General features: G+C 39.1%; 2 protein-coding genes and 1 pseudogene across 3 annotated transcripts; 1 reads left to right on the top strand and 2 right to left on the bottom strand.

Annotated features, from left to right (window-relative positions):
- Nucleotides 1–617: 617 nt before the first annotated feature.
- On the top strand, nt 618–3,192 carry LOC149834572 (beta-glucosidase 44-like). Its single transcript, XM_090009396.1, has 5 exons — nt 618–635; nt 1,554–1,847; nt 1,929–2,044; nt 2,156–2,340; nt 2,912–3,192. The coding sequence occupies exons 1-5, from the start codon at nt 618–620 to the stop codon at nt 3,190–3,192; spliced, it is 894 nt and encodes a 297-aa protein (XP_089865522.1).
- A 1,617-nt stretch (nt 3,193–4,809) lies between these two features.
- LOC149834571 (UDP-glycosyltransferase 88B1 pseudogene) lies at nt 4,810–6,543 on the bottom strand (annotated as a pseudogene). Its single transcript, XR_016432783.1, has one exon. The product of XR_016432783.1 is annotated as a UDP-glycosyltransferase 88B1 pseudogene (transcript).
- Nucleotides 6,544–20,694: 14,151 nt separating this feature from the next.
- On the bottom strand, nt 20,695–25,045 carry LOC149834570 (malvidin galactosylase UGT88C3-like). Its single transcript, XM_090009395.1, has 2 exons — nt 24,211–25,045; nt 20,695–21,050 (listed from the first exon to the last, which is right to left on the bottom strand). Exons 1-2 carry the CDS (start codon nt 25,043–25,045, stop codon nt 20,695–20,697), a joined length of 1,191 nt encoding a protein of 396 aa, XP_089865521.1.
- Nucleotides 25,046–60,948: the final 35,903 nt, after the last annotated feature.

Genomic DNA, 60,948 nt, shown 5'->3' with positions numbered 1-60,948 from the left:
TCCCAAATTTCTCAAGATAATAACATTCAATAGCCACCAATTCAGGATTTTTACTCTAGATTCATATATATGATAATTGTTTACATAAAAAAAAACTCAGACATAAACTCATTTTGGATCAAGGAATAAAATTTTTAGGAACACCCATTATCCATCTTAAATCTTGTAAGTCAGCATTTCAATGATTGTGTTTGATGTTATTGAGTTATATTTCAATTCTGGGCTTTTGTATAATGAGTTTAAGGAATTTCCCAACTCCCTAAATGCACTTTTCTTTTGGATATGTTTGGATGATGCACAAAACCTGGCTCAAAACCAAAACTATGTTTTGGGTGTAAATTGGGTTTTGCTCCTAAAATCCAGTTCTGGGCATATTTGGATGCCACAATACTGGGTTGAAAACCCAAATTTTTGGGTTGGGGGCGCATTTTTCCAACCCAGTTTATTGGGGTGGTCTCCCACACCCTCTCCATGGTCCTCTTTATTTCCAGCAAGAAGGAAACTCTATCTTTGTCAGATAACTTTTATAACAAGGGGTGAAGAGGTGGGTGGAACAAAACACATGGTCTATAAATATTTCCTTGGGAGGGCTCGAACTTTCGTGTCAAAGTGCGAAGATGTTATGCGAGATCCAGGTATATATAATGGATTAAGAAGAATCTGCAAAACAAAAGGCAGAGTCAGACAAATTTTATTTAACAATTGATGATCAAGGAAATGAGCACAAAAGTTTGATTTTTTTGCTGTAAATGAGATACATCAGGGAAAAGAAAAACCATGAACTCCGTAATTTTTCGAACAACATAGCCGGAAAAAAATCAGATAAGAGAATAATTAAAGAATAAAAGACAAAGGAAAACCACCAGGAAGATACTCCTGCCTTTACCCTCAACTAACTAACCCGAGTTAAATACTTTAAATACACAAAATACCCTTATATTTTATCTTTAACTAGTTAATTTGAATTAAATATTTATAAATACTTTAGTTAAGTATATTTAATCTAAATCTGACCCCAAATACTGATCTATGTTATCTAAAACCAAAAGTGAGTAAAATCTATTTCAGAACTCTAATATGTTCCAGAAATCCAAGTTAGTGTGGACACACACACACACAATATATATATATATATATATATATATATATATATATATATATATATATATATATATATAGAGAGAGAGAGAGAGAGAGAGAGAGAGAGAGAGAGAGAGAGAGAGAGAGAAGGCTCACCGCTCAAGATGGACACTACTCAGACTGACACAAACCCCCTTCTTGAGGATTTAAAGGTCAGGGCCAGCATGTAGCTCCGCCACTGCCTAGAGATAGTATGGTGGGCTTTACATTTGCTTTATATCATGAACATGTGAATTAAAATGGCTCAATGGGAATGATATTTATGGCAGTCACTCAGCCAACTTGAAATCCAATCCATCTACTCTGATATTAGATGAAGGCTAGGCCCTTCTTTTCCCTCTTTTTTTTTATTATTTTCTGGAGCAAGTCATCAATGTAAGAGTCTATTCTAGTGGTCCTATATTGTTTTCGAGTGTGTTGTGCTTACACATTCCTGGTTTATTCTTCACTTCAGGAAGGACTTTGCAGATTATGCAGATTTTTGCTTCAAGACATTTGGAGACAGAGTGAAGAACTGGATGACTTTCAATGAGCCCAGGGTTGTGGCTGCTCTTGGTTATGATAATGGCTTTTTGGTACCAGGAAGGTGTTCCAAGCCTTTTGGCAATTGCACAGCTGGAAACCCGGCAACTGAGCCTTACATTGTCGCTCATAATTTGATCCTCTCTCATGTTGCTGCAGTTGAAAGATATCGGACTAAATATCAGGTTTGCATCTTTTCAAGCAGACATTGTGAAACAAATGCTTTTATGCATCTTCAATCTAATGTAGTATAATTGTGTTTCCAGCCAACTCAAAAAGGCAGGATTGGTATTCTTCTGGATTTTGTTTGGTATGAACCTCTCACAAGATCAAAGGCTGACATGCTAGCAGCCCAACGAGCAAGGGATTTTCATGTTGGTTGGTGAGCACCATTACTAAATTAAGCTTGGAAACTCAGAGTTAGGGCCGGAGTTTGTGATTTGTGACTTTCATTATATCGTTGGTTAACCAGATGGTTCTAATCCTTGCATAGGTTTCTTCATCCCATTGTATACGGTGAATATCCAAAGACGATGCAAAACATCGTCCGAAATAGGCTGCCAAAGTTCAGCAGTGAGGAAGTTAAGATGGTGAAAGGGTCCATTGATTTCCTTGGTGTTAACCAGTATACTGCTTACTACTTGTTTGATCAGCATGTTAGCAACCAGAATGCGACTGGTTATCAGAATGATTGGCATGACGGATTCGCATGAGTGTTTGTTTTACAAAATCTCCTTCAGTAAACATTTTCATGTACTAATGATTATTGACATGATGAAATTACATGTAGATGCTCGTCACGGGGTGCCGATAGGGTCAAGGGTAAGTTATCAATTCTGCAATATGCATTAGCAGTAGATAGCAGTGTGAGTTTTCAAAGATCAACTATGTCTAACTGGATCAATACTGGATGGCAGGCAAACTCATACTGGCTGTACATTTTGTACCATGGGGTATCAACAAGGCTGTTACATACATTAAAGAACGCTACGGAAATCCAACCATGATCCTTTCTGAAAATAGTGGGCAACTACTTTAGTTTACTGTTATTATCACTAAGGAATATGATTATATCATATGTAGATATTTCATCACCGGTTCTTTCTTCTTTTTGGTTGATATCAGATTTAATGAACCACCAAATTAATGATCCACCAAATATTCTAGCTGTAAACAACTTGATAGTTATCTATTCTTTCTTCTTTTTGGTTATAATTTGTTGATGGTTAAAGAAAAAATTGTTGTGCAGGAATGGATGCCCCTGGGAATGTTACACTTCCTGCTGGGTTACATGACACCACAAGAATAAATTTTTACAGGAGCTACCTTACTGAGTTGAAGAAAGCAATTGACAATGGAGCTAGTGTGGTTGGCTACTTTGCATGGTCTCTGGTTGACAATTTTGAATGGAGATTGGGCTACACCGCAAGGTTTGGCATTGTCTATGTGGATTATTCAAAGCTCAAGAGGTACCCAAAAATGTCGGCATACTGGTTCCGGGAATTGTTTCGTCGCGATCGGAAGAACTAAATGATTGGCATGATTGGAAGAACTGAGAAATTATGTTCCCAAGTAGTAGTAGCAATAGTAGTACTAGTACCAGTAATATAGTGTGCTGGTATGGTTGTGGCTGGACTGCAATGCCAGCAATCTTCTGTTCCTTCCTTTTCTTTATCCCTTAAGCTAAAGAAACAAAGTTTATGAAATCACGTCTTTTCATTAGGTTTGCTAAGATCTCCACGATATTTGTGCCTTACATATTGTGCCTGACTATCTAGTAATTTCACTTGGGGCCCGTTTGTGTGCCTGTTTTGTTTATGGAGAGGAAAGAGGAAGGGATGTGCTTTCTACCGTGTGCCTATGCACCCCATAAAATCCTTTTCTGTGCTACTCATTTCGATTCAAAATTGGATATATAAATTCAGGTCATGAATATGTAGATCCAGTGACCTAATTGCAACTAGGGCTGGAAACGGATCAGATATAATCCAATACTCCAACATGCTAATGTCAGGTTCAGACCTTGAAATAAGATCTAAATATGCATTAAGATCATATTCAGTTTTGGCAAGTATGTCAGGGGATGGAAAAAGCCATAACATCAAAGAAGAAAAACCCACAAAACTCATTTTTGATAGAGGTAAAATCCCACGACACCATACAACACCAAAACACAGAAAAATCAAAGATGAAACAAAGTAAAAATCTAACAAGCCACCTCTTCAATCACCCAAAAAAAACCACAGAACAAGGGAACGATGAGGAGAAAAGAATGGTATGAGAGAGCGCTTCACACTCATTTACAGAGAGAGAGAGTAACCTGAATAAGAATTACACGATGCCCTGCTCTGGTAGGGCTTTTCTTCGCTTCTGCTCAGCAGCAAACGAAAGATGGACAAAAATGGGAAGGAAAGGAGGCAAAATGTTGCCTCAATATGCAGAAGCCTTTTGTGTGAATTCATTTTCCGATGGGAGTCGTTGGGAAACGAGTCCGTGCAAAATATCTTTTTCATAGTTTGTGTTATTGCAAAAAAATTGCACGCCTTTTTATGATTTTGCACCGAAAACAGGTGTTTTTTGTGAGATAAAAACAGGCCCTTAAGGGGGCGTTTGCATGCTGCAGAAACCTGCAGCGCGGAAACCCATTCCCCACTGCGGCACTGCAGACAACGGCTTCCTTTTTCCCGTGGAAACGGTGCCCTGTTTTCAATGCATTTCCACATGCCCACTGCGGCAACGCAGACAAGAGTTTCCCTTTTCCCGTGGAAACGGTGCCCTGTTTTTAATGCATTTTCACAGGCCCCACTGCGGCAATGCAGAAAAGGGCTTCCCTTTAACAGTGGAAACTGGAAAGGGTACCCTGTTTTCAACTCTTACATAGTTATATTGAACTCTGTCATACCATTTCCTACATCTTCTATTTAACAAAGTAACCTTACCTCCACCACAAACCACATCTCAAAACTACCGTGGGGTCGCATGCGTGGCCAGCAGGGTAGTTATGAGGGTGCTGAGATGAAGGCACCAGATCAAACCCTTCTGGTGGCTTTTAAAGGTGGGCCACGTAAGGCAGGGTGGTCGTGGGGCTGGGTTTCTTCTCATAAAAAAAGGCACTCAAATGCTAGGAATAGTGAATACATAAGAAAATTTTATGAAAGTGAGAAATAAATACCCACACCAAGCTAAGAAGAAAACCTCAAGGGTGTGTTTGTCATGCGCAACAAACTATATCGGGGAACAACGCGGTCCTTGGGGCGGGTTTGTCCGGTGTTTGAGTAATATCTGTTTTTTGGGATGCAAGAGTCGGACCTCCCAAAGCCTGACGAAAGTGTCGAACGTCCTCTTTGGGACACTATGTTCATCCTTCAATTTTTTTTTTCTTTTGATGACGAAGGAAAACCCTCAACCGAGAACCGGATCACTTAATGGTCCATCTTTCAATTAACAAGGCCAGATTTGTATGCGAGGAACCACCCCCTTCTTCCATTGCCTTCCTTGCCAGCTCTTTCATTTCCTTCATCTTCTCCCTCACCTTCTTGCCTTCCTCACCTTCCATCAAACTCCTCACTGCCCTCTCCAACTCCTCGCCTTTCACTAGTGCCTCACTGCCCTGACCCTCCCTTTTCAAACCCAAACCGAGTCCCAAATCATTCACCAGCTCGATAGCGTTCATCGCCTGCTCCGCGTACAGAGGCCAAGAGATCATGGGCACGCCGAACCACACGCTCTCGAGAGTCGAGTTCCACCCGCAATGCGACACGAACCCACCGACCGCCGGGTGCGACAGGATTGCGATCTGTGGAGCCCAACTCGGCCAAACCAACCCGCGGTCTCTGGTCCGGTCCAAGAACCCGGCCGGCAACACCTGGTCCAGGTCCGCATCTCTCGGCTTGGAGAACCCTGGAGCCCCGGTCTCCCGGACCCGGACCGACCACAAGAACCGGTGACCGCTCCGCTCGAGCCCGCACGCAATCTCCCGGATCTGTTCCGTGGAGAACGCGCCCATGCTGCCGAAGCACATGAAGACCACGGACGAATCGGGCTGTCGGTCGAGCCACTTGACGCACTCGTGGCTGGATGATTCGGGTCCGGATCCGAGACCGAGCAAGGGTCCGACGGGGTAGACGGGCGGGGTGCGGAGACCGGGCAGGCAGAGCCCGTCGGTCAAGGCCTTCATGGGTCGTGGCTGCAACTCGTGGAAGGTGTTGACCAGCACTCCGTCTAGTCGAGAGTAGAACCCAGCGGCGCTCACGAACCATTGATAGATCGGCTCCTTCTTCTCTTTGACCGCAACCGGTACAGCAGAAGCCGGAAACGGATCCCGACCCGGAATCTCGATCTCCTCATCCCTTAGGTCCTTAAAATCCGACTGGTACTTCTGGTCGAGCGTCGGCAAGTGGAGGAGGAAGGCGAGCATGGCCGCGCCGGAGGTGTAGAGGACGTAGGTAGGGATGCCGAGATCGACGGAGACGCCGATGACGGAGACGCAGAACATGTCGACGACAAAGGCGGCGATGGTGATGGTGGTGGTGGTGGTTGACAGAGAGGCGAGGGTCTCTGAAAGAAGGGGCTTGTGTGCTTCTATGAAGCGGAGGTTCTGTATGAGGCCCTCGCCTTCCGGGGCGTCGAGTTGGGGGAGGTCGATGAAGTCGATTGCGAGGCCGGAGGCGGTGACGGCCTCGACGTGAGAGGAGGTGGCGGAGGAGGATAGAGCCGAGGTGAAGGGAGGGTGGATGAGGAGGATCGTGACGGAGAGGTTGGGGGTGTGGTGGAGGATCCTCTTGGCGAGTTCGACCATGGCGACGAGGTGGCCCGCTCCGGGCATCGGGAACATAACCACCTTCCTTGCCTTCATCTCTCTCTCTGGTTGATGGTACTATTCGAGAGCTACAAAGGAAAGGACTCTCCTTTTATGGTTGAGTTGGGCCCCACAGTCAAGGGGGGTCAACCTCATCTTCATCTTTCGGTGAAATTTGACCCCTGCTTAAATTTGTATCAACTTTTTTATAGTTCACTTTGTCTGGTTGATTGTTCTCTTTAAATTTTTGCTTTTGTATTTATACTTTTATAGTTCCTTTACTTTTGTAAAGGAACTAGGGGATTCGAATCCAAGACCAATACGGTCTGAACACATGGTTCAAAAAACTGAATTCATACTTTATTCTTTTAAAAGTTGTCTTTTTAACGTATAATTTTTTCGTGTTTTTACGCATTTCTCTCGATCTTTTCACCAATAGTTTGAAACAAACGGACTTTTAATCATTTAGATTTTTAAAGTTTTTATTTTTATTTTAAAAGAGTGTGTTTTAACAGGACTTTTGCTTGTAGAGTGACAAGTTAGGCCCGAGGAAATGGTATCTGGGTTTGATGTTATGGCTCATGTACCATTTCGGTTGCGGAAATAACGTGTTTGTGGAAATACGATTCTAGGAAGAAATGCCAAACGTATGGTATGGTTGAGCTTCAACAGAGCTTGGCCACCAAACGCTTTTCCTTGCAAGGGAAGAAACGTGTGTCCCAAAGTCTTTTGTATCCAAAGTTGGCTTCTATTGTAATGTCATGGGTGACGTAGTCACTCCCCTGCTTTTTCAAAAGAATCGTTATTACGTTTGTCTTATTGAGGTTCACGTGAGCTATGGGCTTTCTCAATAAAATCACACACCTGTCCGCCGCCCTGTTAGTTAAGTTTTTTTTATTCGGTTTTAAAGAAAATATATGAATTGACAGCTTACCAGCTCAGCCTTTGATGCCGTTGACTGCTACCGCCTCTGGGAAGCGGTAGCTGCCAAATCACTGAAATGTCACTTTCCATCCCAGCTGCTAGTACCAAGTGGGCTCTATTTGTCTTGAACAGTTAGTGTTGGGACTGTTCAAAACCCAATGGTACCGTTTTTTAACTGGTGGGGGTCTGCCTAACTCAGCTTGCCTTTTAAATAAAAAAAGAACGCTTGGTAATAACATAAATGCCACAATGATGCTTTAAGCCGTACTGCTGAAGCCGTTTTTCACTTGTAAAACATATATATACCGATAGTAGAAACTTAATGCTGATATTGTCTGTTTCATCTCGCTTAAAGTACCTTTGTCTAGGAACAAGGGGAGGGTGTTGCGTTTACTAGAGTGCGTGTTTGGAGTCCGAATTAGAAGCATGTGGGGGCTCATATTCTCGGGGGTCGGCATCACTTAGCATCATAGTCAAGTGCGATCGCAAAGACTTAAGTTTTTTTTTGTCATTCTCGCCATGAAACAATGATTCAAAAAAAGGACAAAAATACCCTTCATCCAAAAAAGAGAAAACAACGATTCGAGAAAAGAACAAAAATGTCTTTCATCCAGAAAGTCGAGGATGATATTAACTCTTCAAAGTCCAAACGTTTTGTTTTCACCCTAAGCAGTAAACTTTTGCATCATCTACTATAACATGAGCTCCCTTTGACGATGCACTTTTTATCGTCGTCTGCTGTCGTCAAAGCAGTCTTTGCTATTGTCTCGAGTCCAGGTTCCCGCCTTGGTTTTTAGCTTGTGTTACAACACATTGCCGCCTTTTCGTTCCTGCCTTGTGTTAAAAAATATTCTCGGGTTCGTTTCTACCTCATGGAGATAACTATAAATCGATCGACTGGTTCGATCATTGGTGGGTGTCATAGGGGCATTTGTCAGCCATCTCTTTTTACAGTCTTCTCTTCTTTTTTGTTAGGCAGTATGGAAAAAAGCAATGACACAAAAATATTTCAACATGTGTCATTAAGGCGTCGTGAGTATCTTTCCATGTCATCAAGCTATTGTTGAAGAACGTATGTCATCGTGAGTGCCATTAAGGCGTTGTTTTGTTATTGCAGGTGGTTCTTGTCTTTTTGATGACTTAAAAATTAAAGATATTTGTAAGACACTGGGACCTGTTGATAAGTATGCTTGTGTATAGATGCGAGGAAGATCCTCTACCCCATCCGGTATCGTCCATTTACTCAGTATATGCAATGTATCACAAATCGCAGTTATAGTAACATACTACGATTTATGAGATATTATTTTGTTTGTTAAATCGATTTGTAAGATATTATGCTGAATTTATGTAACGATTTGTAATATATTTTGTGATATGTATAGCGATTTATAAGATATTATGTGTTTTATAGTGTCGATTTGTAAACCATTATGCTGAATTGCCGTATCAATTTATAATATATTATGTGATATGTATATCGATTTGTAAGATATTATGTGTTTTTTAATATCGATTTGTAAGATATTTGTAGAAAGAATTTTAAAATACGTGCATGCAAAAATACATTGTTGCGCGCTTGCGGTGGCAATTTTTGTATTCAAATTGTTGCTCATTTAGCGATTTCTATTAAAATCGCTTCACAGTGTCGTAGATATAATTAAATCGATGTCACGTGAATCACTATCATCAACACATATATACGATAAATTGTTTCTTTTATTGTCATGGTAAATAACAACTTGATGCATAATATAAGCAAATAATAAATCGTTGTTGCTTTTATACTGTGATTCATTCAATCGTTTCTTTGACTTGCTTAACTTTATCGGTATCCGTTGTTATATGCAACTTGAATAAATTGTAGTAAACGTATGCGCTGACTAACACAAATTGCTATCTTGCTTATGACAGTTGTGAGCTTATCATCTGGTTGCAGTAAAGATAATCTATCTCAATCATTGAAAAGTTATGGAGAAGTGGACATCTATACTAATGACGCACCTAAAGAATTGAACATGTGCACTAATGATGCACATGATAAGAAGGGTGCAGGCATTGGATTCACTCTTGACTTGAATGTTCCAGCAGAAGAAATGCAATTCAATAATGAGGTAGACGATCATGACAGTACACTTGATAAATGTGCATGCACTGGGAATGTACGTGATAGTACACTAGACTCTGTTCTCGTAGAATGAATATCGTTTAATAATGAGGAAGTTGCATATAAATTTTACAATGATTATGCCTTAAAACTTGGCTTCAGTGTTAGAAGGTATTCTTGGTCAAAAAATGCACAGGGTGTCGTGGTGAGAAAGATATATGTTTGTTTTAAGGAAGGTTGTAAGAAGTCAAGTGAAAATCCAACAAGGAGCAAGCCAGATTCAAGATGTGGATGTTCAGCGAGAATGGTGTTAAGAAGACTTTCGAATGAGAAATATGTAGTTCGTACTTTAATCAGTGATCATAACCATGATTTAGCAACTTCATTTATGACTCCTATATTAAGGTTACATCGTAAAGTAACTGAAGTGCATGCTGCAATTGCTGAAATAGCTGATAGCGCAGGCATTGCACCAAGGAAGATATATAATTTATGCACGCGCATAGATGGTGGTCGCGAGAATGTGCCATTCACACCTATGGATCTACAAAATCACTTGAGAAGAAAGAGAACAGATAACATGAAGAAATATGCTCTTTGGTTTATTACTTACAGAAGAAATCAAGCATTGACCCTGGTTTCTTTAGTGCAATGCAACTGGATGAAGATAGATATGTTGTGAATATGTTTTGGGTAGATTCAAAGTCAAGAGTAGATTATGAATGCTTCAATGATGTGTTTGTTTTTTATACGACAATGAAGATTAATACTGAACAATAGTCATTTACGCAGTTTGTCGGAGTAAACCATCACTCACAGAGTTGTATATTAGGCGACACTTTTTTGTATGACCAGACCAAGGAAAGTTTTGAGTGGTTGTTTAGAGTATTTACACAGGTAATGAATGAGAAACAACCTAAAGTTGTACTTACAGATGGTGATCACGCAATTGTCACTGCAGTGTCTCATGTATGACCAGATGCACATCATCACCTATGTTTGTGGCATATCTTTCAAAATGTAGTAAAGAACATAGAACACATTTAATCAGAAGACATGGTTTGACAAAAAGTTTACAAGGTATGTACTTGAGAGCGTAGACGAGGTCACCTTTATGTCTGATTGTGAGAAAATGATTCAGATGTACCACCATGAAGACTGTGTATGGTTACAAAATTTATATGCAGAAAAAGAGAAGTGGGCATTGACATATGAAAGACTACTTTTGTGCAGGTATGATAAACACACAAAGAGCTGAATCTATGCATGTCACACTGAAGAAAACCATGTATTTATGTTTAACAATGTTTCGCTTCATGAAACAATATGAATTATTTATAGACGGTCTTAGACAGAATGAGCTTGAACAAGATGTGAAATGCTTCAATACACGCCTTGTAACTTTGGGCATGAAAATATTGATGCGACTTGCAGATCTGTATACACTAACTGTATTTGAATGGATTAAGAAGGAGGTTATACAGGTCATGAATTGCAACATAGAATGATGCATGCAAACCGGGAATATGCATAAATACCATATTATATGGGAGGGCAAAGAGCATCCGAAAAGACAAAAAACACATGTTATATACAATATTGACAACAGAACAGTTGAATCTACATGCAAAATGTATGAATTCAAAGGTATTTTATGTCATCATGCATTAAAGACACTTAATCAAGAGAAGATACAAGAAATACCTGAGTCATATTTAATGCAAAGATGGATGAGACAAGCAAAAATTGAACCGCTGAATACATATAATGTCAGTCAATTTGGTGTTAATGAGAAGTGCCACATAACCTTCGGTTAGCAACAACTATGTAGGTCACTTATGCATGTTGCAGATTTGGCATCGAAAAGTGAAGAAGCCTATGTATGCACGATAAAAGTGTCAAGAAAGTTACTTGAAAACATGTAATTAATTCACCACCAGTCCATTGCAGCATATAAAGACTAGTCCAAGAAAATGAGAGTGAACAACGGAGGTGAAAATCATGTTTCCCTTGACACTCATGAGAAGTTGCACCGAAGCGTAAACATCATCTTCAACAAGTTAAGAGTCAACATTATAGATTATGATAAAAAAATTCACCTAGCGAAGGGTATTAAAAGAAAACCTGTCTCTAATCGCAGTCGTCAGAGGACAAAGGGTGCACTAGAATTGGTTGACAAAAAAAGGTCTAAGAAACAACCAACCTCTAAGCAAAAGCAACCAAGCCCTTCGCATGGACAAGTATGTAATACATTATATTGCTTCTTATATAAATTGTATTACATGCATCTTATCAATATCTAACTTGTGTAATTTTCAACATGCAACAATACCCTACAGACATGCACTACAACATTGGATCATTTAATCCTCCCGACCAGTTTTTTCGAAATGATAACTTTAGTTTTACAAGTCTTTTGGTATGTAATCAATGTTGGGAGGACGTTTGCATTTATTGTGAAACTAAATATAGTGTTTTATATTATTCTGTTTTATGACAGACTCATTTCAATATCAATTCAAAAGTGAGCTATGGAACACATGAATCGCGTGTGAATTCTGTTTAATAATGTATCTTTCACATGTATAAATCATTGTAATATGTATCCTTCACATGTATAAATCGTTGTCTCATCTAGCCTACAAAGCTACCGTAGGTAAATCGCCGTTGTTCAGTGCTTATACTATTAGTGAAAATCGTTGTCTCATCTAGCCTTAACATATACAAATCATTATACATATATTGTAGTTGAATTGTTGCGCAAAAAGTTGTTCTATAAATAAACTGCTTAATTTTTACAACATTAGTAAATCGCCTGTATAGTGATTTATTTGGTATATAAATCATTATACCATGTAGTGTCCTATCACGATCTACACAATGACGTCTATGTCGGCCATAACTGGATGAAAATCATAATGTGCATGAGTACAAATCGTGATAGAAGCGCACAGACAAATCGTTATCTAATCTAGCCTTCAAATATATTTACGATAGCACATAACACATATCATTACTGTCCTAGGGGTAAAATGGTAATTTTCCTAATAAAAATGGGTAAAGTGGTAATGTTTTGAAACTGACTCGGGGTTTGACTCCTACACTGACCTAACAGGATTGGCACTGCATGAGGAGGGTTGTTTGAGAATGGATGAGAAAAATTTTGGGTGTTTACAGGTACGAGGTTCCACCATTCCTAGCGCCTTTACCAGAGGTAATCGAACCAAGGATCAAACTTATGCCTTTTACTTTGCCTAAATATTGTTTAAGAATTTATTCTAAGTCTAAAATGCTTAAAGAATCATGCTTGTGCAATGCAAATGCAGAAATGTATGCTTTTGAGAAGAATGATTTAGAAATTTTTGGGATTTTCCAAGTGATTTTGAAATAAATTTGACAATCTAGTGAAGAAATGATTCAAAGGCTTGAAATTGATTTGAAAAAGTTAGATTTTGAATCTAACTTAGAATTTGAAATGGATCTGAAAGGAGAGACTTGAAATTCCAAATCTTAGAATAATCAGAGTTTGGAAAATGGATTTTGAATTTGAATGGATTGGTTTTGAAAAAGGAATTCTTAATTTTAGAACCTGAAACAGGAATTGAATTTGGATTTAGATTTAAGAAATATATTTGAAAAATAGTTTTGGAAATAGGAATTGGAAATGAAACTGGATTTGAAATTTTGAATCCTAGATAGAATTGGATCCAAAGTCTGCAACTAAGTCACGATTTGTAGTTTACTAAGTCTAAACATTGTGTCGATTTGTTTATTATTTTGTTTTTTGCCTTTTATAAATTAGTCAATGTGTAAATCACGATAAGACATATCATTCAAATAGACAAAGCTCTTAAAAGCAAATCACGATAAACATCATGTTACTTAGATTTGTGGTTAACCGATAAACATTGTGTCGATTTGTTTTTTCTTTCTACTTTTCGCCTTTTATCAGTCAATGTAAATCACGATAAGATAAATCGTTGTACATATACTATATCTAAATCGTTATACCAGATATTGTCCCAAAGCGATTTACACAATGATGCCTGTATCTTTGAAGTTAACTCGATTTGTTCTTTACTAAGCCTAAACATCGTGTCAATTTGTTTAGTTTTCTTTTCTGCCATTTATGAATCAGTCATTTTATAAATCACGATGGAACATATCGTTCGCTTAGACAAAGCTCGTAAAGGCAAATCGCAATAGGATATTCAAACGAATTTGGTTTGATTATTTGATGGGTTTTAGTGGGATGACTGTACAAATCGTGATAGAACACCTTTTTAAAAAACAAATCACGATCGCTTATAGAATTGGTTGAAAGGTAATTAGAATCAAGCAAATCGCGATAGTACATAGTCTGTATACATACAATTTGTTTCAGCCTTTTATCAATGTTTGTATAAATCGCGATATGAAGACAACTCGTAAAAGTAATTCATAATTTATGCAGTACACAACGCTAAACGCTTCTTCAATTTTTTTTATGAAGGTCGAACATTACAAAGATTTGTTCAGTGACACTTGTGTGTTACACTCATTAAAAAAAGAATTATACATTTATAGAATGTTACTTTAAAAAAAAGAATTATAGAATTACAACAAATAATTATAGAATTATAACAAATAAATATCAGGATAAAAAATCATTTAATGTTTATTCAGTGGCACTTGACGAGTCAGATGGACTATGACATACAAATCGTCTCTTTCTTTTTCTTGGTGGACTCTCTTTCCTTAGTGGCCTCTTGGTTCCCTCGATCTTATTAAAAACACTGGTCATCATCTCTACCAGTGTATTATATTGTCTCCCCAAATTTCTCACCTGCTTCCGTAATTCTCTTTCTCCAATATCTCCAACCTTGTGGCGGAAACTATCTTCTTTTTTGTGAGTTGTGTTCGCTCCTCATCGTGTACTACAACAAAGAGAATCATTGTTGTAGTCAGAGGGACACAATGAACGTGTTTTCTATGCTGAGAGACGACATGATGGGAGACAGGAGGGACACATGGGTTTCCAACATTTTCACGTTGCTTATTCCCAATCTCCAGATTTCGATGCATGGGTTTTCAATATTTTTTGAAATAGTTGGGGTCATATTGTCGTTCTTTATAATCATACGTTATGGCACAAATACCTCATTTGTTTCAGCTATCCAATTGTTCCCTGAAACATTTATGCTAATTCACGTTCCTGGCCTCACCACTTTTCATTTTCCTTCTCACTTTCACAGGTTGCTTTTGGGGTAGACTGTCTCAAGCTAGCTTGTAGGAGAACTCGACTACCATGCTGCAACTCGACTTCATAATTGCTAAACAGCTAAATATCGCAGCCTGATAGTCTCACAGCCTCAGCAACAACATCTTGGTCCTCGTCCTTCCCATTTCCATACGGTCTCCACACAACCTGTATATTAAAGATTATGGTTTAGGTATAGACATAATTATTCATGCTAATGAATGCTAAATATTAAAATGATTTATAATAACAAGTGCTAAATATATTACAACGACTGTTACTAATGAGAGCTTTGTATTAAAATGATTTACACTAATGAATGCTACACATTACAATAATTTATAATAATGAATGTTAAATGTTAAAACGCTTTATACTAACGAAGAAAAAATCCTGCAACGATCATTACTTAAGAAAGCTAACGATTACAACGATTTACGATAATGATTTGTACTAAAGAATACAAAATCCTGCAATGATCATTACTTAAGAGTGCTAACGATTACAATGATTTACACTAATGAAAGTTAAATGCTAAAGTGATAACGATTTGTACTAAGGAATACAAAATCCTGCAATGATGATTACTTAAGAATGTTAAAACATTAGAATGATTTGTACTAAAGAATACAAAATTCTGCAACAATCATTACTTAAGAATGCTAATGATTACAACGATTTACACTAATGAAAGTTAAATGCTAAAGCAATAACGATTTGTACTAAGGAATGCAAAATCTTGCAATGATCATTACTTAAGAATATTAAACATTAGAGCGATTCTAATGAAGACAAAATCCTGTAGCGATGATTACTTAAGAATGCTAAACATTTCAACAATTTATACTAATGAATGATAAATGCTGAAATGATTGTAAACAATTTTAAACCATTTACCTCATTTAATTGCAGACCATCTAAAATAAACTTAGCATTATCTTGCTTTACATTTATTCTAGACCACCAGCCGATCTTTGGAAAACTATAAATCGCAGGGCTACACTAAGGACGCAAGGCGACAATATGCTCCTACAACCAGGCCTACAAAATCAATATATTAGTAAGACTATAACCTTCAACGATCTTAGTTTACAACTATAAAATATGTAATAAGCAATTATCTGGACAAATGGTCAAAACTCTGCGACGATTTTTGTACCATTACTCGCACGATAAAGTTGACTGTATAAGTTTGTGAGCATAGCAGCACCCCATGCATAGTTGTCGACTTCATCTAAGTCTTCCAAAAATTGCAGCCATAGGTAGCTCATCCTCGAACCAGATAAATCAAAAAATAAAGTAAGACCAAAAAAATAAAGACGAAAGCCGCACAACTCTTGGTCAGCTCTTTCAGATGCATATGTAGCGAACCAGCATTTCCATTTATTATGAAAAGAATAAACTTTCATCGATGTGGATTTGCTTCCACCAGAAATACATTGCCTCCAGTCCTCCATCGACATTCCTAGAAGGGACTTGCACTTGTCCCTTGCGGTATAGTTTGAATCTCGTAATAGGATAGCACTTCCATGGCACTTAAGGCCCGCAATCTGCACATCTTCTATGGTCATGGTGATCTCAAAAGAATCAAACTAGAATGTGTTTGTCTTATTATTTCACTTATTTACCAGATGGGTTATGGTGTTCCAGCACGTTTTAAAAGAATGCTGGTCCAGAAGGCCGTGGAAGTGCATATTTCATAATCTATCCTTCTGATATTCACTCAGCTGTCCATACCACGACAGAACTACATGCCACTGACACCGCCCTCTGAGCTTTTCACATGGTGCTCTACTTCTCTTGTAACCTCCCTCTAACACAAAATAACATATTATTCGTATCAAATAAAAACTAATCCCATTTGTACTTCTACACATCGCTGTACACAACAATCGCTATAAATAATAATTGTTGCATACTAGTTATACATAGTAATCGTTATCACAGTAATCACTATACATAATCATACCTATAACAGTAAATCATTCACAATAATCACTATGCATAGTAATCGCTATCACAATAACCACTATACATAGTAATCACTGTCACATTAATCACTATACATGATAATAACTATCATAGTAAATCATGACAGACATAATCGATTTACGTACCTTGGTCACACTTTTCTCCTCTTCATCCCCTCCCTCCATCCTCTGCCTTTCTTCTTCCTTCCTTCACTCCGTCGGCTCTCTCCTCTGCTTTTCAATTTCTTCCTTCCTTTCCATTTCCTTCTCTTCCTCCTGCTTTTCCTTTTCCTTTCCTTCTCTTCCTCCTCCTGCTTTTCCTTTTCCTTTCCTTCTCTTCCTCTTCCTACTTTTTCCTTTCCCTTTGTTTCTCTTTCTCCTCTTGCTTCCTTTCTCTTTCCTTATATTCCTCGTCCTCCTTCTCCTTCCTTTGCCTTTCCTTCTCTTCCTTGTCCTCTTTCTCCTTCCTTTCCCTTTCCTTCCTTTCCTTGTCCTTCTTCTCCTTCCTTCGCCTTTCCTTTTCTTCCTCATCCTGATGCTTTTTTCTTTGCCTTTCCTCTTTTATCTTTATCATTTTCCTTTCCTTCTCTTCCTCCTTCTCCTCCTTCTTCAATTACCTTTCCTTCTTTCCTCCTCCTCCTTATTCTTTCTTTGCCTTTCCCTCTTCTGCTTCTCCTCCTTCATTTGCCTTTGCTTTTCATTCTCCTCCTCCTTCTTCCTTTGCCTTTCCCTCTCCTTCTTCTTTCTTTGCCTTTGCTTTTCATTCTCCTCCTCCTTCTTCCTTTGCCTTTCCCTCTCCTCCTCCTTCTTCCTTTGCCTTTCCCTCTCCTTCTCCTCCTTCTTCATTTGCCTTTTCTTTCTTTGCTTTTCATTCTCCTTCTCCTTCTTCCTTTGCTTTTCCTTCTCTTCGGCATCCTTCTTCTTCTTCATCTTTAGTTCTTTCCCATGCTTTCTTTGCTCTTCAGCCTCAATATCTGATCGATAATACTCCCCATAATATAATTCCAATGCTTTGTCAATTTCTTTATCATTCTCAATCTTCATTATATTTTGGTACCTTTCATAACGCTCATATAGATGGGACTGACGAATCATTTCAGTAATAGTCATAAAATCAAACGGTGAGGGAGTTCTTGTCTGACGAGCTTTAGACATTGCTAACCTGCATAACACATAAATTTAACCACAACATTATATGTTATAACTGCCCCTCCCCCCCCCCCCCAAGTATATAATATTACAAATTATCATATTCGTTAAACAATCACCAACATTACAAATTATCACAATATTTGGCTTCATAAGTAAGCATCGTTGTAAGATTTAACAAGCTTAAGTACAAATCGAGGTAGCTTCATAAATACACATCGCTACTGCTTTAAATGTATAAATCATTGCTGCTTCAAACTTACAAATCGTTGTTAAAATTGCATCCTTTATAAGTACATATCGTTGTAACGTTTGAGCTTCATACGTAAACATTGTTGTACGATTTATCAAACTTAAGTACATATCATGGTAATTTCATTAAATCGTTACTGCTTCAAACATATAAATTGTTGTTGCTTCATAAGAACATTCATGCTAACTATTTTTCGATGCCAGAAGGTGGATAGGTACAAATCGATTTATTTCAGCAGGTGTTATTTAACATGAATAGTACAACCAGTTGTAAGATTTAACATTCAGATTTACAAATCGATTTGTTTACATAACAAAATGTTACTCAAAACTCACCAAAATGATACGAGTTTTGATCCGATAGTGAAGAAGAAACAGCCAGAAGGTAGACGTAGCCGATGGTGACAACAATGCTGCCACTGCGTAGACCACGACAAAGAATGCTATGATGGCAGCAGACGACGGCAAATGGTGATTTAGTGGCAGTAGACGACGATAAAGGTTGCTCTGGCCATAGAAGATGATGACAAAGGGTGATCCAGCGACAACAGACGATGGCAAAAGGTGCTTCGGTGGAAGCAGATGATGGCAAATGAGGGTCTGGTGGTAGCAGACGATGACAAAGGGTGCATCGTCAAAGGAAGCTCATGTTACAGTAGATGATGCAAAAATTTACTGCTTAGGGCGAAAACAAAACGTTTGAACTTTGAAGAGTTAACATCATCCTCGACTTTCTTGATAGAGGACATTTTTTTCCTTTTCTTGAACCGTCATTTTGCTTTTCTAGATAGAGGGCATTTTTGTCCTTTTTTCAAACCGTTGTTTCATGACGAGAATGGCGTGAAAGGGTAGTTAAGTCTTTGCAATCACACCAGACTTTGATGCTAAGTGATGCAGATACACACAAGGATACGAGCCCCACGTGCTTATATACGTGGCACTCATTCGGACCCCCGAACACACACTGTAGCAAACAATGTGTCTTGGGGGGGGGGACATATAACCTGCTTCGAGGAATAAGTAGTTTTGCTATTATTGAATCATAAAATTTTTCTGCCACTTCACAATCAAGAACACCCAATTGTTCAAAGCAGCCTTATAAGAATGAATATGCATGCAATTACTATGGTTCTCATGCTCTTGATAACAACCACTTTATCAACATTCTTGCTCAATTTTTATGGATCTCTAGCTCTTGATAACAAAACCCACATCGGTGATTGTTAATGTTTGGCTCAACATTATACTCTTTTTAGTTAAGGTCATTGTAATCTTTTCTTTGACTAGTTTTTGAGAAATTTATTTTAAAAGAAAAAACTTAGTTAATGAAAAATGTTTAGTCTTACATTGAACATTTTTTAGAAACACAAATTCAAAACATGTATAATGTATTTAGAAGGTGAAGGAGTTTGTCAATTAAACTTTAAACTTTGGATTTTGAAATTGGATTTGGTTTTAGCTTTAGACTTAGATTTGAATTGGCTTTGACTTAGATTTGGATTTGACTTTGAACTTAGACTTGAATTTAGATTCAAATTCAGTTGGCTTGATTTAGTTTGGTCTAATCTCGATTTTGGTTTTAGTTTGACTTTGATGATTCTTTTTACCACTTATTGTGGACAATATTGTACTTCATAAAATTTTCATAAACAAACATTTATTTTTTAAAACTTTTTGATGGCTGATTATGATAGTCAAAGGTCATTCATGAACTTATTAAAAAGTGACACACCTTAATGGCTAGCCTCAACATGTCGATGGACATTGGGATGTTAGTGGGCACATATAACCTATTTTGGATGACTGTTTAAGCCTTAATAGTGCACATTTGAACTTTAATGAACCTTTATGGAATCATACAAACGGTCAAACGGTCTTTTAGACCTTTTTGATGAAATCTATATAAACCCCAGCTGTCAGGTATCTGCTAGTTTCTTCGTCCTGTCGTGTTCTGTCCTCTCTCTCTCTCTCTCACACACACACACTTACTTTATATAAAAACTAGTATGGGTAATTGTGTCATGGTGACTAGTGTCAACAGTGATTACTTTTGCAGACAAGGTGCGGGCCTGGTTGTATTTCAAAAGCAATGTCTTCAACCCTTCTGCACCTAAGTTCAACCCCAATGGAGCATTGTCTGTTTTAAGAAAGTGCCATTATTGTATGCCTCTAAGTTTCGGTCCAACCAATTAATGCAAAGAAGTTTCAAATTTTCAACAACTGTATGCTCCCAAACAAAGTCTTTTGAGACAACAAGTTTAGTGAGAATGACATTCACTACTTTTATTAAAAGATCTGAAACTCCCAGTAATGCCATCACTCCAATCTGGATCATGTTTCTCAGCAACTTTGTGAACACCACAAATGGGACAAGAAAAATGAGAGAAAAAGAAAAACAAACAATTAACTCAGAAAAAAAAAAGAAAAAAGGAAAAGGACCGGAGAGTATATTGCTTAGCAAAACACTTAGCTCTTAGTGAACCATTGGTCCACCAGCAATGCCAAATTAGCATGTTAAGATCCACCTTCCTTAACAACTTTCCTTGCCAGCTCCTTCATTGTCTTCCGCTTCTCCCTCAACCTCTTCCCTTCCTCACCTTCCATTAAATTCCTGATGGCTTTCACTAGCTCTTCCGCATTCACCAACTCGTGATCCTCGTCCTCTTCCCTTCTTCACACGCAAGCTCGACCCCAACTCCTTCGATAGAACGAATGCATTCTGTCGCTGCTCTGCGTAGAGCTGCCAACCTATGGTGGGAACCCCAAACCACATGCTCTCGAGGGCCGAGCTCCACCGCAATGCGACACAAACCCGCAGACCGCCCGGTGCGAGAGAATAGCCATCTGAGGGGCCCATGTTGTCCAGACCAAACCCATGTCTTTTGTCTGGTCCACGAACCCATCCGGCAGCACTTCTTCCGGATCCACTTTGCTTGGTTTCCACCGGACCTTGACCAACCACAAGAACCTATACTGCCCCAGCTCGAGACTATGAGCGATCTCTCGTGTCTGCTCGACCGAAAACACTGAGAAGGTGGTGTGTGTTATCTCCGGAAGATGCACTGAATGCCATAATGCGTGTTCGGGGGTCCGAATGAGCACCATGTATGTAAGCACATGGGGCTCCTATTTCCGTGTGTGTCGGCATCACATAGCATCGGAGTCCGGTGCGGTTGCAAAGACTTAAGTACCCTTTCTTACTATTCTTGCCATGAAACGACGGTTCAAGAAAATGACAAAAATGTCCTTCATTCAAAAAAAGGAAAACAACGGTTCAAAAAAAGGACAAAAATGTCATCCATCCAGAAAGTCGAGGATGATGTTGACTCTTCAAAGTCTAAACAACAAAATGAACCTGAAGCGCTCTCTTTCTTTTCTATTTGAACTTTTCGTCATCATCTTTTTCTTCTTCTTCCTTCTCCATGAAACATTGTAAAACTCTCTCTCTCTCTCGTTTTAGAGAAAAAAATAAGGGAGGCAAAGAGCTGGCGATCCGATGGTGATCGTCATCCTCTTTCTGCTAGCAGTAACCGGAATGCTGCCCTAGTCCAACGGGCAACCGACTGCGGCGCCCCCTCCTATGCCTTCAAGGGACACTTATAACAAAATCTTCCTCCAGTACACCTACAACAAAGTCTTTCAAAGTACAACCAGTCTACCCCCTACGTCGACAATACTTCCGATCAGAGCTATGCCTTCCAAGCCACCTTAACGTTGCTCAACACGGGCGTCGAGAATGGCATGTTCCTCTCCGGCTTCCCCATCACGAACCTCAAGACTGCCATCGGGATGGCTGACAACTACAATCTGATCACGACGAAGATCGTGCTCAAGGGGGCAGTGTTCGGCATTGCGATTTACGAAAATCATGTAGCGCAAAAAAAATGGCAAATCGCAAAATTGAGTAGCGATTTATAAAAATCGCATAGCGAAAAAAAAATAAAAATAAATGACAAATCGCTATGCGATTTATGAAAATCGCTATATCGAGTAGCGATTTACGAAAATTGTGTAGCAAAAAAAATGGCAAATCGCTAAATCGAGTAGCGATATACAAAAATCATGTAGAAAACAAAAATAAAAAATCGCTAAATCGAGTAGCGATTTACAAAAACCATGTAGCAAGAAAAAAAAAACAGAAAATCGCGGGAAAGGGTGTTACAAAAACCTTGAGCAAAAAACAACCGAAGGAAACATATGAGCGTCACGATCAAATAAAACACTTTATTGATCTTTTTCAACAGTTACAAGAAGGAAAGAAAAGAAAGAATTTATACAAGGCCCAAAAAAATCTGGGGGCGCTGCCCCCCAAAAATCCCTCGCCAGGCACTACAAGAAAATCGTGGATTAGTGACGGCTTATATCCATCGTTAATTTGTCGCTAAGCCGTCGCTAAACTGTTTAGCGACGGATTAGCGATGGATAGAGGCTATCACGAATTTTTGCTCGCTAATTAGCAGAAAAATTTATCTGTCATTAATTCCGTCGCTAATTTGCGACAGATTAGCGACAGACATTATCCGTCGCTAAATTTAAAAAAATAAAATAAAAAAAAATGATCCCTGTCGGGCGGTATTCTGGCAGCAATAAGCCAGACTTATAACGCACCCGACAGGCATTGCACAGAATGATCGCTCTGCCTCATCACCGGACTTGTATCATCCTCCGTGAACCGGTGCTCTCCGGCATCGCCGTCCTCCGTGATCCGATGTCGTCGTCCTCCGTGAACCGGCGTCGCCGTCCTCCGTGAACCGATGCTCTTTGGCGCCGTCCTTTATGAACCGACGCCGTCATCTTTCGTGAACCAGCGTCGCCGTCATCTTCCGTGAACCAGCGTCGCCGTCCTCCGTGAACTGACGTCGTCGTCCTCCGTGAACTGACATCGTCGTCCTCCGTGAACCGGCGCCAACGTCCTCCAGCGATCGCCGACCGTCCTCCGGCGTCACCGTCCTCCGTGAACCGGTGCTCTCCGGCGTCGCCGTCTTCCATGAACCGGCACCGTCATCTTCCGTGAACCGGCGTCGCCGTCATCCTCCGTGAACCAGCGTCGCCGTCCTTCGTGAACCGGCGTCGTCGTCCTCCGTGAACCGGCGCCGACGTCCTCCAGCGATCGCCGACCATCCTCCGGCGTCGCCGTCCTCCACTCTCCAACGCGCTCTCCGACGTCGCCGTCCTCTGAAGAAGTCGGTTTAAATCAAGCGCGATCGATTTAAATTTTAAACGGGGAGAGAGGGAAAATTTCGCGCTCGGTTTAAATCGAAAATTAGTGAGGGATTTAGCGAGGGAATTTTTCTATCGCTAATCCGTCGCTAATTAGCGACAGAAAAATTCTCTCGCTAAATCCCTCACTAAAATGTTTTTCTTGTATTGAGAATTAGCGACGAAACAATTGTTGTCGTTAATCCGTCGCTAATTAGCGACGGATTAGCTAGAGAAAACTTTCATCGCTAATCCGTTGCTACTTAGCGACAGATTCATAAAGAAAGTTTTCTCTAGCTAATCCGTCGCTAATTTGCGACGGAAAAAATCCGTCGCAAATTTCTGTCGCTAATTAACATTTTTCTTGTAGTGAGGGGTGCCCCCCTTGGACCGCCCGCTCGCTGACCGGTCAACAAAACCTGCACTGGGGGGAGCCCCGAGACCCCCTCCTGTAGGGGCAAAAACTCTGAATCAGGCTCTACAACTCATCAAGTTGAACCATGCTACAGTCAGTGCACAAGTCAGTTGGTGCTTGATGAAGCAGTGTAGGATCGTCTGCTGGATGTGCACAGAAGCAAAAATAGAAGGGAGAGAGAGAGTGTTGATATTCATTGCCTTTTTCAAGGGGAATTCCTTTCTCGGATAATCCTGCAGTGCAGGGACTGAGTCTTAAATAACCATCTTTGGGGTACTTAAGTCTTTGCAACTGCTCCTTTTCTAGAATCATCGTTTTTATGGCACCCATGGAGGAAAGGGTACTTAAGTCTTTGCAACCGCATCAGACTCCGACGCTAATTGATGCTGACAAACATGGGGATACGAGCGACACGTGCTTACATACGTGATGCTCATTGGGACCCCCGACTATGAGATATAGCTAACGACCGTCTTGGGGGGGGGGGCATATAACCTGCTTCGGGAAACGCTCCCATGTTGCCGAAGCATAGGTAGATGACCGACGATTCGGGCTGTGCATCGAGCCACTTGATGCAGAGGTGGCCAGCGATATCTGACTGCTTGTCAAGCCCGATCAAGGGTCCGATAAGGTACACCAGCGGGCTTGGTTGACCTGGCAGGTATAGACCCTGGGTCAAGGCTTCCAAGGCTCTGGGCTCCAAGTCATCAAAAGTGTTGACCAGGATACCCTTGGCCTTGGGATACTGGCGAGAGCTGTTATGGAACCAAGTGTAGGTTGGTCGTTTCTTGTCCTGAAGGGGAGTGGTCAGGTCCAGTGGTGGCACCACGTTAGACATGTCTGACACCTCAATTCTTTCCTTGTACTCCCTGAACTCCTCCTCATATTTGTGGTCCAAGGTGTTGAGGTACATCAACATGCCCAACTCGGCAGCACTGTTGGAGAAGTAGACATAAGCCGGGACGCCCAGCTCGTTGCCGACGTCTATCATATTGGTCCAGAACATGTCGACGACCAAGGCAGAGACAACTGTGGAGGAGGAGATGGAGTCTAGCGCGTTGGCAACAACGAGATTGTGTCTGTCTACAAAGCTGGTGATTAGTTCTTCGAGCTTCAATGGCATCGGGCTGTTCGGTGCATCAACGTAAGGAATCTCAACGAAATTGAGGCCCGGTGCAGCAGTGCGATCAACGGCGGGAATGCCATCAGAGGGAGAGAAGGGTGAGCAGGTTAAGAGAATGGTGATGGATAGTTGATGGTTAAGCTGTTGTAACCTCTTGGAGAGATCGATCATGCCGGCCAAATTGCTTAATCCAGGTGAAGGAAGCATCACTATGGTTGCCTCTATTTTTTTAACTTTTGTTTTTTTACACGTCTAAGGTTGAAACTGTGGAGGGGAAGATGATGAGAAGGTGGTGTATGTTCTCCCCCGATGATTCACTGAATCCCACGTCTGTGTTCGGGGGTCTGAATAAGCACCATGTATACAAGCACATGGGGCTCGTATTCCCGTGTATGTTGACATCACTTAGCATTGGAGTCTGGTGTGGTTGCAAAGACTTAAGTATCCTTTCTTGCTATTCTTTTCATAAAGCGATGGTTTGAGAAAATGATAAAAATGCCCTTCATTCAAAAAAGAAAAAACAAACAGTTCAAAAAATGGACAAACATGTCCTCCATCCAGAAAGTCGAGGATGATGTTGACTCTTTAAAGTCTACACAACGAAACGAACCTTAATCGTTTCGCCGATGGTGATTCGGCGAAACGATGGTGAGCCAGCGATCCGATCGTCATCCGATGAAACAAACCTGACCCATCAAAAATGTCCGTTTAAACTTTTCATCGTCATCTTCTTCTTCTTTCTTCTCCGTAAAACACTGTAAAACCTTCTCTCTCTCTAGAGAAGAAATCAAGGGAGGCAAAGAGTTCTCCCTGAAGAAGGCCATGAACATCAACCCTCTCACTCTCTCTCCCTTCTCTCTCTACTTCTGTGCACATCCAACAGACGATCCTACATTGCTCCATCAAACACCAACTAACCTGCACACTGACTGTAGCATCGTTCAACTTGATGAGTTGTGGAGCCTGATTCATAGTTTTTGCCCTTACAGGAGGGGGTTTGGGGGCTTCTCCCAGCGTGGGTAACATCATTCAACTTGATGAGTTGTGGAGCCTGATTTAGTGTTTTTGCCCTTATAGGAGGGGGGTCCGGGGGCTCCCCCTCGGCGCGGATCCCGCTGCACGGTCAGCGGGCGAGGGTCCAGGGAGGGCCACCCCTGGCGGGGGGCTCGGGGGGCAGCGCCCTCCAGACCAAATTTTTTTGGGGCCTTTCATCAGCAATTTGTAGTATTATCGAGCTTTCCTACAATGATTTGTAGTATTTTCGGGTCTCCAATGAGCCCCACAACGATTTATAGTGTTATCCGGCTTTTCAACAACGATTTGTAGTGTCTTCCGCAAATCACTATAGCAATTTATAGTGTTTTTGGGTCTCCAATGAGCTCCGCAACGATTTATAGTGTTGTTGGATCTCATTATAGCGATTTGTAGTGTCTTCCGCAAATCACTATAGCGATTTGTAGTGTTATTCAGTAAGCAAATCGCTGTAAATCGCTACCCGAATTAGGACCAACTTGTCAGGGCCATATATCCCTAACCGGAGATCATATTTCAAATCCGTAAAAAGTGGTGTCTTCGTTATTGAGTCTAGTTTATTCCTGTAAGTTTTCAGCGATTTCTATTGTCATTTAATTTCCCATTTTAACTAAAAACCAGACCCCTATTATTCTATGTTATTTAAGTTGCACAACACCATTCTCGCTTGACATCCACATCTTGATTCTAGCATGCTCCTTATTGGATTTTCCATTGATTTCTTCCAACCTTGCTTGGAACAAACATATGTCTTTCTCACCACGACACCCTGTGCATTTTTTGACCACGATACCCGGGACCCGGGACCCGTGCCGGGGGGGAGCCCCCGGACCCCCCTCCTGTAAGGGCAAAAACTCTAAATCAGGCTCCACAACGAATCAAGTTGAACGATGCTACCTACGTTGGGAGGAGCACCCAAACCCCCCTCTTGTAAGGGCAAAAACTCTGAATCAGGCTCCACAATGAATCAAGTTGAACGATGCTATCCACGCTGGGAGGAGCCCCCAAACCCTCCTCCTCCTATAAGGGCAAAAACTCTAAATCAAGCTCCACAACTCATCAAGTTGAATAATGCTACCCACGCTGGGAGGAGCTCTCAGACCCCTCTTCTGTAAGGGTAAAAACTCTGAATCAGACTCTACAACTCTTCAAGTTGAATGATGCTACCCACGCTGGGAGGAACCCCCAAACCCCTCTCCTGTAAGGGTAAAAACTCTGAATCAGGATCTATAACTCATTTAGTTGAATGATGCCTCCCACGCTGGGAGGAGCCCCCAAACTCTCTTCCTGTAAGGGTAAAAACTCTGAATCAGGCTACACAACAGTCAATGTGCAGGTCAGTCGGTGCTTGATGGAGCAATGTAAGATCTTCTTCTGAATGTGCAGAGAAGCAGAAAGAGAAGGGAGAGAGAGTGTGAGAGGGTTGATGTTCATGGCCTCCTCCATGAGAGATTTCTTTCTCGGATAATCCTGCAGTGCAGAGACTGAGTCTTAAATAATCATCTTCGGGGCACTTAAGTCTTTACAACCACTCATTTTCTAGAATTGTCATTTTTTTTGGCACCAATGGAGGAGAGGGTACTAAGTCTTTGCAATCACATCAAACTCCAACGCTAATTAATGCTGACAAACATGGGGATACGAGACGCACATGCTTACATACGTGGTGTTCTTTGGGACCCCCCGAACATGAGATGTAGCTAACTGCCCTCATGGGGGGGGCTGCTTCGGAAGATGATTGCTAACCTTTATATAAAAGGTTGCACCTAATTACGTTGATAGTTCATGTCATGGAAGAAGAAGAATTCAGTTCATGTCATAATTGTCGGCATGGTTGGCCGGGCCACCTAATTAATCACTCAACAATTAAAAATCGTTTGGTTTCCAACTTGTGACTTGGCCGCTCGAAAACCTGTTATTTTTTTATTACACTTTAAACTTAAAATTGTTTGTAAAATAAAAACGCATCTAATTAGTGAAAGAGAAGCAAGCAATGTACCTAGTCCCTTAAAAAAGAATATGGTAATGTACTTAAACAATTAGGTTAAATACAATCTAATACCATATAAGCAGACAAGAATTCTTACAAACCAGAACCTCTCTCTCTTTCTCATCATGTCCTGTTGTAAATACAAACCTACCCCTCTCTCTCCCTTTCTCATCATGTCCTGTTGTAAATACAAACCTACCCCTCTCTCTCATCATGTCCTGTAGTAAATACAAACCTAACCTACTTCCGGAGATTGGTACCACCGGTAAGTTTGATTTGCTAGACCACTCATGACTCTAAATTAAATTTGATTTGGAACCAAATGAATGGGAACGCTAATCATAAGATGCCCCTTATGATTCTAATTCTCAGTAAATGAGAAAATGACTCATTTGCATTTGCAAATTAGAGTTGGTTTCTCACCACTCATTCCTGTTGTTTGGTTAATGACGAGGGGAGAAAGACAGAGAATTAGATTGGCTATTAAAGGGGTCTATTAAGGATAATTGGCTGATCATTAATGATGAGGGGTGAGAGAGAAAATTAGATTGGCTATTAAGAGGGACCATTAAGGACGATTGGCTGATTATTAATGGGGTGGGGGGGGGGGAGAATTAATTGGGGATCGTTAATGATGAAGCGATAGAAATGTAATAACAAAATCTATTAAATTATTATTTTATGGTATATTAAAAGTTCGATGTTCTTTATAATTTATTCATAAAAAATAATAATAAATTATAAATTTCAGAAATAAAACAAAGATGCATAACATTGAAAATATTTCATGTATATCCGACTTTTAATAAAGTAAGTTTAAGTTAATAAATTCAATAATGTGAATTTAAAATTATTTACAATTTTGTTGTTTAATAAAATTAAAGGATTCAATAAACGCAAGTTAGATAAGAATTTTATTGATTCATATTTTCTAGGAGAAATTTATTTGTATGTTTTAAAGTTTAATTGAATATAGTTATTCACATGTAGTTATGATTTGTTGATTAATGGCAATTTATGATTTTATTAATTAATCAGGATTTTGCGAGGAGTTTGCAAAATATAGGTTTGTCAAAATTGTGGTGTTACCAAAATATGGTGTTGCCGTGGTAGGCGGAGTTGCCAAAAGCATCCTCTTGTGAATGATGTTAAGATGTAGTCTTGGAGTTGTCAATTCTATCCTCAATGCAGTGCATTAGGAACACCTTTGCTCCCAACAACTGACTGTGTCAAGGAAACCACAACACATTGCTCCCAAACAATAAGGGTTGTTGGGGAAACGGCAATGCACTTCCAATTGATCAAGTCTCCCAAACAGAGCCTTAAAAAACTCGAACCTTGCTTTTGATGGAGTGAAATTAGGGATGTCAATGGTATGGATTTGGACAGATATTCGAGTGACCTGAATCTGTTTAGTTGGAAAATATGCATCCCAATATTTATTCAGGTCTTATTCGGTATAGTATGATAAAGTTCATTCAGATTCAGAGTTGGATTGAGATTTATCAACCGATTTGATTGGAGTTTTATGAGATGAAAAAGTATATATTTAAAAAAAAGTATGGTGGCCCATTGGTAAGCATACCAACAGAGTATTTTTTTCGACAGAGAAAGATGGGGTTTGGCAGACCCCTACCAGTTATACAAGTGTACCATTGGGATTCGAACTTGCAACGTCCCAACACAAGGTGACGTGCACTAACTGCTCTGCTGCCAGACAAGTGGAGCCCCTGATGGTAAGGGTGTCAATGGGTCAGGTTTGGTGGAACCAGACATGGACCCAATTTTTGGGTATGGCATAAGGTTCAAACCCGACTCTAATCGGGTCATCTATAAGAAAAACCATACCCACTCCCGATAAGAACTACATGAACCAGACTCGGACCATACCCGTTAAAACCATATTTTTTTTATCATTTTTACATTGAAAAATTCCTGGTCTTACTAGGGTCCGGTCTGGTATAAAATTTCACAAACTATACCCGCGTCCATGTATTAATTGGACCTTTGGGTTCGGACATGGGTCTTAATCGGGTCTTATTATTTATCACCATACCCGAATCTTATAGGGTTTGGTTCGGGTAGGGTATGGGTAAACCCGACCCGCTGACACCCCTACCTGATGGTGCTAGGGGAGAATATTTCCATATGAAGGGAGGGTTGCATCAAGGATGCCCCCTCTCTCAATATTATTGGTGACTGCCTCAATGCGGTATTCCGGAAGGCTTTAGCGTGCAACTTCTTAGATGACATGTATTATCAGATCCAAATCCAGCCATATGTCCATATCCAAATCATTGGATGTAAGCCTAATGTTAAGCTGGATGTCCACCTTATTCACGATAAGCCAAATGCTGTCGATAAGATCAACAGCAACTTACCTAAGCTAGATGACCACATGTGGCGTTATGATCCTGTTCCTAAATAGCTATGCAAAGATCAAAAGATAACCGTTGGCAACATCGAAAGGGAGAAAGATTCTCCATGAAATAAAGAAACGACACAATGTTTCCTATCCAAATGTAATCTCCAAGAGAGACACATAAAGTGTATTGGCATTGGCCAAAGTAAGTCCATTTAGCGAGGGTAGTCTTTTGCTCGCTGAATGTCGCTGCGTTTAAAAACACATGATGAGCTATCTGCCATTGGCAAGCATGTTGATGACGACTTTCATTATTTTCATGATGAAACCTCTTGTTCCTACATATAAGAAACTTGTCTCTCCTTTTCAAGCCCATGAGACTTTTAGAACCCTCCAATTACCTGAACATGAGAATCCACATGTCCAAAATATGGCTTTTATAAGCCAACGCTAGAAGCAAAATTTTAACAATAAAAGAGGTGGTTACCATAACTAAAACCAAAATAGGTTCTCATTTAGAGGGCGTGGTTTCTTTCAAATGGGAAACCAGTCCTCATGTCAGATGAAACATGGAGATCTGCTTTAAACGAATTAAAATCGTCAGGGAAAAACATAGAGATCTGCTTTTACCAAACTGATTTTCCCTGATGATTGTGAGCCGAGTGGATTGACATCGGCATTTGGGACATCCAAACATGGAGTTGGTTGATTCTAAAAAATAAAAATATGATTTCATTTTCTAGTAGCAAGAATAAAGAACTTTATGATAGTTGCCTTATGGCCAAGTTCAGTCGTCTATGAATCTTCATGTAATGAACTATTTGATAAAGTCTATTGCAATATTTGGGGGCCTGCTGTTAAGTCCTTATACCAAGGCCTTAAATACTATGCTGTTATGATTGATGATTATATATTCTCGATATGTTTGGATATACCCATTTGCTTACATATGATTTTTTGCACGATTTTATGAGTTCTACAAAGTGGTCTCAAATAGATTTAAAAGCACCATCAAGATTCTTCAATCCGATAGTGGAGGAAAATTCATGAGTTGGAAAAATATTTAAAGAACTATGGCATTCATCATAACATTTTGTGTTCTCATACAGACCCGAACAAAACATACGGGTGGAAAGAAAGCATCACAACATAGTTGAGCTCGAACTTGCCATGATTTTTCAAGCCAACCTACCAACAAAATATTGGGTAGAAGCTTTTCTTGCCATTGTTTCGCTCCTTAATAGGCTGCCCACTATAGTTTTAAAAATGGTGTCCCCCTATGAGAAGCTCTTTCATAAAAAAAATTGGCTTACGGTTATCTTCATATATTTGGAACTTGATGTTTTTCTCATTTGAGAGATTATGCCAAGAACAAACTCTCTCCTAGATCGTTACCATGCATTTTCTTGAGATATAGAGATCAATACAAGGGGGTACCATTGTTTGCATCCGACTGTGTTTATATCAGCTGACATGCCATTTTTTGTGAAAATTGTTTTCCTTTGAAGGCCAGGTGCGGTGACACTCCTATTGCTGCTCCCTCTCGGTGGTTTCAAGATGATGTTCCCCCAAAAAATCATCTGCCACAAGAAACGTCTTCTCATAGGCCAACCATTGATTATCAGGATCTCACCGATCATGATATTCTTGCAGAGTCGTTTTCCACTATCACGAGACAACATAATGACAAAATCGGCAATGTGACAACCAATGCCAATGCATCCGTGGATCCAGACCAGGTCCACAATCCGCTGCAGACAGATTCCACTTCCACCCAGGGCAGTCTAGTGCCTACTACCATTCATGGCCTAGTTGATTCTGCCAACAAAACTCACAACATGCCAAAGTTAATAATGTTAAGCCTGTCCCTGAGCCTAAGAGCATTAAAGATGTCTTACTTCACCCTGGTTGGTTAAGGCCATGAAAGAAAAATGATTGCCCTGTCACAAATGCAGACATGGGAGCTTGTGCCTCAATAACCTAATATGAACATTGTAGGATGAAAATGAGTTTTTAAAACCAAATTAAAGTCTGACAGAACCTTAGACAGGCTTAAGGTATTGGCCGAAATTGATTTCATTGAAACTTCCCCCCCCCCCCCCCCCCGTCATAAAGCCCACAACCATCTGTATCATTTTATCGATCACCCTTACTTTCAAATGGTTCATGCGGCAACTCGATATTAAAAATGCCTTTCTCCATGAAATCCTTAGATAAACCCGTTTACATGGACCAAACAAACCCGATCATGTTTGTAAGCTCAAACATGCCCTATATGGCCTGCGATAACTTTCTAGAACATGGTTTGATCGATTCAGTACCTTTTTCACTTGTCATGAGTTTTTACTGCAGTGTAGCTGATTCCTCCCTCTTCGTTTGTCGGAATAGGCATGATTGCATCATTTTTTGGGCATTCAAGTCCAAGAATTTGATGGCACCAAACCAGATATGCTTTTGATATTATGAAAAAAGCCGAGATGAAATACTACCATAGGCGCTAATGGACCGTCCCCACCAACTCACAGACTCTCTACCTTTTAAAGATGTTCAATATTATCAGAGTCTCACATTCACTCGGCCAGATTTATCATAAGTCAATTTCATCTGTCAGTATATGCATGATCGTATAATTTTTCATTTTCAGCTTGTCAAGCGAATACCACGTTATATTAAAAGAACTCTTAACCATAGCATTTAGCTCCTTGCTCACAATCTCTATGCATTCTCTAATATTGATTGCGTTTGATGTCCCATCTCCACCTCCGGCTATTGCATTTATCTTGGTGGCAACTATGTCTCTTGGAGTACTAAGAAACAACCTACTGCTTCTTGGCCTCTCTGCTACCATTGAAATCACATGGTTTACTTTTCATACTTCGTGATCTTGGTGTGTTCATTTCTCAGGCTCCGACCATCTTTTGCGATAATCTCTTTGCGCTGCACATGACTATCAACCCAGTGTTCCACAATCTGCCCATAACACGTCATAATTGACTACCAATTTGTTTAGAAAAAGGTGGCTCAACGTCAATTGGTCACTACATTCATGCCTTCCAATCTCCAGGTTGCTGACATTTTTACTAAGTTGTTAACAAAACCAACTTGCCATTCTTTTCTGCCCAAACTCGGTTTATGGACTTCTCCATTGCCCAGTTTGAGGGGAACATTATTAGATCCAGATCCAGTGACATCCAAATCTAACAGCATGTCCATATCCAGCTCAATGGATCTCATTCACGGTGGGCCTCGATCGAAGCTGGATGGCCACCTCATTCACGACAAGCATAATGCTATCGATAAGATTAACAACTTAATTAAGCTGGATGGCCACATGAGGTGTTATGATCATGTTCCTCAACAACTACGCAAGGATCAAAAGATATTCGTTGGCAACATCCAAGGGGAGAAAGATTCTCCACCAAATAAGAATGTTTCCTATCCAAATGTAATCTCCAAGAGAGACACATAAATTATAATGGCCTTGGCTTGAGTTATTTATTATTTTTTAATAATACAATTTTTTTACAAATTAACTATTACATAGTAACTTGGATAACTATTACTATTTTTCTAATTAGTCTCATGAGAACTTACTACTTGTTAATTATTACTATTTACCTAATTAATTGCATTAATTAAGAATTGGGTTTTTGTGTTGTAACATGACAAATAAAGGAAAATAAATGGGTTTGAACCGGGTCAGGCCGGACCCGGCCATAGGCTTCTCTTCAAACACGAGCCAGTTAATAACTGGGCCAAAACCTGACCCGTTAGTAAATGAATCGGGGCAGCTCGGTCAATGGCCTGATCCATTAGCGGGCCTGATGCCCACCCCTACTTGGCACTCACTGTTAACAAGGACACGTGCGAGCTTATCTTGCTTAACTGCCCTGTCCAAATCAAACTTTTTGCGCATGCAGTGTTTGGTTGACGAGAATCACATCTACCCATAGATTAGCTATTTCAGTCTTTCAGGGCCGTGCTAATGCTTAGTTGTGGACAAATTTGCAAGCGAAGGTTGCTGCCAAAATCCATTCTTTTTTTTTTCTTTTTTTTCCAAAGGCAGGCTGGGGTTAGGCAGACCCCTACCAGATAACTCTTAAAACCAAGGTTGTTAAATGCGATGAGGCGAAGCGAGGCGTTGAGCCTGCGCTTCGCCTACTGAGGCGTACGCCTCTCACAACTGGTATGGAAGTGAAGCGGTGGGAGGGGAGGCAGGGAGCGGCGGAGGAGCAGTTGGCCGGCACGTGGCGGTGGATCCACCGGCACTTGGGGTTAGCACAGCCGACGAATCGGGCGGAGGAGGAAGACTTGGGGATGAAGGAGGGGGTTCTGGAGGTTGATGAGGGGCAATTTGCGCATCACAGCACGCCTCAGTACCTTGAGCGTGCGTCTCGCCTCTGAGGCGTACGATTCAGGTACTGAGGCGTATGCCTCTCACAACACTGCTTAAAACCCATGTGGCAGAGGGATTCGAACCTGGGCCTTCAACTTGGCACAGGACCCCGCTTACCACATGGGATACTCTTAAGCCCTATTCTTGGAGACACCAAAAGGGGGCCCTTTTTAAAGTAATGTGACTGACATTTTCTCTGCATGTATCCATTTGCAAGTTGACTATTCATCAGCTGATGTTGTCGGAAATTTAATGAATTTTATCTTCTTTCTCAAAAAATAAAAAAACCATGTACCTAAGATTTGGGCCGTAAAGGGGTGCAATAAAAGCACCATACTATGCGTAAAACCGCACTAAATACACATCCCTCGGCATTTATTTTATTTATTAAATAAAACTGTATTAAATGCTGACATACTTTGTTAACCTTTTAAAGGATTGGTAGTTGGTGCCTTTGAAGGTGTATAGAACTATTGAGCTGAAAATCATACTTTGTCAACTCAATCTCTGTTGAAGAAGGTTTGTTTGTTAAAGATCAAACTTTTGACCATGTTATTTTGATTAAAAAATATGATATTTTGAGTTATAAAATTATATTGCATTACATTCATTTTTTAAGCCCTTAAAAAACCAATCGTATGATTGAAAACTCATTTTTTCACTAAACAACATTTTAGATTACATCTATAAGATTTAATTTAAAAACCAACAAACCAGTGTATGATTTTCAGCTCAATAGTTTTATATAATTTGATGCCTTCAAAAGCACCAAATACTAATCCCCCTTTTAAATTTGTGAATGTTGGAGCTCAAATGTTCATATGCACCAAAAGAAAGTTCAACAGGATCAGGATCTCAATCAGACTTTGGGTTTATTAACAGAATTCATTTTCAGTTGGAGCAATTTAATGTCAGACTCTAGCTAAGGGTAGCCAACAGGCCAGGTATCCATCGAATTTTCAGATACCCAGCCAGCCATAGGTCGGGCTGGGGGTAATAAAAAACCAACAACACACCTATTTAAGGTCAGTCTGACCCCGACCTAGTATCTTATCGGGTCAGGCTCGGGTATTAATATGGGCCTGGAATAAGCCATTATGGGAATAAAGGCGGGTGAGCACTGCACCACCACTTTATTAATTAAAAAATTAAAATGTTAAAGCCACCTTGGAAGTCTGAGCTCGACCAGGTAACTCATTGGGTCAGGCTCAGGTATTAATATGGGTCAGGTTGGGGTCATTATGGGTATTAAATTTTGTTAGGTAGAATAAAGAAGGGTGAACACTGGTGTAAGACCTGTAATTTTTCAGACAACTTCTGAATAAATGCCACGAGGCATTTTCAAGTGAAAATAACATTTATACTCAAAATATGAATTGAACCGATTCCTGCGAGCCAGATATACTTAGGATATTCGTATCTTTGCAAATATTTGCTCAAACCTTCAGGGAGTCATAATTTTCTTTCTAAATAAAATCAAGAGATTTGTACGAGCCAACTTTCTTAGTTACGTCAATACGAAGAGAATGACGTACTCAGAATTTTTTGAAAAAAAAATCATCGAAAACCAGAATTTTTTGCGGGACCCACAGAAATGTTGGTGGAACCCAAAAAATATTCCTCAAAAAATATCTGGTGGAACCTACAAAATATCCCATGGAATTTCCATGTGGGCCCCACACCAGAAGGAACCTCCTAAAAAATTCTAGAAAAGGCAAGAAGGGGAAAGAAGACTATGAATTTTTCTAGCTTTTTATAGAAAAATCCAGAAAGAGGAGGTTACTTGGGGGCCAAGTAACCTTGGCTATAAAAGGAGGTGACCCCCCTTTGAAAAAAATTGTCTCCCGACCCCTCCTTTTACCTTCTCTCTCTCTCTCTCTCTCTCCTAAACCTCCCCTACCTAGCCTAGCCTGTCTGACTTGGTCTGAGCATGCTTGATCTGGTCCTAGCCTGCTTGATCTGGTCCTACCTCACCTGACCTGGTCCAAAACCAATTGACTTGACTTAAACCTAGTTGTGTTTGAAGTCAAAGTCAATGCCCCTTTTGGTCCTGAAACCTGGTTTGGTTCACTTGACCCAGATCCAGTCAGCTTGGGCTAAATCTGAACCTGCTGAACTCAGTTGACTTGGACCGAACCCAGTTTGGTTCAAACCACTTGGGTTGAACAACTTGACCTGCTCTTCTACTTTCTCAACTAGGTCGACCTCATCTGACCTAGTCTGACCTCTCGAAGGAAGGATCAATCCTCGTTTGAAGCGTTTAGAGCATCTCAGAGCCGTTTCTTCCACGATTTGAAGTAAGTTCGCTTCGTTGATCCATCTCTCTCAAGTATTTGCTTGTTTATATATAGCATATACCTTTTAAAGTAGTATCTCACTCTAGTCCTTGGTTGAGCCCTCTAGGACACTTCGGTGTTCATGCGCTCACCGTGTGACTATCGTTGGATATATATGTTTGAATGCGCAGTATATACGTTCTTAAAAATAGTATCTCACCCTAGTTCTTTGTTGAGCTCTCTAGGATATTTCTGTAATTCATGCACTCACCTTGTAACTATCATTGGATGCCAATTCTCGCATATATTGTCTTGAGATTGCCGTCACGTTATATATCATTAAGGCTCCTACTTAAATGTAATTTACCATTTACCGCCGCATCGTATGATGCCAAGGCTCCTTGCTTTCTGCAATTTCTGATTATGCATTTTGTCTTACCGTCGCATCGTATGATGCCAAGGCTTCCCTGCTTTCTGCAATTATATATGTAGAATATTTCGTTCGATTTCACCCCCAAACAATATGTATATGCATTCTTTTACGCCGCCGCCATATAAATCACATGCTTTTGCTTATATTACATATATGACACATAAATGAGCGTTCAAATAAAGATCACCTCCAAATCGTCAATACGATTCTTTTACCACTCCTCGACCAAGATTTTGCTTGACGAATGAAGTCCCTATTGAAAAGGCTTTGCTTTTGCGCAAAACCGCTTTTGCGCAAAACCGTTTTTTCGTAAAGATTAAATCATTTGCGTATGGCCTGCCTATGACCCAAGGTTCCAATAAACCTTGATGGATGCAAAGTATGCACAATGGTAAAAATCTATTCCCGAGTTAATGCATAGCGATTTTTCTGTCAAAGAGGGAAAGTGCTGCTGGAAATTCTGAAAAAATGCTCATCGAGCTTAAAAGAAACACATGCTTCCTCAGTCAAAGAGCGGGAGTACTGCATTTTTTTTTTGAAGAAGCTCAACCAAGCTCAGAAAGAACAAAGCATGTAACCTCATTTTGCAAAGGAGGTGCTGCCCATATGCCCTCAGTACTTTCTATAACGTAGAAAGGTTAGACTCACTCCTGTCGTCAAAGCGGAGGAAGTGTTATCGAAATGGTTGGCAGAAGAACTGCTGGAACCAATTGATTGACACAAAGATGCCATGTTATTGGAACATTGCCCGAAAGGCCCGTTTTCATGTTTTCCTGTAAGGGCATTTCACTCGTAAGAGCCGCTGAGCCAGAGTGGTTGCTGCGCCTTGACTAGGCCAATTGCTTCTTGCGATGAAACACACTGAGCAACCGATCCAAAAGAGATCGAGTCATATACATGCTCATAGATATTGTTATACAACTAGACTTGTAAGGGCCGTCATGCCAGAGTACGTTGTCCACCCGAAGAGGTGAGATGCTCATGATGGCCGAAGAGCCGAGAGCTCAGTTAAGCATGCAGATGAATAAGACTTAAATGTCTCATGAACCTCATGGTTAAATATCTATGTCAAGAGGGATTACTGAATGAGGTCGGGTTCATATATCCTCAGTGCGGGAAGCACTGGCTTGTTCGAATGACAAGATCATATCCGACAAGTAACAGTTATACCGTCAGACTCCTTCAAGACTTGCTCATCGTGGAAGACAGTGATGGTACAGCCCGAGTGACATATATTTGATACTGAACCTGACAGAGTTTAATGGGTCCTCAGTCACTCAAGGGGTTTGAGGTCGTAGTTATACTTAAGATCTAAGGATTAAATCTAACTACTGCAAGTAGAGGATGCATCCAAATTGGACTGTTAAGGTTCTCCCGATACGAGAATACCACCCCAACATGGATGGGGTCATCTGACCTCTGGGATATCTAAAATACATAAAATATTCAACCCCTAGAACGTCGCATTGATGCCTGGACAAAGAGTTCTTCCGTGTATCAGAGGGTGAAATGTTAATAACGAAACAATGCACTAGCTCTAGGTTCAGCGATGTATTGAATGTATGAGTGGATGGACGCTGTTGTGTCAAGTCCTGTATAACCTTAAGAAAGGTGTCATGGTCGGTATACTACTGGACCGATTGAGCAAAGACCCATATTGTATCTGCACGACTAAGCGAAGCCCGAAAAGCTTGCCCTTATATTTGTGGGATACGAATGTGCCAAGTATGAAAACTTGAGCTTGTCATCCCTTTGAGACCCAAAAGAGGTCAATGCTAAGTCTTGGAGACTTGAGCAGGTAATTTCAATCATAGCTCTGAAGAGGCTTGCACTAAGTCGTTCAGACTTGAGCGACAGATTCAAATCAGAGTCTGAAAGAGACTTACGCTAAGTCATGAAGACTTGAGCGAGATGTTCAACTCGTAGCCCTGAGAAGACTCTTGCGATATACGCTAAGTTATGAAGACTTGAGCGTCGTTATTGCGAACTGTGACCTTGAGTGGTCATCACATTTACTTGAGTTGAATGAATGTATGATTGCTTGCTTACTAGACCATTAGTGATTCTAACCCCGTTTTATGGAGATTTCAGGTGTTGGACCTACGTTGCGATATGCGGAGCAATGCGACATCGAGTTCTAGGGTTTCTCTAGACAGTGTTGTACTGCTTTCTTTTATTGAGCCAATACTGATTTTTCAAGTAGTGATGTTTGTAATAAACAAGTGGTTTCGATAAATGGAACACCTTGGTGGTCAAGGAGTTTTTGGCCACATACCTGTGATGTGCCCGGAGCTTTCTAAAACTGACGACTCATTATCGTCTGTTTCCGCTGCTAAAAGCTTTTCTAAGTTCGGCTGCAATGAAAAAAAAAATTCATGAAAATTTTAACTTAGCTTTGTTTTGAAAATCTGGGGTGCTACAAAATTGGTATCAGAGCATATGTCTGAGAAACTTGGTTTAAGATCCGTCATGTTTGCGGTATCATACTGTAAGTATATCTTCCTTTGAACTTATTGATTTGGGTGCATCTTTGTATAGATGACAACTCATAACTCGCGGGGATACTGCTATCGTTGCAAGATCATGCACGATAAGTGGGTATGCCTGTTGGAAGTCCAAGACTACCAGTATTGTGGTGAAGATGAGCATTCCCTCAATGAATGCCAAATAAGGTATACCGTTGATATGGGTCGGCGAGGAACACTTGGTCTTAAGGATGAGACCTCGCGCATCAGTGGACCACATCACTTAAGTGTTGGGAGTAGTCATACCCCATCAACTTCAGATGAACTACCACATATGGTGGATTTTGACTTGAACTTCATTGCGAAATTCAATCGTTTGCAAGGCTATCAACATGCATCACATACGCCTAGCTTGCACAACCTGGATGAAGGATACACCAACTCCTTCTATAATCACATTATAATTTTAGATTCCCTGAGTCATAGCGCTATTGTATGGAGGAATGGAGCAACATCACAAACGTCGAGCCTAAATGGTTAGGGTGAGGGATACAACTCCTATTATCCCATTATGATCTCGAACTCTCCGAGTCATGATGCTACTGTGTGGGAAAGTGAACCGACATCACTGATCTATCCACAAGATTTGCTTGAGAGTGCAAAAGTGCCACCCAAGCCAACTCTAGTTGTGCCTAAGCCAAGGCGATGTGGCAATCGATGGGCCTATATGAGGTCGTTTACATCGAGAAAATCCAGTTCTTAGAAACTATTTATGTTTTGGAGTCAATAGACTCATGTATATAGTTTCTCGCGCTTATGTCCGCCAGAGTGGCATGACACTTGTATATAATGACGATGCTTGTGTAATGGACTGTATATAAGTAAAATAAAGTTTTACTTTCCTATATACATCGAGAAACTAAAACACGTGTTTGTGTGTGAATAGATAAATGACTCCTACAACGAGGAGAACCATACCAAGCGAGGAGTCTCATACACAAGGATTCCTGCTAGCGATGCTTAACAACCTGGTAACAGTCATCCGTGAAACAAGGGCAAAACCAGTCACCCCTCGAAATGAGAACCTTGAAGGAATAATTTATGAGAAGTTCCTCAAGCTTGATCTATCGGTCTTCGCCGGTAGAACCGATCCAGAGCTTGCAAAAAGCTGGATTGAGGAAACAGACCATGTATTTCTGGTATTGGAAGTACCAGAAGAGAAAAAGATTAACTTCGACACATATAGGTTGAAGGATAATGCACAAAAGTGGTGGGATACCACTAAGATCATCAAGTTTTTACAATTTGAGGTCATCCCATGGGATAACTTTCGAAGGACTTTTATGGATAACTACTTTCTGTTGCATTTTAGAAACAAAAAAAAGAAGGAGTTTCTGGAATTGGAGTAGGGTGGTATGAGTCTCATCGACTATACTACCAAATTTCAAAATCTTGAGCGGTACTGCTCCCGGTTGTTTGAGACAGACCAGGAAAGGGCCGCCAAATATATCAATGAACTACAGGAAGGGTTGCGGTCTCGCATAATAACCAACTTGACCCAAACTTTTCAAGATGCTGTGGCGGCAACTTTAAAAATTTAAGTTGACTGGGACCGATCCAAGGTGATCATAGCAAAGCGGCCGATAACAGATAGTGGGAACCACAAGAGAATGTTCCTGAGTGGGCAAGGATCACAACCACCCTTTCGCAAGAGAGAGTTTCGGAATAAAAACTCCGCTCAGCAGGCCGTGAGGCCGCTGTCAAAGCAGAATACAACTCAAAATAACCAGCAGTCCAACTCGAACTGCTTAAAATACCGTCTGAACCACTCAGGAAAGCCGTGTTCTCATGACATTGGTGGTTGCCTTTATTATGGCAAGATGGGCCACTTTATAAAAAAATGCAACAAAAAGGCTGCTGATGAGCAAAGGAGGAATCTCGGATCTGCCAGGCCCTTTCGACAAGCACCACAACGCCTTAGTTCCAACGACCGCCACCTAGAGTAGAGCAAAGGCCTACTGTAGGTCATGTATATACTGTAACAACTGAACAAGTTGAAAATGGTGATCTGATTGAAGGCACTGTACCTGTGAATGAACATGCAACTTATGTCTTGTTTGATTGTGGTGCTACTCATACCTTTATCTTCGATGATTTTACCGAACAACTCCATATTTCAGTGTAACTGATTGATAAAATGATTGAAGTGTACAACCCGTTGGATTCACGCACCAAATGTATCCAGTGTGTAAAGAACCTAGATATAGAAATAACTGAACAACACTTGCCTACTGATGCCATCATAATCGATATGGTACAATACAATGTTATTTTGAAAATGAATTGATTGGTCCAGAACAATGCTAGGATATTGAGTCGTGAGGGCAGGGTGATTCTATCTCGACCGAGATTGCCTAAGGTGGAATACCGGTTATCCAAACCTGTCCCATAGAAATGACTCATATCGGCACTTAAAGTTGTGTAGCCTTCCTACTAAGTCTCTCGGTAGAAAGTTCAACTGTCGTGCCTATCGAGAGTATGGAATTGGTGTGAGAGTTTCTCGATGTATTTTCTGAGGAATTGTCAGGACTTTCGCCATTTCGTGAGGTTGAATTTAGAATTCAATCCTTACCTGGAATGACGCCAATATCAAAAACCCCTTATCGTATGACGCCAGCAGAGCTCAATGAGCTGAAATGCTAGTTGGAAGAACTGATGAAACAAGGGTTCATCCATCCAAGTGTGGCACCGTGGGGAGCCCCGGTGTTGTTTGTAAAGAAGAAGGATGAATCCCTTCGGTTATGCATCGATTATCATATGCTTAACCAGACAACCATTAAGAACAAGTATCCATTGCCTCGAATTGAGGATTTTTTTGATCAACTCAGAACATGGAGAGTATTCTCCAAGATCAACCTCAGGTCTGGGTATCATCAACTCAGAGTCAAAGAGGAGGATATACTTAAGACTGCCTTCAAAATGAGATATTGCCATTATGAGTTTGTAGTAATGTCGTTCAGACTCACTAATGCACCTGCTGCCTTTATGGACCTGATGAATCAGATATTCATGCCCTATCTAGACACTTTTGTCATCATTTTCATTGATGACATTCTCGTTTATTCAAAGGATAGGAAACAACACAAGAAGTACTTGAGAATTGTTTTGAAGACACTTCAAGATAATCAATTCTATGCCAAGTTTTCAAAATGTAAATTCTGGCTAGACAAAGTGATGTTCCTTGACCATGTAATATCAAAAGATGGAATCACAGTGGATCCTGCGAAGGTGAAAGCTGTGATAGACTGAAAACAACCAAAGAATATCACTGAGCTCCGTAGCTTCCTTGGACTTGCCGGATACTACCAGAACTTCATACAAGACTTCTCCCAAATCGCCGTACCCATGATGAAACTGTTGAAAAAGGGAGTCAAGTTTGAATGTAACGACCAGTGTAAGGAGTGCTTCGAGATTCTCAAACAGAAGCTTACTACTGCCCCTGTCCTTACCTTACCTTACCTTTTAGTCAAGAAGGCTTCGTGGCATATACCGATGCCTCAGAAATGGGTCTAGGTTGCGTGCTGATGCAACATGTAAAAGTGATCACTTATGCATCACGTCAACTAAGAATTCATGAGAAAAACTATCTGACCCATGACCTAGAGCTTGCCGCAGTGGTGTTCACACTCAAAATCTGGTGACACTACCTGTATAGAGAAAAATTTGAGGTCATATCAAACCACGAAAGCTTGAAATACCTCTTTTCTAAAAAAAAATCAATATGAAGCAACGACAATGGCTGAAATTTCTCAAAGACTATGAATTCACGCTTTCCTATTACCCTGAAAAGCCGAATGTCATAGCAGATGCCCTTAGTCGCAAGACTGTTGGCACTCTGTCCAACCTCGCAGGGCAATGGAAGTTGATGAAGGATTTCGTCAACTGAAAGCCATTTTGGCTGATTCAGGCAGAATTCGATTGTCATATTTGATAATCCAAATAAAAAATCGTGATTAAATTATACCTGAACAATTCAATGACCCTCAGTACTTGGAATTAAAAGCTCGAGCTGACAAAGATGATACTTTCTTTTATTTGAAAGAAGATGAAGGAATATGGATGAAAGAAAGGATTTGGGTTCCAAATAACCCGAGCTAAGGGAAGAAACACTCTAGGAAGCGCATAATAGTTGGTACACTATCCATCCTAGAGGTACCAAAATGTTTCGAGACTTGCAAAGAAAGTACTGGTGGAGGGGTATGAAAAGAGACATGGATACATTTGTCTCGAAGTGTCTGACCTGCCAGCAAGTCAAGATCGAATATCAATGACCTGGAGGAAAGATGCAATAGATCAAAATTCCAGAATGGAAATGAGAGGGTATTCCAATGGATTTCATCATAAGATTACCTCAATTCAAGAGACAACATGACTCAATATGGGTAATTGTGGACAGACTCACCAAATCTGCTCACTTTCTGCCAATCAACATCAGATATTCAACCGAAAGATTGGCAGAAATCTATATTCAGAAAATTGTCAGACTCCATTGAGTGCCGATATCGATCATATCTGATCGTGACCCAAAGTTCACCTCTCACTTCTAAGAGCAGTTGCAGAGAGCCCTAGGGACAAAACTTAAGTTCAGTACCACATTCCATCCCCAAATTGATGGGCAATCTGAGCGGACCATACAAACTCTTGAAGATATTATAAGAGCTCGTATGTTAGAATGAAAAGGTGTTTGGGATTCCCACTTAGAGTTGGCTGAATTTGCTTACAATAACAACCACCATGCTAGCATTGAAATGTCATCGTATGAAGCCTTGTACGATCGACCCTGCCGATCACCAATCCAATGGGGTGAAGTGGGTGAGAGAATGTTTTCATCAAGGTCTCCCCAACCAAGAGTGTGCTCCATTTTGGAAAGAAGGGGAAGCTCAGTCCCAGAATCGTTGGTCCCTTTAAGGTTTTGAACCGGATCAGAGCGACTGCCTACCAAGTAGCATTGCCACCGTAGTATGCACAAATACATAACGTATTCTATGTGTCAATGCTTAGAAAATATGTTCATGACCCTTCTCACGTCATCCAACATGAAGACATCGACATTCAAGAAGATATGACGATGAAAGAAAGACCTGTTGAAATCGTGGACCGTCAGGAACAAGTGCTAAGGTCGAAGGTCATTTCACTTATTAAAGTGAGATGGCAACATCATGGTGTTGATGATTGCACTTGGGAGCCCAAATCCAATATGCGGGATAAGTATTCTGAGATATTCACTTAGTACTCTTATTGGAATTTCGCAGACAAAATTCTTTTAAGGGGGTAATGATGTAAGACACACAATTTTTCAGACAACTTTTGAATAAAATTCATGAGGCATTTCCAAGTGAAAATAGCATTTATACTCAAAATGCGAATCAAACTAATTTCTGTGAGCCAGATATACTTAGGATATTCGTATCTTCGCGAATATATGCTCAAATCGTCAGGGAGTCATTACTTTCTCCCTAAATAAAATCAAGAGATTTGTACGAGTCAACTTTCTTACTTACGTCAATACGAAGAGAATTGCGTACTCAGAATTTTTCAATTTTTTTTTACCAAAAACTTTAAATTTTTGCAGGACCCATAGAAATGTTGGTGAGACCCACAAAAATATTCCTCAAAAAATATCTGATGGGACCCACAAAATATCCCATACAATTTTCATGTGGTCCTCACACCAGAAGAAACCTCCTGAAAAATTCTAGAAAAGGCAAGAAGGGGAAAGGAGGCTTTGGATTTTTCTAGAAAAATCTAGAAAGAGAAGGTTACTTGGGGGACAAGTAACCATGGCTATAAAAGGAGGTGACCCTCCCTCCTTTTGCCTTCTCTCTCTCTCTCCTAAACCTTTCCTACCTAGCCTAGCCTCCCTGACTTGGTCTGAGCCTGCCTGATCTGGTCCTAGCCTGCCTGACCTGGTCCTACCTCTCCTGACCTGGTCCAAACCCAATTGACTTGACTTGAACCTAGTTGGGTTTGAAGTCAAAGTCAAAGCTCCTTTTGGTCCTGAAACCTGGTTTGGTTAACTTGACCCAGATCCAGCTAGCTTGGGCTAAGTGTGAACCTGCTGAACCCAGTTGACTTAGACCGAACTCAGTTTGGTTCAAACCACTTGGGTTGAGCCGCTTGACCTGCTCTTCCACTTTCTTAACTGAGTCGACCTCATCTGACCTAGTTTGACCTCTCGAAGGAACGATCGAACCTTGTTTGAAGCATTTGGAGCATCTCGAAGCTGTTTCTTCCGAGATTTGAAGTAAGTTTGCTTCGTTGATCCATCTCTCTCAAGTATTTGCTTGTTTGTATAAGGAATATATCTTTTAAAGTAGTATCTCACTCTAGTCCTTGGTTGAGCCCTCTAGAACACTTCAGTGTTCACTCGCTCAACTTGTGACTATCGTTGGATATATATGTTTGAATGCGTAGTACATATGTTCTTAAAAATAGTATCTCGCCTTAGTTCTTTGTTGAGCCCTCTAAGACACTTCAATAATTCACGCGCTCGCCTTATAACTATCGTTAGATGCCGATTCTCGCATATATTGTCTTGAGATTATCGTCACGTTATATATCACCAAGGCTCCTACTTAAATGCAATTTACCATTTACTGTCGCGTCGTATGATGTCAAGGCTCCCTGCTTTCTGCAATTTTTTATTATGCATTTAAATTACGTATTTTGTCTTGCCATCATATCGTATGATGCCAAGGCTTCCCTGCTTTCTGCAATTATATATGTAGAATATTTCATTCAGTTTCACCCCCCGAACAATATGTATATGCATTCCTTAATGTCGCTGTCATATAAAGCACATGCTTCTGCTTATATTACATATATGGTGCGTAAATGAGTATTCAAATGAAGATCACCTCAAAATTGCCAATGCGATTCTCTTACTGCTTCTCGACCAAGATTTTACTTGACGAATGAAGCCCCTATTGGAAAGGCTTCGCTTTTGCGCAAAATTGTTTTTTTGTAAAGACTAAGTCATTTGCGTATGACCTGGCTATGGCCCAAGGTTCTAATAAACCTTGATGGATGCAAAGTACACACAATGATGCACATCTATTCCTGAGTTAATGCGTAGCGATTTTCCCATCAAAGAGGAGAAGTGCTGCTGGAAATTCTGAAAAGATGCTCACCGAGCTTAAAAGAAACACACACTTCTTCAGTCAAAGACAGGGAGTGCTGCTGAATTTTTTGAAGAAGCTCAACCAAGCTCAGAAAGAGCAGAGCATGTTACCCCATTATGCAAAGGAGGTGCTGCCCATATGCCCTCAGTACTTTCTACAACGTAGAAAGGTTAGACTCCCTCATGTCGTTAAAGCGGAGGAAGTGCTATCGAAATGATTGACAGAACTAATTGATTGGTACGAAGATGCTCTGTTGTTGGAACGCTGCCAGAAAGGCCCGTTTCCATGTTTTCCTGTAAGGGTACTTCACTCGTAAGAGCTGCTGAGCCAGAGTGGTTGCTGTACCTTGACTAGGCCAACTGCTCGTTGCGGTAAAACACACCGAGCAGTCGATCTAAAGGAGATCGAGTCATATGCATGCTCATGGATACTATTATACAACTAGACTCATAAGGGCCATCGTGCTAGAGTACGTTGTCCACCCGAAGAGGTAAGATGCTCGTGATGGCCGAAGAGCTGAGAGCTCAGTTAAGCATGCATATGAATAAGACTTAAATGTCTCATGAACCCCGTGGTTAAATGTCCATATCAGAGGGGATTACTGAATGGGGTCGGGTACATATATACTCAGTGAGGGAAGCACTTGCTTGTCCGAATGACGAGATCATATCCGATAAGTTACGATTAGATCGTTGGACCCCTTCATGACTTGCTCATCGTGAAGGACGGTAATGGTACAACCTAAGTTATATATATTTGATACTAAACCTGACAGAGTTCAATGGGACCTCAGTCACTCAAGGGGTTTGAGGTCATGGTTATCCTTAAGATCTAAGGATTGAACCCAACTACTCTAAGTAGAGGATGCATTCGAATTAGCCTGTTAGGGTTCTCCCAGTACGAGAATACCGCTCTAACATGGATGGGGTCATCAGACCTTTGGGGCATCTAAAATTCATAGAATAACCAATCCACATAACGTCACGTTGATGCCTGGACAAAGAGTTCTCCCATGTACCAGGAGGTAAAATGTTAATATCGAAACAATGTATTAGCTCTAGGTTCAGCGATGTATTGAATGTATGAGTGGATGGACATTGTTGTGTCAAGTCCTGTATAACCTTATGAAAGGTGTCATGGTCGGTATACTACTTGATCGATTTGGCAAAAACCTATATTGTATCCGCACGACTAAGCAAAGCCCGAGAAGCTTGACCTTAGATTCGTGGGATACAGATGTGCGAAGTATGAAGACTTGAGCTCGACATCCCTTTGAGACCCGAAAGAGGTCAATGCTAAGTCTTAGAGACTTGAGCATGTTATTTCAATCACAACCCTAAAGAGGCTTGCACTAAGTCATACAGACTTGAGCGAGAGATTCAAATCACAACTCGAAAGAGGCTTTCCCTAAGTCATGAGGACTTGAGCGAGATGTTCAACTCACAGCCCTGAGGAGGCCCTTGTGATATACGCTAAGTCATAAAGACTTGAGCGTCGTTATTGCGAACTGTGACCCTGAGTGGTCAATACATTTACTTGAGTTGAATGGATGTATGATTGTTTGCTTACCAGACCATTAGTGGTTTTGACCCCAGTTTATGAGAATTTCTGGTGTTGGACTTGCGTTGCGATATGCAGAGCAAAACAGCATCGAGTTCCAGGGTTTCTCTAGACAGAGTTGTACTGCTTTCTTTTATTGAACCAATACTGCTTTTTCAAGCAGTGATGTTTGTAATAAATAAGTAGTTTTGATAAATGAAACACCTTGGTGGTCAAGGAGTGCTTGGCCACATACCTGTGATGTGCCCGAAGCTTTCTAAAATCGATGACTCATTATAGTCTATTTCCGTTGCTAAAAGCTTTTCTAAGTTTCGATGTAAAGAAAAAAAAGAAATTCATGAAAATTTTAACTTAGCTTTGTTTTTGGAAATCCGAGGCGTTACAACTGGAGTACCACTTTTATTAATTAAAAAATAAAAATGTTAAAGCCACCAGATCATTGAAAAAAAAAAATGCGAACCCCAGACCATCTGGCTCAAGTTGGGATCAAGTAACATTGACCCCTTTTCCACCACCCATCTTAGTTGATTAAGGGCCTAGTGTAAAATCCTCATTTCTAAAGAAGTTTCACAGATTTGGTATCTCTGCAAAACAATTGAAAATTACCATCAATATTAATTTTTACTCTTGGAAATTCTCTCTTTCTTTAAGCTCAGGCTCAACCCCCTCGTGGCCTAGCCGACCAGCCACTAAGTGGACTTGTCAATGGGTATTATGTAGGACTTTATTACTTGGGATTATGGGTAATGTTGGTCATAAATGACCCTTGCATTGAGGAGAGAGGTGGGCCCCTCGATGCGTGGGTCGCCCATTTGTGGGCCTATCTAAATGAGGGCATATTCAAATATTTGAAAGTGACTAAAAACTTGCAATTTTGTTTTCAAAAGAATATTTTAGAACTAATTGGATATTCGATGTTGATTTTGCAGGCAAAAAAGATGGTAATAAATTCACTTTTGAATATGATTTTATTCTTCAAAAAAGGTACAGTTTCTTTATCATATTAGAAACAAGGTTGTGTAGCTCAACATACTGAAGAAGCTGAGTATGTTGCCTATAATGTTGTTGCTACCTTTGTCATTTGGATAAACCTTTTGATCAATTATTTGAAGCATGATAAGATAGTACAAATTTATTGTAATAATCAAGCAGCTATCACTCTTAATAGAGTGAAGCAAATAACTCTAAAAACAAATACATAATGGTAAAATATCATTATATTCATGACATAAATGAAAATAATGAAATTAAAGTATATTACCTACTTATATTGTAGTTCCCTTAACAAAATACCCCTTCGTGGCCTAGCCGACCAGCCACTAAGTGGACTTGTCGGTGGGTATTATGCAGGACTTTATTACTTGAGCTTATGGGTAATGTTGGTCATAAATGACCCTTGCATTGAGGAGAGAGGTGGCTCCCTCAATGCATGGATTGCCCATTCGTGGGCCTATCTAAATGAGGGCATATTCAAATATTTGAAAGTGACTAAAACTTGCAATTTTATTTTCAAAAGAATATGTTAGAACCAATTGGATATTCAAGCAATAAAGATGGTAATAAATTCACTTTTGAATATGATTTTTTTCTTCAAAAAGGTACAATTTCTTTATCATATAAGAAACAAGGTTGTGTCGCTCAACATACTGAAGAAGCTGAGTATGTTGCCTACAATGTTGTTCCTACCTTTGTCATTTGGATAAACCATTTGATCAGTTATTTGATGCATGATAAGATAATACAAATTTATTGTGATAATCAAGCAGCTATCACTCTCATTAAGAGTGAAGCAAATAACTCTAAAAATAAATACATAATGGTAAAATATCATTATATTCATGACATAAATGAAAATAATGAAATTATAGTCTATTACCTACTTATATTGCAGTTTCCTTAACAAAATGCATATCAAAAGAATTATTTTCAAAACATATATCTTGTATAAATGAAGATATGTCTAATTGAAAATCTAGCTAGATGATTAAAATAACTCATTCTTGAGATATTGATGCAAGTGTAAGACTCTAATAGTGGAAGAAAAAATCTTACATCATGATTCGGTTTACGTGGCCAAGTGAAAGATGTTGGTCATGTTGATGGCCATGCACCTCATGCATGAACTCATGAATTGAGGAGAGGGATGAGCCCCACTCGCATGGGTTGCCCATTCATGGGCCTATCCAAATGAGAGTATATTCAAATGTGCTCATTTGGGTAGTTATCCAAAATGTTTACCCCATCGGGAAAAATGGCTACCCAGGAGTGGAAAACTGATCCCCAACCTTTGCTTTTCTATATGAGTGTCTATCAATAAGGAAAAAGGAATATACAATATCGATGAGCATAACCCTTCTGAAGAGGTTGTTTCCCCTCCATCTCTCTCTCTCCTATGTTCTATCTCTGTGCCCACATCATCAACATCCGATCTCTATAGGACAATGGGCTGGGCCAACAATGTGGTTCAGGCCAGCCCATTAGCAATGGCTCGGCCCATGGGCCTATTGGATGGGCCAGGTCGGGCATTCAATAATGGGTTGGATAAGGCCGACCCATGTTGGCCCATTTCGGGTGGGGTTGGGCCGTGCTAGAGGCCCGGTTCGGGCTGAGCCAAGGCCAAATATATTGGCCCAGGCCCGACCCATGGCGGGCTGGGCCAGGCCAGCCTGCAGGCTGCCCAACCCAATGCTCACCTCTAGTCTGGCTCATGGCGGCTGTAGGCCCAGTAGGACCTGTTGGTCCCTAACAGGCCCGACCCAACCTGAACCGATGGCCATCACTATCTCCAACTCTAAAACTGTATCCTATTACAAGTACATACAAGTCTGACCCGTTTACATCTCCAAGCAAAACTGCATGCCCTTTTCTACGAGTAGCTATCGAAAAATGGAGAGTTTGGTTCTTGTAACTAAAACTTCTTTAATATAAAAAAATCTCTTTTAAAGCTCAGAATTTTATATACTTTTTCAAAATAAAAGGTTTTCGGTGTTTTTGTTTTCTTTTAATAAAATCTGGTTAGAAAAAAATACAAAAAAATCTCAGTAATTTGAAAAATAAATGAATAATATATATATATATATATATATATATATATATATATATATATATATATATATATATATATATATATATATATATATATATATATATATATAGACAAAGAGAGAGAGAGAGAGAGAGAGAGTAGTTTGAAAAATAAATTTTGGCAAGATTTCATATCTTTGATATTAGTCCTTGCTCATGCAATTTATACACACAAATGTGCTTTTGACTTTACAAGTCTAAATTCTCTCTAAATTGAGTTCATGTTGAACCTCTTTAGAAGTTCATGAGCATATTTTGACTGATTGATGAAGATTCCATCCTTGGTTTGCTTAATATGCAGTCCAAGAAAGTATGTGAGTTCTCCCATCATACTCATTTCAAATTCTTTCTGCATAGACTTAGAAAAATCTTGACAAAGACCATTGTTAGTAGATCCAAAGATGATATTGTCCACATATATTTGAACGATTAAGGTATAAGCATCCACTATTTTTATAAATAAAGTTGAGTCTGCTTTGCCTACAGAAAATCCGTTTTTTAATAGAAAATTTTTAAGTCTATCGTACCAAGTGCGAGGTGGTTGTTTTAGTCCATATAAAGCCCGTTTTAGTTTGAAAACATGATTAGAAAATTATTCATTTTCAAAACTTGGAGGTTGTTTTACATATACTTCTTCATTTATAAAACCATTTGGAAAAGCACTTTTAAGATCCACTTGATATAGTTTAAAATCCATATAGCTTGCATATGCCAAAAACATTCTTATGGATTCAAGTCTAGCAACATGAGCAAATGTTTCATCAAAGTCAATACCTTTCTCCTGATTGTATCCTTGAGCCACTAGCCTTGCCTTGTTTCTTACAACATTACCTGATTCATTCAGCTTGTTTCTGAAGATCCATCTTGTATCAATGATTTGATGATCTTTTGGTTTTGGTACAAGATCTCACACATCATTTCTTTGGAACTGGTTAAGTTCTTCAGTCATTACTAGCATCCAGAACTCATCTATGATGGCTTCATCAATCTTTTTAGGTTCAAATTGTGAAATGAAAGCCATATTTATAATACGTTCCAACTGAGCTCTTGTTTGGACCCCTTTGGTCAGGTCTCCCAAAATTTGCTTTTGAGGATGATCTCTGATTTCAACAAATGTTCTTTGGTGATCATCTTCATTTGATACAGCTGTATTATCTATAAGAAAATTTGTACTTTAAAGGTCATCATCATTAGTGTTATTTTGTACAGTTTGACTAATAGATTCATCAAATCTAACATGCATAGATTCTTCAACAGTATTGGAATTCTTATTGAATACTCTATATGTTTTACTATGACTTGAATATCCTAAGAATATGCCTTCAGCAGATTTAGCATCAAATTTATCAAGACTATCTTTAGTATTCAGGATAAAGCATTTACAACCAAAGACTTTAAAGTAGTCTATTCTTGGAGTTCTGTCATAGAATAATTCATAGGGAGTTTTATTCAATAAAGGCCTAATATGAACTCTATTTGAGATATGGCATGCAATATTTACAGCTTCAGCCCAAAAATATTTTGTAAGCTTATAATGATGGAGCATTGTTCTGGCAGATTCTTGAAGGGTTCGGTTCTTTCTTTCTACTGCACCATTTTGGGGTGCAACTCTAGGAAAGGCAAAGTTATGTAAAATACCATTTAGGTTACAAAAATTTATAAAAAGATCAATATCAAATTCTCCTCCATGGTCACTACGAATTTTAACAATTGTAGATGATTTTTTATTTTGTAAATTTTTACATAAAATCTCAAATTCACAAAAACGTATCACTTTTATTTTTCAAAAATATTACCCAAGTGAATCTTGAGTAATCATCGACAATGACAAAATCATATTTATTATGATTAAGACTGGCTACCCTGGAAGGACCAAAAAGATCCAAGTGGAGAAGCTCTAAAGGTCTTTTACTGACACAACATTCTTTGATTTAAAAGATGATTTTGACAATTTTCCTAATTGACAAGCATCATAAAAATAGTCCTTTTTTAAATGGTATTTTAGGTAACCCACGTACCAAGTTATTTTTAGCCAGTTTAGAGATATATTTAAAGTTAACATGTCCCATTCTCATATGCCATAAATTTTGAGTCATTATTTGCTATGAGACAATGTTCAGTAATATTTTCCAGGTATAATTCATATACATTATTTTTCCTTATACCTTTCAAAATAATATTTTTATTTGTGTTTACTATGAGGCATGCATCATGTTTGAAATTGACATTATATCCTATGTCACACATTTGACTGATACTTAAGAGGTTATGTTTTAAACCTTTAACAAGGAGAACATCTTTAATAAGAGGTTTATCGATATTACCAATATTGCCAATCCCAATTATTAAACCTTTGTTGTTATCTCTTAAGGTGACGATTCCTCCTTCTTTATGATGAAGAACAACAAAAAGATCTGGATGTCCTGTCATATGCTTTGAACATCCACTGTCTAATATCCATCTTTTAGTTTTTTTCAATGCCTGCAATAGATCAAGCAAAAACTCTTTTTGGTACCCGATCGGGTCCCTTTTTGTTAGATTTTGGAACCCATATCCACTTTGATTTGGGTTTATCTATAATCTTAGAGGAGTATATGTAGTTAAAATTGGAATCATAGTACTTCTGATTAGGTTCAGCAGTACCTTTGACAAAAGTGGTCTTTTGATTCGTACAAGGGTTACTATAATGAGAGTAACCAATACCATTCTTGTAAAAAGAGAATCTTTGAGAGAATAAGAGTTTGTCCAGGTTCTCTTTTCCTTTGGTAAACTTGAAAACCATTTTCAAAAGGTTTTCAGTTTTACTTTTTAATTCTAAAATTTTTACTTGAAGATTTTTTGTCTTTGAGCTAGTAGAAGTGATTTCAGAAGTAAGCATAAAATTTTTCTTTTTAACTCAGAATTTTTAATATTGAGTTTTTCATTTTTCTAGGAAAGCTCTAAATTCTCGGGTTTTAAATCTTTGTTTTTGAGAATCATTTTTCTAGATTCTTCAAATAGTTCTTGAAATGCATTTAGAAGTTCTCCAAAGGAAAAGTCAAAAGTTTCACTTACAGAGCTTTCTTCTGCCATGAAGCACATGTTTGCAGTTTCAGCTTCATCATCACTTGACTCTTCACTGATGGATGGTTCTGAATCATCCCATTTAGCATGTAGAGCCTTTTTTCTTAAAGAACATTTTCTTTGGTTCCTCGACTTTGGATTTTTTTTAGAAGAGGACAGTCACGTCTTACATGACCTGGCTTATTGCATTGATAGCACATGGTATCTTCTTTAGAATCTTTCTTTTCTTTGTGCTTTTTAGACAACCTGTTTTTTCTCATGAAGCGCTGGAATCTCTGAGTAAGTAGCGCAATTTCATATTCTTTTTCTGAGTCCTCATTCTTAGAAATGGCTGGGAATGTTAAATTTTTCTTTGGAGGTTGTTCTTCTTCCCTTCTTTCTTTCATATGGACTTCATAGGCCATAAGATTGCCTATTAAGTCGTCCAGAGTAAGCTTGAAAAGATCTTGGGCTTCTTCAATAGCTGTAGTCTTTCTCTCCCAGTCAGTTGTAAGAGATCTCAAGATCTTTTTCACCATATCGGTCTGGGAATAGGTTTCTCCCAGTGTTTTAAGATCATTGGTGAATCTGGTAAACATTTCTGTGATGGATTCATCTTTATTCATTTTGAATAGCTCATATTTTCAAACTAGAGATGAAATCTTTGCTTCTTTTACTCTGTTAGTTTCTTCATAGATAACCTCCAGAGAATGCCATATATCATAAGCAGATTCACAAACTAATATTCTGTTAAACTCATTTTGATCAATGACACAATATAATGTATTCATAGCTTTTGTATTTAGGTTTGCCATCTTCTTTTCTTCATCAGACCATAAAATATAGTCTGAAGTTGGAGATGAGTATGAACATTCTACAATCTTTCATACAGTAAAGTCTATAGACTTTAGGAATATGGCCATTATGCATTTCCAATATCCATAGTTCGTGCCATTGAAAAAAGGAGGGCGAGATGAGTGTTGACCTTCGATGTCTCGAGCATAAGAGGTTGATGCCATTTTTGTGCCGGAAGACTTGTTATGTCGAAACCAACAGAACCTGCTCTGATGCCAAATGAAATTCCACTAGAGGGGGGGGGGGGGGGGAGGGTGAATAGTGAAATACGTTGCAGATCGATAATATAAAAAATAAAACAATAAGGCACAACACAATAAACATAGGATTTATACTGGTTCGGCCGAGTTACTAACCTACATCCAGTCCTCAAGTAAAATACTTGAGCCTTTCACTATAAAATCCGTGTTACGAGATAAATAGTATAACACCCTCTTCCTCAGAGGTCTACTTCTCTCAACAGAGAAGGGAAACACCATCTTCCTCAGAGGTCTACTTCTCTCAACAGAGAAGAGATACAACAGTAAACAAAAAGTTGCAACACTTTCCTATAGAACCTTCAGGATGATATGCAGAGTATGAAGGCACGTATGAAGATTCTCTCAGAATGTTCTCTCTTTTGAAAATTGGCAGAATAATCTTCCAAGAGAACAAAATGTTCTTTTTCTTTTTCTTCACACACTTGATTCTTTTGTCAGAGAGTTTTTCTTGTCTTTTTCTCTTTCTTTTTCTAAGCACTTTTTCAGTGTGTCGAGTATGAATGTTTCTCTTTGAAAGCTCATATGTGTATCTTTGAAATATTATTTTGTCTGTATATATAGATCTTCAAGAAATAATCATTGTTTTTTGAAATGCTTTAAAATAATTGTCCTTTTGTGATGTGAGATGCCAGGTCATCTCAAGAACAATTTTTTATGAGAAAAAGGTGTGAAATGATATGTGTACTATAGATATTGCTTTTCAAAAAAGTCGTCATTCCATAAATTAAATAATTGTTAAGTAATACATGTTTGGTGTATTTAAATAATGATAGTTTCTTTAAGTCATCATTTCCAAATTAAATATTTGAGGTACAATATACGTTGGTGTATTTATAAATAAGATTTAATTTGTAATGTGTCTTTTCTCAAATAAATGTTTTATAGTACATTAGATGTTGAGTTTATTTCTTTTACAAATCGTCACTTCTTTGTTTAAATGCATGCAAGTAGAATAAATGCTTGTTTAGTACTTATTTTACAAATGGTCATTTCTTGAGTAAATGCTTTTTGAAGTACCATTTAATGCTTACTAAAAGAATGATGACTTCAAATATAAGTCATCACTTTTTGAGTGAATGTTTTTGAAATTGTATTTAATGCTTAAAGAAATAAATTGTCATTTCTTAAATTAATTATTTTGTTCAATAATAAATATTTGTGTATAAAATAATATTTATTTTCTCAAATCGTCATTTCTAAAATGAATGATTTGAAGCTCATTAAATGCTTGAGTAATACTTATATTATAAATAGTCATTTCTCAAATAAATACATCTTTTCACAATTTATCTTTTCTTATATAAATATTTATGTATTATGAACCAAATTTTCTTACGTAAATGTTTGTGTATTATGAACCAATACATTTTTGTCTTTTCTTATATAAATGCTTTTGAAAACATGAGCTTTTATATCTTTTCAAATTGTCTTTTTCATAAATACTTTTAGGAAGTACAATTAATGCTTTTGAAATCATGAGCTATTATATCTTGTCAAAAATATTTTTTTTCATAAATGCTTGTAGGAAGTACAATGATTTGTTTCAAAAAAGTGTTTTTGAAATACTACAATATACATAATGTATCTTTTTATGAAAGCTTGACTTTTTGTATATGAATGACTTTATATGATTTTAAAGCATATAGTCTAATATGAAATATGCATGCTTCTGAAGGTTCTGTTACATATGACTCTAAAGAAGAAAAATCTTCATCTTGAAGTAGCCGATCATCTTGGATAGTCTTGAATTCATCTCTTTGGCTCATCAAGCTTTTTCTTCAGAGTAGTATGATTGCATCACATTGTTGTACTTGATCAAGTTGTCTTCACTCTTCTTAAGTGAAATAACCTTGCATCAAATACACGTTAAATACATGGCAAATCATATTCAGTCATAATATAACATATTTAGATTCATATATGAAAGCATATCATATTTATTATATCTCATGAAAGCATATCATATTTATCATGTATCATCAAAACATAGTGTCTCAACAAAACACACGTGAGGTTCACTCAACTCTTCAATTTAAGAGTAAACTATTATAAATAAATAAACAACCACTAACTTAGGTAAAAGTAAAGTAATAGGTAGGCAAACCTAGGTTCTAACCGAATAGTTTTGAAACAAAATCCCAACATTTACCTCACTTCACTCTCCATTTCATCAAGTGGTAGTGTTAGAGACAAACAATCATGGATAGTTGCAGGTACGACATCCTTCTCAATTAGACAAGAGATTTTCCTTTCTTTCTCTCAATCTTTTTTTTTCGAATAAGAGCATCCTGGATAGGGGTGTCAACGGGTTGGATTTACCTGGATTCGACCCGAACCAAACCCTATAGGGTCTGGATGTGGTGATAAATAATAAGACCCAATTAAGACCTGGGTTTGGACCCCAAGGTCTGATTAATACATGGACCCTTGTATAGTTTGTGAAATTTTATACCAGACCCGGACCAGACCCGAGTTCCGATTAAGACCCCCAAATTTTCAATGTAAAATTGATAAAATATGGGTTTACCGGGTATGATTCATGTAGTTCTTATCAGCTCTGGGTATGATTTTTCTTATAGTGGATCCGATTAGACCCGGGCATGGAGTCAATACCATAACCAAAAACAGGGTCCAAGTCTGGTTTCACCTGGATCCAAACCAAACCTCACCCGTTGATACACTTAACCCTGGGGTATGGCCTCCTTACCTTTCATTACGTTAAAGCTATATACACCAAAAAACCATTACGTACACCCTGATAAAACAGTATGTGGCTTCCATATAGCCCTATCATGGGGCTTATTCTTCCAGCACATTAGCCACCAATCCCGTAAAGGATAAAGCAATAAACTACACACATCATTGGAAAATAAAACAAGTATAAAAATGAGTAATAACCCTTAATAGGCTTGTACAATTCAATTCAATGTAATGTTATATTTGTTGAGATTTGATTGTGTCGTACATCTGTAATTAGGTACAGCTTGTCAGTGAACAACCAACCATCTCATGTGAAAATGAGAGCTTCCATCTATGGTCATTAAGATCTCTTAAAAGGATAGACTAAATTCGTTGAGTTATTTGAATGAATCAAAACTAGTAGTTAATGGAATCTCGTCTGATTTCTGTGAAATCTTCAGGTCAAGAGCTTCCCAACACATCATAAGCTAAACCCTTTCTGACGAATGACCAACCTGCAATGAAAAAGCACAAAAGTCAGAAACATTAGCATATTGCTTCTGGATTATCAAACCCAAGGACTACCTAGTTCAATTCTCTAACGGAAGCAACTCAATAGTATTATATAGAAATTACGTTTTCTAGAGAAAAATCCAAGTTTACCTTGATAAAATAAAATCTAGATTAATACCTGCAAATGTATCTCATCTAAGTTACAAGGAACAAACAATTAGCAGCTGTGACATGCATGCAGAAATTGGTGAAAACCATTATTCTGAAATCAGCACCAGTGTTGTTAAAAACACACCTCAATGCGCAAAAATCACTCTCCCTGCTCTCGTCTCTCTCTACCGAAACGAAGAAGAAGAAGAAGAAGTAGAAGAAAAAGAAAAAGAATAGGAGGACCAGAGTTGAGCCACTGCCGCTCTCATCTCTCCCTTTCTCACTGCGGGAAGAAGGACCCCGTCAACCCAAGGTACACATTTTCTTTCCCTTTTTTTTTTCTCCTTTTCTTTCCCCTTACCTTTTTCTTTTTTTTCTTGTTATTTTTTCTCCTCTTCTGAGTTCTTGCCTGTCACTCTCTTTGTTTTTCTTCTTCTTCTTCTTTCAATTTTCAGTTATATACATATATATTTTGTATTTGGATAAGTGTATATTACATATATATTATATAATCAGTTTTTTTTGTGAATCCTGTTATGCTGTGTAGTTTTCTTCACATATATATAATCTGTTTCTAAGTCATATAATTGAATGCTCATATTTTATTTCTTAGATACTTACGTAGATTAAGTTGTTGCATTAGTGCTACTTTTACATGTTAATGTCATGTTTTTCAGTGATAACCTTCCAACAAAGACAAATTCTATCCTAAAAATGTGGATTAAATATAACAATACAAATACTTATTACAAAGATCCAAATAATAAAAAACCAAAATAAAATAAATGGATGGATAATGATGTAATAGATCTTGGGCCGCTTAGCTCGGTTGGTGAATCATTCTCGCCAAGTTGTTGAGGACTTTCCCTCATCTAGATCAAACTTGCATTTTTTTCAATTTCATTCCACATTTTGAGTTATGAGCCCACAATATGAAACTTGGTCTTTTCTGCTCCATAAAGAGAAGATGACTTGCTGAATTTGATCCAATGTACATGATAAGGCTAGGAATATTCTTTCCAAACTGATAAGCCCAAACCAGCTATGATGAGACCAGACCCACACCAATATCAACTCAATAAGGTGAAATAGGCTTTTACCTCAGCTTTCAAGGTGAGAACTCATCGTCAGCAATGTCATAAGCAATATTGTAACCTGAACTTGGTCCAATCATTAGATTTTTTTTGAAAATATACCTTATTTTGTAAAGTTTTAGTGCTTTATTGCTTCCCACCAAAAGTGCATTGAAAATGTTTAGTCTCATATCTAAGAGGAAGAGATTTCCTGGTGGTTTAAATATAGTCTTTGTTCTTTATTCCTTACTTTGGTAACTTGTGTGTTAGGATAACTTGTAGATGTTGTGCTTCATGCAAGAACGGATGCACCATTAATGTGCGTGTGTATGCAAGGGTGCTTGAGGAGCAATATGGCATTTTGATGTAGTGTGTGAGGCACCAAAGTTTATTTTGATCCCACTTAAACCTTTGACCAAGCTATCTTTGACTTTTCATTTTCTGATTGATTTGGCCATTTAGATGACTTTAAAAAGTGTTTATATGATGTTTATGGGGTGTTATGATTGTTGGACAATTTTGAAGGTCCTTGATCATTGGTCAAAGGTGGGTGACCATTCAGGGTCTTTTTCATCTAATTTTTAAACTGTTAGATTTATGACCTTTAATTTTTTTATCACAAAAAAGAACATGTTGGTCTTCCTAAAGTCTATAAATATCTTCATTTTCATCTTTTGGTTCATTAGATTTTTTGATTCTCAAGGTCTCTTTTTATTCTTTTGCTTTTGTTTTGGCTTGCTAAGCTCACACGTTGGAGAG

Source organism: Nuphar pumila, chromosome 6 (genome assembly GCF_984573655.1).
Source record: "Nuphar pumila chromosome 6, dmNupPumi1.hap1.1, whole genome shotgun sequence".
NCBI classification, from domain to species: domain Eukaryota; kingdom Viridiplantae; phylum Streptophyta; class Magnoliopsida; order Nymphaeales; family Nymphaeaceae; genus Nuphar; species Nuphar pumila.
The sequence above is the reverse complement of the archived record's forward strand: the minus strand, read 5'-3'. Positions and strand labels throughout refer to the sequence as shown.

What these genes read in the sequence shown, in the direction of transcription:
- LOC149834572 (XM_090009396.1), top strand. An exon ending in AGGGATTTTCATGTTGGTTG is followed by an intron (nt 2,045 to 2,155) that starts GTGAGCACCATT and finishes ATCCTTGCATAG; the next exon opens with GTTTCTTCATCCCATTGTAT. An exon ending in TAGCAACCAGAATGCGACTG is followed by an intron (nt 2,341 to 2,911) that starts GTTATCAGAATG and finishes ATTGTTGTGCAG; the next exon opens with GAATGGATGCCCCTGGGAAT.
- LOC149834570 (XM_090009395.1), bottom strand. Translation starts at nt 25,045, where the DNA reads ATGCTTCCTTCACCTGGATTAAGCAATTTGGCCGGCATGATCGATCTC. An exon ending in GGGAGCGTTTCCCGAAGCAG is followed by an intron (nt 21,051 to 24,210) that starts GTTATATGCCCC and finishes TGGTTGGTCAAG; the next exon opens with GTCCGGTGGAAACCAAGCAA.